A 72,089-nucleotide genomic window follows, 5' to 3' on the forward strand; every position below is an offset into this window, starting at 1 on the left:
GTGGGAGAAGGCAAGGGTGGGATGATGTGAGAGAATAGCATTGAATCATGCATATTATCATATGTGAAATAGATTGCCAGTCCAGGTTTGATGCATGAGACAGGATGCTCAGGGCTGGTGCACTGGGATGACCTTGAGGGATGGGATGGGGAGGGAGGTGGGAGGGGTGTTTAGGATGGGGAACACATGTACACCCATGGCTGATTCATATCAATGTATGGCAAAAACCACTACAATATTATAAAGTAATTAGCCTCCAATTAAAATAAATAATAAATAAAATGACATACAGTGTTTTTTATAGGAGTTGAGCACTTTTCCTTGATTAAATGCCTCTCAGATTGCTTCAGGCCTTTGAGTAATTTTCAGATTTCTTAAAAAGTTGATTTTATAATTTTGGCAGTATTTTTGTTGCTTTTATGTAAGAATGGATTTATAGAAGCCTTCACTCTGACATGCTAGAAGTCCCACATGGTTAGCTATTACTTTATTATTCAAGCTTCTCCTTATTTATTTTTCCCCACTTAACAATACCTCTTGATTTTTCTGTATCAGATCATACAGATCTTTTGTATTGTTCCAGAGTAAGGATGGGACATATTTATTTAATCAGGACCTATCATTGGACCATTTAGTTTTTTCCCCAGTACTATTAATGCAACAAATACCTTTTTGAATGATATATTGCAATTATATCACAATTCTCTATCTTTGGTTTAAATTCCCAATTAAGGAGTAGGTAGTCAAAGAGTAGGTGAGGTTCTAATTTTCATTGATATTACCAAATTGCCCTCAAAATAGCTATACTAATTATACTATCTCTACTACTATATCAAAGTGCCTTTTTCACATATACTTCCCAACACTGAGATTCTTAATTTTTGCTAACTCAATAGTTCAGAAAATGGTGACTCATTTAATTAATTCACTTATTTATTTCTAATTGGTTTTAATGCTATAAATATGATTAAGCAGCTGGCTATCTGCTTACCTCACACACAGGGTTTGAAAGTAAGAAGAGAGGAAAAAGAAATTGTAGATTTGGGAGCATCACAGAATATGCCTTATTACTAAGGTGGTTTTTCCAGTGCTTTGCAAAAGCTGTCTGGGGATAAAGCCATCAATCAAAACCTGCTTTTGCCATTGTTTCATGGATTTGGGTAACTCCACACTATTAAGATTCATTGTGATTGTTGGAGAGAGGGAAGTTCTACACCTTGGTATTTGGCATAAAGACTCAGGATGATGAATGCAGCTCCCTCTTGTTAATTGCTATGAGGCACTGGTAAGCTCTGACTAGAACTTATAGCTGCTTGCGTACATTTAAACTAGCAACTGGTGATCTTCTTCCTTCACAGTTGCAACTAGAAAGAATTGCACGTGTTTTGGGCTCACAATTTTTTTGTAGAGGATATGAAAAGAATACTATTATGTCCTAGCTGCTTTAAAAGTATCGTGTGAGAGAAGTCTAGAGAAGGAAATAGTGATGTTTTAAAGTGAGGTTAAAAGACAGGGGAAAAAAAATCAAAGGTCTACAATTGAAAGCCTGATATACCTAAATGTCAGGTAAAGTTCAGAGAGATTTATTATGACAACTGTAAGGAAAACATCTCCCTTGTTTAGGCTGATGTCTTCAATTACATTTGTTGTTTTTTAAGCATTAGCATGGTTTCCAAAAGCCATGCCAAGTTTTGTTAATACACAGCTTATTCTTTTGCATCTTTCATACATGGCCATTCCCAGACTATGGATATTGTACTACTCAAATCAGGCCAGTATGTAGAGAAGCTGAGTTGGGAGCATGCAGGAATTAGGGGTAGAGGGGTAGATGAGCAGGCTTCACTATGCTGCTACCATTAACCCTGTGGTGACCTTGGAAAATTTGATCTCAAGTGAGGTGATGAATTAGCAGGGAATATGGAAGCATTATAAAAGCATTATGGTGGGTTTTACTATGATCATATACTATTCAGGGAAATTGAACTTGGTCAATTAAGCCTCTGATAAAGGGCTATACTTTAAATCTTTTTTTTTTCTTCTCACAATAATTTTGTACTTTTATGCCTTAATGAGTAAGATAAAAATCATAGAATCACAAAGGAAAAAAAATCTAGTCCTTTCCCTTTCATATGTAGACAGTTAGTATAACATAGTGGTTAAGTGCATGGGCTTTGGAGCCAGACTGCCTGCCTTCATATCCTGGCTCAGTCACTCAGTCTGTGACCTTGGGCAATGTCTCAGTTTCTTCATTTGTAAAATAAAAATAAGAGTTCCTCCTTCATACACAGGCTTAATATGAGGACTGAATTACTTACTATAAGAAAAGTACTTAGAACTGGGCAGATAGAACACACTGAATAAATATTAGCTATTATTGTTATTATAATAAAATTCTCTCCTCTGCACTGGCATTTAGCAGGAGTCAAGAAAGCAAGTAGAGGCAGAGAGCTGGTATGTATGGGAGCAAGGAAACCAGAAACTTTGCTCCAATCCTAGTAGGGAGATCATCGTTAGGGAGATGGTGTTGCTGACAAACAAGACAGTAATTATTCATACTACCAGGGCGCTTTGTAAAGACTATGTCAATGTTATTAAAAATGTATTCCTTAAACTACTTTCATCATAATCACCGAGGTAGGGAAGAATTGATAAAAGGCAGATTCTAGAGCTTCATTCCAAACCTGAAGAATCAGAATTTCTGGTTCTTGGAACCAAGACTATCCATTTTCAACAGGTAGTCCAGAAGACTCTGATGCAGGCTAAAGTTTGAGAACCCTTGGATCAGCCTATGTTCAGATATGGTTTGGTCAGAACACAGAAAGCAGCTAGTAGCGCTGACAATAAAATCAAATGGTACTAATGTTCAAATCCACATTGAGCTTGACCCAGTAACTTCTCTGCCTTCACTTGTTTCTGCTTCCAGGCCAGTGAATAATCTTCTATGTAATTTTGGAACTCATGTAGCAAGATTTCCTGTTTCCAGGCATGATAAATAAAATTTTAATTCCTAGTTCTATAAGGCTTTTGTCAAATAAAATTTTGACTGCTGGCTGTAGCTCTCCATTTTACCAGTAGGGAGCACAGTCAGTCTATTGATCTTAGGCTTGTTATTAAAAAGAAGTCTGAGATGGCTTCTTCTCTATTTTTGTATGGAAATCTTTTCCTGGGGGTTGGATAATAAGAGACGAGGGCCATTTCTGTGTAGGGTAGGAATGTGACCCTCCTGGTGGAATTGTTTAGTTTTCAAAGATGACACAGAATGAAACTTTTAAAATGAAAACTTTCATATCTGAAAAATGTGCTCTCCTCAACATGCCATTCTATAAAGTGAAACAGATCCCTTCTTTTCATGAGTAACATGTGTTCCAACTGAGCACCTTGAAATAGGATATGAAATGCAGAGAAATGTGTAAGAAAAATTATGAGATGTTGAATTCTTCTATTTTTGAAAATAACATGCTTTGGCATGTGGAATTAGATACCTGGGGGTTGGAGAATACTTGAAAGTTTGATGAAAGATAAATTTTAATTTTCTTTGGTTCGAGGTGTTTTTTCTCAGCTCCTACAGACCGTTTAATTATCACCTAAAAAGAAACTGGAATGACAAGAGTTTGGGGGCTTTGGGAAAAAACTAAAACACAGATCAGCTTTCCCTCCCCTCCTCCTAATCCCCCCAAGTCAAAATATCTGAGATCATGATAGCAAAACCCTCAAATGAACACCTTTTTTTTTTTTTTGGGGCTACATTCTGTACAACTTCTCATAAATTCAAAGGGAAGGATTCATTCATTAATAAAATGTAGATACTAGGAAAACAAGCTTTAGAAAAAAAATTGGACCGAAAATCTCTTAAGACTTGAAGTGGGCTTCATTCTTGAGGTTGCTAAATACAACACTGGGTCAAAACACCAGGGAATGTTGGTTAATTTTTATTGCATGCCCACAATGAATGTGCTGTAGGGAATCAGTTTGTGTTGGTTGGCTTGAAGATTGTGAATAAGTTTCAAATTAATAAACTTTTTCCTTTATTTTTTCTCTGGTGGCCTAAATAGTCATCGTAGTTTCTCTGAATATAAAGGCTTATGCTTCTGGGATTGGTCTATAAATTGGTTATAGCCTTTTATATCTCCAAAGCCGTATTCATTGGGTTGATGGATGGGATCCATTGATGGGGCAAAAAACTGAAGATCCAGAAAAATAAGTGTGGATTATCAGCTACTTTAAGGAAAAGGGAAACTTCCCTGGGTGACAGTAAAATAGAATTTGTTTTTTTTCTGGATTTAGACTCTCACATCTGCTCTGTGTATGATGTGTCATGAAATTTACTCTGCTCTACAGACACATTTTGATTCTTCATAATGTAGAACATGAACTTTCTCTAGTCAATTTGTCTGTCAAAACAAAACTTCTTTGATGAAAAATATTCATTTTTTATAAAGGTCTTATTCTAAAAACTGATGAAGATTTTTGAAAAGAAAAATCCCGTCCCCATTGCTTTTCTTCAAAATAGTGCTCTATTTTTATTCCAAAATAAAAACTATAGTTGTTTGAAAGCAGTTTTCTTCTCTCTTTTTCCCAACCAGTTCTAAATCTCCTAGTACCACTCCCCTACCCCTTCTCTGGTAAAAATGAAAAACAAATAAAAATCTTGCAAGTGATAATAGTAAATAAAATTATTTGCTTTGTGACATGCTGTCTTCGTATATAATCTACAGGCTACAGCAACTGTATTCCATTGTAACAATTTAGATACGTGGGATTAGTCCTCAGCCAAATTATGAAGTAAGCAAAATTGGTTTTGGCTCTCTCCTTACCCTCAGCCTTTCAGCCTATAGTGCCTTGACCCCACAGTGTCCTGTGGATGCTTTCCTTTAACATATTCATTTGTTTCTCCATTAATGTTTTTGGTTCTTTTTACTTATGGCCACGTTCGTCAGAGAAATAATCTCGCAGACTTGTGATCATATGGAAAGGCGTCTCCATTTGTTAATGTTTTACCACTTCCAAGTAATATTTGCATTTAACAGAGATTTTGAGGGGGAGCAACTTAATACAAAAGGGATGACTTTAATAACGGGGATTCTAGACCTTGCAACATATTATGATGTGTGGCCAATATTGATAACTGCCTTCCCCAGTTTCTCATTTCTTTCTCAGTAACAGAATCATGATTTCATTTGGTGTGATTGTGCACCCAGAACAAAGACTATTACCAGTCTCCTTTGAAGCTATATTTGGCCATGTGGCTAAGTTCAGGCTGACAACATGTAAACCACCAAAGTCTCCCTAAGAGATAGAGGGTGGCCTTTTGTCCTGACCTGGCTTCCCTGGTAGCTCAACTGGTGAAGAATTCACCTGCAATGCAGGAGACCCTGGTTCAATTCCTGGGTTGGGAAGATCTGCTGGAGAAGGGATAAGCTACCCACTCCAGTATTCTTGGGCTTCCTTGGTGGCTCAGCTGTTAGAGAATCCGCCTGCAATGCAGGAGACCTGGGTTCAATCCCTGGATTGAGAAAGGAATGGCTACCCAATCCAGTATTCTGGCCTGGAGAATTCCATGGACTGCAGGTCCAGTCAGTTCAGTCTCTCAGTCGTGTCTGACTCTTTGCGACACCATGGACCACAGCATGCCAGGCCTCCATGTCCATCACCAACTCCCGGAGTTTACACAAACTCATGTCCAGTGAATCGGTGATGCCATCCAACCATCTCATCTTTTGTCATCCCCTTCTCTTCCCACCTTCAATCTTTCCCAGCATCAGGGTCTTTTCAATTAAGTCAGCTCTTCACATCAAGTGGCCAAAGTATTGGAGTTTCAGCTTCAACATCAGTCCTTCCAATGAACACCCAGGACTGATTTCCTTGAGGATGAACTGATTGGATCTCCTTGCAGTTCAAGGGACTCTCAAGAGTCTTCTCCAACACCACAGTTCAAAAGCATCAATTCTTCAGCACTCAGGTATCATTATAGTCCAACTCTCACATCCATACATGACCACAGGAAAAACCATAGCCTTGACTAGATGGACTTTTGTTGGCAAAGTAATGTCTCTGCTTTTAAATATGTTGTCTCAGTTGGTCATAACTTTCCTTCCAAGGAGTAAGTGTGTCAATTTCACGGCTGCAGTCACCATCTGCAGTTATTTTGGAGCCCAAGAAAATAAATTCTGTCACTGTTTCCCCATCTATTTCCCATGAAGTGATGGGACTGGATGCCATGATCTTAGTTTTTTGAATGTTGAGTTTTAAGCCAACCTTTTCATTCCCCTCTTTCACTTTCATCAAGAGGCTCTTTAGTTATTCTTCACTTTCTACCATAAGGGTGGTGTCATCTGCATATCTGAGGTTATTGATATTTCTCCTGGCAATCATGATTCCAGCTTTCGCTTCATCCAGCCCAGCTTTTCTCATGATGTACTCTGCATATAAGTTAAATAAGCAGGATGACAACATAAGCCTTGATGTACTCCTTTTCCTATTTGGATCCAGTCTGTTGTTTCATGTCAAGTTCTAACTGTTGCTTCCTGGCTTGCATACAGATTTCTCAAGAGGCAGGTCAGGTGGTCTGGTATTCCCCTCTCTTTCAGAATTTTCCACAGTTTATTGTGACCCACACAGTCAAAGGCTTTGGCATAGTCAATAAAGCAGAAAGAGATGTTTTTCTGGAACTCTTGCTTTTTCAATGATCCAGCAGATGTTGGCAATTTGATCTCTGGTTCCCCTCCCTTTGCTAAAACCAGCTTGAACATCTGGAAGTTCACGGTTCACGTATTGCTGAAGCCTGGCTTGGAGAATTTTGAGCATTACTTTACTAGCATGTGAGATGAGTGCAACTGTGTGGTAGTTTGAGCATTCTTTGGCATTGCCTTTCTTTGGGATTGGAATGAACACTGACCTTTTCCAGTCCTGTGGCCACTGCTGAGTTTTCCAAATTTGCTGGCATGTTGTGTGCAGCACTTTGACAGCATCATCTTTTAGGACTTGAAATAGCTCAACTGGAATTCCATCACCTCCACTAGCTTTGTTTGTAATGATGCTTTCTAAGGCCCACTTGACTTCACATTCCAGAATGTCTGGCTCTAGGTGAGTGATCACAGCATCATGATTATCTGGATCATGAAGATCTTTTTTGTACAGTTCTGTGTATTCTTGCCACCTCTTCTTAATATCTTCTGCTTCTGTTAGGTCCATACCATTTCTGTCCTTTATCAAGCCCATCTTTGCATGAAATGTTCCCCTTCGATCTCTAATTTTCCTGAAGAGACCTCTAGTCTTTCCCATTCTGTTCTTTTCCTCTATTTCTTTGCATTGATCACTGAGGAAGGCTTTATTATCTCTCCTTGCTATTCTTTGGAACTCTGCATTCAAATGGGTATATCTTTCCTTTTTTCCTTTGATTTTCACTTTTCTTCTTTTCTCAGCTCTTTGTAAGGCCTCCTCAGACAGCCATTTTTGCTTTTTTGCATTTCTTTTTCTTGGTGGTGGTCTTGATCCCTGTCTCCTGTATAATGTCATGAACCTCTGTCCATAGTTCATCAGGCACTGTGTCTATCAGATCTAGTCCCTTAAATCTATTTCTGACTTCTACTGAATAATCATAAAGGATTTGATTTAGGTCTTACCAGAATGGTCTAGTGGTGTCCCCTAATTTTTTCAATTTTAGTCTTCAATTTAAGTCTGAATTTAGCAATAAGGAGTTCATGATCTGAGCCATAGTCAGCTCCCTGTCTTGTTTTTGCTGACTGTATAGTCCATGAGGTCGCAAAGAGTTGGACATGACTGAGAGACTTTCACTTTTGTCCTGACCAGCTTCTTTGTGATGCCAATCTAGAATGTAAACATGATGACTAGAACTGGAGTTAGTGGTAATCATCAGCTATCCTTGAGGATAGAAACCATATACTGAGGATGGTGGAGCAGAAAGGTAGGTACAGTTGACTAGACTACATGGATGACCTACTTCTGCCTTGTTTGTGCTGTGTGCTGTGCTAAGTCACTTCAATCATGTCTTTGTCACCCTGTGGACTGTAGCCTGCCAGGATCCTCTGTCCATGGGATTCTCCAGGCAAGAATACTAGAGTGGGTTGCCATGCCCTCCTCCAGGGGATCTTCCCAAACCAGGGACTGACCCATCATCTCATTTCCTGCATTGGCAGGTGGGTTCTTTACCACTAGCACCACCTTGGAAGCCCTCTACCTTTTTTAAGTTATGTCATTTTGGACTTTTCTGTTATGTGCAACTGAACTTGATTTGAAAGAGACAAATGACAAATATCTTTTGGAAATCAAGATTTTGTGGTATCTCAGCAAAATTGGTAGGTTAATTCTGAGAAAACTGTCACTGCTGGCTTTTGAAAGAGCATGTGGAGAACTGTTGCTCTCCTGAATCCTTCTGAAAAAAATCTGTCTTATACTTTCCTGTTCAGAAAGCATAGATCTTATCATGCCAAATATATTATGAATGACTAGAGAGCAAAGAGGATAACCTATCTGCCATGCTACACTATCTAGCAGAGTGAAATACTGGGTTCTTCATATTTTTTTAATCATATTGGTTTAACAGTTACCCTAAACTGACATGCCCTGATACAGAGACACTCTCAAAGAGGGAAGTAGTCTGGAGGAACAGGAAATGTAAAAGATCAACCTCAAACTATTCTGATTTGAAGAGAATGTGATTTAGCATAAAGTGAGTGAAAGTTACTTAGTTGTGTCTGACTCTTTGCGACCCCATGGACTATACAGTCCACGTAATTCTTCAGGCCAGAATACTGGAGTGGGTAGCCTTTCCCTTCTCCAGGGGAGCTTCCTAACCCAGGGATCAAACGCAAATCTCCTGCATTGCGGGTGGATTCTTTTACCCGTTAAGCCACAAGAGAAGCCCAAGAATACTGGAGTGGATAGCCTATCCCTTCTCCAGGGGATCTTCCCAACCCAGGAATCAAACTGGGGTCTCTTGCATTGCAGGCAGATTCTTTACCAACTGAGCTATCAAAGAAGCCCTTGATTTAGCATAACCAAAACATCAAAAGCTATTAGTGGGAACATGGGGGTTTAAATCACAGTGGTACATCAGACAGACACACAGGGCTAGAGCAACATTTCTGTGAAGAGGCAACCCTGCCCCAAGGGATAGATTTCAGTGGACACAGTGAATTTTTGGCCAGCATGCCACATGGGCCCCTTTGCAAAATAAACAAGCTCAAATCCCTGTGTTTTATTTGTAGCTAGCCACATTGCTGCTTTTTACTGTCTACTTCAGCAACTCAAACATAGCTAGGGACTGGACCCTAAATCCCTTACCTTTGGCAAGTGTCTTATTCTTGGCCCACTGACGACTGATGTGGGTGTGAGCCTGAACTGTATTTCAGTAGCCAACATCTCTGTAAGACCAGTGGAAATACTGCTGTCAGTGGAAAATTCAGACTGGCAAATGATAGCAACAGCGGGGAAGGATAAATATAAATAATATATTCATATCACTATTAGACAGAGCTCATCTCAGCACTATAGACTTGCTGATTTTTATTTGTTTACTTGTTTGGGTTGAGGGATTTATTTTGGTTTGGCTGTTTTCCCTTGGTTCAATGTGCTTTTCTCCCTCTCAGCCTTTTTAGCAAGGACAATAGGTCCCAGTGTCAAATAAGTGATTAAAAGAAAAAATAGGCACATGGGTGTGTGTGTGTGTGTTAGTCGCTCAGTTGTGTCCAACTTTTTATTACCCCATGGACTGTGGCCCATCAGTCTCCTCTGTAAATGGAATTCTCCAGGAAAGAATACTGGAGTGGTAGCCATTCTCTTCTCCAGGGGATCTTTCTAACCCAAGGGGGATCTCCAGGGGATCAAACCCAAGTCTCCTGCACTGCAGGCAGTTTCTTTACTCTCTGAGCCACCAGAGAAGCCAGGCAAATGGGAGCCAAATATCAAAGCAGTAAGTATTCAAGTGACTATTCACTCATTAAGCTACAAATGTCAGAATTTACCATTAACCTGAATTGCAGTCCTTGGGTAAGTAGTTTTCATACAAGTTAATTAAAGATACCAGAGGAGGCTTAGAAGCAGGACTTTGGAATGAGCCACAAACAATATTTTTTGCATATACTTTCATACCTGGTTTTAAATATGGAGCCACTTTTCTTTCTTGTTAGGGAACAGCATGTTGTCAGCAAAATTAAGTCCTGGAATGAAACTTCTTCAAAAAAAGAAAGCCAAAATGAAATCATTTTTAAGGGTATAAATAAAATAGTTACACACATTTCCTGACAGTGTGAATGAGAAGGTCCATATTTATCTCAGTAAGCTTTCAGCGTTAGACTTTAGGAGCCAAAGTGACAGTTTTGGACTCAGCAGACAGTAAGCCTTATATATAAAGACTCAAAATAGATTTCCTTTGCCCCTAGTCCTGCCAAAGAGCCATTTTAGGTGTGCAGGAAGGCGCTGAGCGCACTAATACATAGTGCCCTCTGCTGAGTAGGGGCATAGCTCTGCTTCACCTGACTCCTTTTGATTGGAATTTAGATTCCGAAAGAATCTGAAAGGTGATACAGTCTTCATGATTTCACAGCAGATGTGCTTTTTGCCTTTTTTCCTTTTTATACATGGAATCATTGAAAATTGAGAAGAAAATGCAAATAGCCTGCATTTGTATGAAGGAAAGAGATAATTGAGCTGTGGGCCATCAACAATGCTTTTGATCATTCTGGGATTAGAGGAATTCTTCATACTTGTAGAAACAGACTGTGTCAAAAGATAAGAAGTGCAAATATGGATTTAAGTAAGATAAGAAATTTCATCCTAAATTTCAACAGAACTCAAAGCCAAGTTTTTGTATTGACATTCTGAAGAGCTTTGTAGCTGTGGTCTTTTGGAAATTCCTCTTTTTCTTCTACCTTCTCTCTCTTCTTTCTTGCTTTCAATTAAAAATCAAAGGCCACTTACATGCTTTTGATACTGTACTGGGTTTTGAACAGAGAAAAATGGGAGAGGGTATGGGCTGTTTTTTAAAAAAAGAATTTTCAGGGTAAACTCATGTGTAAACAGTATGTGCCCTGAATGATATATTAACTAAAACAGGCATAGAATAAAATAGAGAAGACTGAAGTTTCATGTTTGGGTAAAAGGAAAATGGGATTTTAAAATATCTTCCAATTAGTAAGAGGAAGCTCTATAAAGGAAGTGGGATGACTTTACAAATAGAGCACGAAGCCAATGTACCTGAGATAAGCAAAAGGGAAAGGGAGGATAATGGGAAGATAAAAGTGATGTGAGATGGTGGTTAAAGATGGTTTGAGGAGGATTATTTGAATACAAGTTAGGCCCGATCTTTAATATAGTAAGTACTATTATGAACTTTCAGGAAAGGAAATGGCATTTATAAAATCTATAAGTGAAAAATCCACTTTGTGTAAAAGCATTTATTCTCGTTTCAGTCTGTAGCCTGGGAGCTTGAGCAAGGAGGAGGTTGTAACAGCTATGTGAAGAAATAACCTATGGCCTGGACTAGAGCGTAATTGAGGAGTGGTTTAGGAGGATAAGCTGAAAGTATTTGGTGAGCTACTGGAGTAGAGGATAGCGATACATTAAAACAAATATAAGGTCACTTCTTGTGATGGGAAGGAAGGGTGGTGGAAGAAACAGAGGCAACTCTAGCTTCAGTGAGGTTTGTCTGAGTGAAGTACAAGGCATGATATAAGAAGTCTATCTGTTCATGCCTTGTTGTTGTTCAGGGGCTCAGTCGTATATGACTCTTCATAACCCCTTGAACTGCAGCACATCAGGCTTCTCTGTCCTTCACCATCTCCTGAAGTTTGCTCAAACTCATGTCTCTTGAATCAGTGATGCCATCCAACCATTAATCCTCTGTCACCCCCTTCTCCTCCTTCCCTTAATCTTTCCCAGCACCAGGGTGTTTTTCAATGAGTCAGCTCTTCACATCAGGTAGCCAAAGTATTGGAGCCTTGCTTCAGCATCAGTCTTTCCAATGAATATTCAGGGTTGATTTTCCTTAGGATCGACTAGTTTGATCTCCTTGCTGTCCAAGGAACTCTCAAGAGTCTTCTCCAGCACCACAATTCAAAAGCATCAGCCTTCTTTATGGTCCAGCTCTCACATCCATATATGACTACTGGAAAAATCATAGCTTTGACTATATGAACCTTTGTCGATGAAGTGATGTATCTGCTTTTAAATACACTGTCTAGGTTTGTCACAGCTTTTTTGCCAAGGAGCAAGCATCTTTTAACTCTTTCTGACTTCAGTTTTGCACTTTTCTGGAGCAGCCATGAAGAGATACCCCACGCTCAAGGTAAGAGAAACCTAAGTAAGATGGTAGGTGTTGCAAGAGGGCATCAGAGGGCAGACACACTGAAACCATAATCACAGAAAAACTAGCCATTTTGATCACACAGACAACAGCCTTGTCTAACACAATGAAACTAAGCCATGCCCTGTGGGGCCACCCAAGATGGACGAGTCAGGGTGGAGAGGTCTGATAGAATGTGGTCCACTGGAGAAGGGAATGGCAAACCACTTCAGTATTCTTGCCCTGAGAACCCCATGAACAGTATGAAAAGGCAAAATGATAGGATACTGAAAGTGGACCTCCCCAGGTCGGTAGGTGCCCAATACGCTACTGGAGATCAGTGGAGAAGTAACTCCAGAAAGAATGAAGGGATGGCGCCAAAGCAAAAACAATACCCAGTTGTGGATGTGACTGGTGATAGAAGCAAGGTCCAATGCTGTAAAAAGCAATATTGTATAGGAACTTGGGATGTTAGGTTCATGAATCAAGGCAAATTGGAAGTGGTCAAACGGGAGATGCCAAGAGTGAACGTCAACATTCTAGGAATCAGCGAACTAAAATGGACTAGAATGGGTGAATTTAACTCAGATGACCATTACATCTACTACTGCAGGCAAGAATCCCTTAGAAGAAATGGAGTAGCCATCATGGTCAACAAAAGAGTCCGAAATGCAGTACTTGGATGCAATCTCAAAAATGACAGAATGATCTCTGTTCATTTCCAAGGCAAACCATTCAATATCACAGTAACCCAAGTCTATGCCCCAACCAGTAATGCTGAAGAAGCTGAAGTTGAACGGTTCTATGAAGACCTACAAGACCTTTTAGAACTAACACACAAAAAAGATGTTCTTTTTATTATAGGGGACTGGAATGCAAAAGTAGGGAGTCAGGAAACACCTGGAGTAACAGGCAAATTTGGCCTTGGAGTACAGAATGAAGCAGGGCAAAGGCTAATAGAGTTTTGCCAAGAGAACGCACTGGTCATAGCAAACACCCTCTTCCAACAACACAAGAAAAGACTCTACACATGGACATCACCAGATGGTCAACACTGAAATCAGATTGATTATATTCTTTGCAGCCAAAGATGGAGAAGCTCTATACAGTAAGCAAAAACTAGACGGGGAGCTGACTGTGGCTCAGATCATGAACTCCTTATTGCCGAATTCAGACTGAAATTGAAGAAAGTAGGGAAAACCACTAGACCATTCAGGTATGACCTAAATCAAATCCCTTATAATTATACAGTAGAAGTGAGAAATAGATATAAAGGACTAGATCTGATAGATAGAGTGCCTGATGAGCAATGGATGGAAGTTCATGACATTGTACAGGAGACAGGGATCAAGACCATCCCCATGGAAAAGAAATGCAAACAAGCAAAATGGCTGTCTGAGGAGGCCTTACAAATAGTTGTGGAAAGAAGAGAAGCAAAAAGCAAAGGAGATAAGGAAAGATATTCCCATTTGAACGCAGAGTTCCAAAGAATAGCAAGGAGAGATAAGAAAGCCTTCCTCAGCAATCAATGCAAAGAAATAGAGGAAAACAACAGAATGGGAAAGACTAGAGATCTCTTCAGGAAAATTAGAGATACCAAGGGAACATTTCATGCAAAGATGGGCTTGATAAAGGACAGAAATGGTATGGACCTAACAGAAGCAGAAGATATTAAGAAGAGGTGGCAAGAATACACAGAATAACTGTACAAAAAAGATCTTCACGACCTAGATCATCATGATGGTGTGATCACTGACCTAGAGCCAGACATCCTGGAATGTTAAGTCAAGTGGGCCTTAGAAAGCATCATTACAAACAAAGCTAGTGGAGGTGATGGAATTCCAGTTGAGCTATTTCAAATCCTGGAAGATGATGCTGTGAAAATGCTGCACTCAATATGCCAGGAAATTTGGAAAACTCAGCAGTGGCCACAGGACTGGAAAAGGTCAGTGTTCATTCCAATCCCAAAGAAAGGCAATGCCAAAGAATGCTCAAACTACCACACAGTTGCACTCATCTCACATGCTAGTAAAGTAATGCTCAAAATTCTCCAAGCCAGGCTTCAGCAATACGTGAACCGTGAACTTCCAGATGTTCAAGCTGGTTTTAGCAAAGGGAGGGGAACCAGAGATCAAATTGCCAACATCTGCTGGATCATTGAAAAAGCAAGAGTTCCAGAAAAACATCTCTTTCTCCTTTATTGACTATGCCAAAGCCTTTGACTGTGTGGGTCACAATAAACTGTGGAAAATTCTGAAAGAGATGGGAATACCAGAGCACCTGACTTGCCTCTCGAGATACCTATATTCAGGTCAGGAAGCAACAGTTAGAACTGGACATGGAACAATGGACTGGTTCCAAACAGGAAAAGCAGTACATCAAGGCTATATATCGTCACCCTGCTTATTTAACTTATATGCACAGTACATCATGAGAAACGCTGGGCTGGATGAAGCAAAAGCTGGAATCAAGATTGCCAGGAGAAATATCAATAACCTCAGATATGCAGATGACACCACCCTTATGGCAGAAAGTGAAGAGGAACTAAAAAGCCTCTTGATGAAAGTAAAAGAGGAGAGTGAAAAAGTTGGCTTAAAGCTCAACATTCAGAAAATGAAGATAACGGCATCTGGTTCCATCACTTCATGGGAAATAGATGGTGAAACAGTGAAAACAGTGTCAGACTTTATTTGAGGGGGCTCCCAAATCACTGCAGATGGTGATTGCAGCCATGAAATTAAAAGATGCTTACTCCTTGGAAGGAAAGTTATGACCAACCTAGATAGCATATTGAAAGGCAGAGACATTACTTTGCCAACAAAGGTCCGTCTAGTCAAGGCTATGGTTTTTCCTGTGGTCATGTATGGATGTGAGAGTTGGACTGTGAAGAAAGCTGAGCGCCGAAGAATTGATGCTTTTGAACTGTGGTGTTGGAGAAGACTCTTGAGAGTCCCTTGGACTGCATCGAGGTCCAACCAGTCCATCCTAAAGGAGGTCAGTCCTGGGTGTTCATTGGAATAACTGATGCTAAAGCTGAAACTCCAGTACTTTGGCCACCTTATGCAAAGAGTTGACTCATTGGAAAAGACTCTGATGCTGGGAGGGATTGGGGGCAGGAGGAGAAGGGGACGACATAGGATGAGATGACTGGATGGCATCACCGACTCGATGGACATGAGTCTGAGTGAACTCCAGGAGTTGGTGATGGACAGGGAGGCCTGGCGTGCTGCAATTCATGGGGTAGCAAAGAGTCGAACACGACTGAGTGACTGAACTGAACTGAACTGACTTCAGTTTTGCAGCCTAAGAAAATAAAATTTTCCACTGTTTCCACTTTTTCCCCATGTATTTGCCATGAAGTGATGGGAACAATGCCATGATTTTAGTTTCTTGAATGTTGATTTTTAAGCCAGCCTTTTCACTCTCCTCTTTCACCCTCATCAAGAGGTTCTTTAGTTCCTCCTTGCTTTCTGCTTTAGAATGGTATCATCTGCATATCTGAGGTTGTTGATATTTCTCCTGATAATCTTGATTACAAATTGTGATCAAACCCGCACAGCATTTCACATGATGCTCTCTGCACAGAAGTTAAAGAAGCAGAGTGACCACATACAGCCTTGACATACTCCTTTCCCAAGACTGAACTAGTCCATTTTTCCATGTCTAGTTCTAGCTGTTGCTGCTTGAACTGCATATGGGTTTCTCAGGAAGCAGGGAAGGTGTTCTGGTAATCCCACCTCTTTAAAAACTTTTCAGTTTGTTGTGATCCACACAGTCAATGGCTTTGGCATAGTCAACGAAGCAGAAGTAGTTTTTTTTTAAATTCACTTGTTTTCTCTGTGATCCAACAGATGTTGACAATTCGATCTCTGGTTCCTCTGCCTTTTTTAAATACAGTTTGTATGTTTGTAAGTTGTTGGTTCATGTACTGTTGAAGCCCAGCTTAAAGAATTTTGAGGATTACCTTGCTAGCATGTGAAATGAGTACAATTGGACAGTAGTTTGAACATTCTTTGGCTTTTCCTTTCTTTGAGATTGGAATGAAAATTGACCTTTTCCAGTCCTGTGGCCATTGCTGAGTTTTCCAAATTTGCTGGCATATTGAGTGCAGCACTTTAACAGCATCATCTTTTAAGATTTTAAGTTGGTCTACTGGAGTTCCATCACTTCCACTAGATTTGTTCACAGTAATGCTTCCTCAGGCTAACTTGACTTCACATTCCAGGATGTCCAGCTCTAGGTGAGTGACCACACCATCATGGTTATCTGGGTCATTAAGTCTTTTTTGGTATAGTTCTGTGTATTCCTGCCATCTCTTCTTAATATGTTCTGCTTCTGTTAGGTCCTTGCTGTTTCTATCCTTTATTGTGCCCATCTTTGCATGAAATGTTCCCTTGATATCTCTAATTTTTTTAAAGAGATTTCTAGTCTTTCCCATTCTTTGTGTTCACTTAAGGTTATCTTATCTCTCCTTGCTATTCTCTGGAACTCTGTATTCAGATGGGTATATCTTTCCCTTTCTCCTTTGCCTTTCACTTCTCTTCTTTTTTAAGCTATTTGTAAGGTCTACTCAGACAACCATTTTGCTTTCTTGCATTTCTTTTTTTTGGGGATAGTTTTGGTCACCACTTCCTGTACAATGTTACAAACCTCTGTTCATAGTTCTTCAGGCACTCTGTCTACCAGATCCAATCTCTTGAATTTATTTGTCACCCCCACTGTATTCATGTCTTGAACAAGGGGTAAAAATCTATGATGGGAGAGTGATACCATACTTTCTTCCTGTTTAATATGACTTAGGCCTATGTGAGTGGTAGACTTATGTATTTGGGTCTGTTTGCTATTTTGGTTTGTGTTTTCCTAAGCATGAGATGATTTGGGTGCTTTTTTCCAGCATGTCCTTGTATTTTCCTTTAAAATTCGTGATCTGCTTCATTAAGGGGATCCACATTTTCTCAGTATGAAGTTATCTCAGTGTGAAACATGTGAAGTCTAGGTATCGCATTTGAACAAGAAATGCCTCCTGAATTAAAATAATGTGAGTAGGAACTCTTAGCTCTCACATATAATATGAAAACTTCTTTTAAAAAATTAATTAATTTATTTTAATATGAGGCTAGTTACTTTACAATATTGTAGTGGTTTTTGCCATACATCGACATGAATCAGCCACAGAAGCACATGTGTCCTCGATCCAGAACCCCCCTCCCACCTCCCTCCCCATCCCATCCCCAGGGTCATCCCAGTGCACCAGCACTGAGCACCCTGTCTCATGCATAGAACCTGGACTGGCAATCCGCTCCACATATGATAATATACACGTTTCAATGCTACCTTCTCAAATCATCGCACCCTTGCCTTCTCCCAGAGTCCAAAAGACTGATCTTTACATCTGTGTCTCTTTTGCTGTCTTGCATATAGGGTCATTGTTACCATCTTTCTAAATTCCATATATATGTGTTAGTAAACAGTATTGGTGTTTTTCTTTCTGACTTACTTCACACTGTATAATAGGCTCCAGTTTCATCCACTTCATTAGAACTGATTCAAATGTATTCTTTTTAATGGCTGAATAATATTCCATTGTGTATATGTACCACAGCTTTCTTATCCATTCATCTGCCGATGGACATCTAGGTTGCTTCCATGTCCTGGCCATTGTAAACAGTGCTGCGATGAACACTGGGCACACATGTCACTTTCAATTCTGGTTTCCTCGATGTGTATGCCCAGCAGTGGGATTGCTGGGTCATATGGCAGTTCTATTTCCAGTTTTTTAAAGAATGTCCACACTGTTCTCCATAGTGGCTGTACCAGTTTGCATTCCCACCAACAGTGTAAGAGGGTTCCCTTTTCTCCACACCCTCTCCAGCACTTCTTGTGTGTGTGTGTGTGTGTGTGTGTGTCTGCACACACATTTAGCATGTCATATACAACTGTAGTTAGTTGTGCATAAGTTTCAGTATATGGGCTTGTATATTTGGCATGTCTTATTTTTCTTGGACAATAAGGAGTATGCCTTCTACTTCATTTGTATCCCCCACAGAACATAGTGTGTGTGTGTATATATATATAAAATAATGTAGATTGCATCGAATAGAGCATCTTAGGAATTTAAAATTATTGGTCAATCTTAAAAACAAAAATTTTATTAAAAAATGATAGAGAATGTTGTAAAGTCCATACAACCTCAGATTAATTTTATAGCTTTTATATTTTTCTATTGCAACTACAAATTAATGCCTGTTATGATAATTGAAGTATTCCAAAATTCTCAGATGACTTCTAAATCATTAATAAAACAGTAAAATACTTTTAGTGATGTTGCATTGTCAGATATGTTTTACTATGCTCTCATCCTGTGAAAATTGGTAATCTAAGTATGGCATGTATGCTAATTATGAATTAATGACTGATTAATCTTAACTCAACCTTGGGCAAATCTGCTTCTATGTGCTTCCTCAGCTGTTAAATGGGGGAAAATGACTGCTGGCTCACAGGCATCCAGATGAAGATTTTACTCTTTTAAAATAGAAAGTGCCAGACAGGTATTTCATGACACAATAACTTTGAAGTTTAGCAAATGATGGGACTATGGGCTTCCCCGGTGGTGCTAGTGGTAAAGAACCCACCTGCCAATGCAAGTGATGCAGGAGATGGGGGTTCTATCCCCAAGTTGAGAAAATCCCCTGGAGGAGGGTATGGCAACAAACTGCAGTATTATGGCCTGGAAAATCCCATGGACAGAGGAGCCTGGAGGGCTACAGTCCATAGGGTTGCAGAGTCGGACACAACTGAGCACACACAGTGAAAGGACTACCTGCCAGTGAAACTAGAAGGGGTGGCAGATGAGTAGAACAGGAATTTTGAAACTAGAAATGGCTGGGACTCCAAGTTTAACATGACCCTCTAACCACTTCTTCTCTCCATTTTGGCCCTTTTCCCATTCCCAAGCAGAATATCAAATGATTAGAAATTAGGCCTTACCCCTCCTTTAAGAAAGTGCCATACTGCTAGTTTCTTGTGGTTTTGGAAGAAAAACAGCATTCTACTGGACTCCTCACCTCAGTAATGTCCTATAATGCCTGTTTCTGTGAATGATATTTATGGGTCCCCATTTTCCAGGCTTATTGCCTTGGAAGTTACGTAATCAGATGCTGAAAGTTATAAAGTGTTGAATTTGTCCAAAATTGAGCTCTTATTCACAGGAGGAGAGCCTGGGACCATTTTTGCTAGGTTAGCTTTCTCCTTTGCTGAGTCTGAGCACTATTTTAGTGTTGGCCTGCTGTGACTCACTGCCTGTCCAGTGGCTTAAGAGATGCTTAACTAAGTCCACAATAGGTATCTCAGATAATGAAACACTGGGATATGCACAAAAGGACATGGTTTTAGGCATCAGTAATGGGGCCATTTTATCATCAGCCCCTATTTCCACTTTCTCAATGCAGCCCAGTAAAATACAATATTTGAGAATCTTTATGCTTTGCCCTTTCTTACACCCCAAATCTGATGAAGTGAAAGTTTTCATCATCTTCCACGTGAGGCAGATCTGCTCCATTCATTGCAGGAAATATTCTTAGCAAACACTTACCCAGTGTGTTCAGCAGCAATCAGGCCATTGATGATGATGTAGAAATTTATTAGAACATGAAGAGAAGAATTACCTACAAGCAATTCCGGAGTATTGGCTACCAGGAGCCAAATGCCTCATAGGCAGAAATTCATTGAATAGCATGCATTTGTTATATGTTGGGTGCCAGAAGTTTAAGCACTCGAGCTCAGACTTGCTATTAAACCCTCCCTAGCATGCGGGCCACCCACCAGTTGCAAGGCATGATGACACGACAGATAACCCGCCCTCCTTGGTAGCAATATGGATACGGGTAGTAACCTAGTAAAGGTTCACAGACGCGGCGACAGTAGCGGTTGCCTCGACGGCAGTAAATACAACAGTAACCTCTCTCATCCAACATGGAGTCGAATTCTATTCCATTTTCAGTCTGAAAGAAGAAGAAATCAGTGTTGAAGGGGAAGAGGTCTGCCAAGCAGGGGAGGAATATGAAACTATAGAAGTTGGGGCCTGGTGAGTAATTAAGTTCCTGAGCCTGATCTTGGAGATATATCAATGGACTAGATCAAGATTGATTTTAGTTTTCTTAATTTAAAATTTTTTTAAAAAACTTAGTTTTATTGAAATAGAGTTGATTTACAATGTTGTGTTAATTTTTTTCTGTACAGCAAAGTGATTCAATTATACATATATTTATATATATTCTTTTTCATATTCCTTTCCATTATCATTTATTGTGAAATATTGACAAGATTGATTTTGAATGAGCCTTTTAGGTATTCCAAGTTTCTTAAATACTTTTTTTTGTTGTTGTTAAAACAATGACCATTCTCCTTTCAGTGACTTTGATCTGAAAAATAGTGAGATTTGTGAAGGCTCTTTGTTTTTCTCCTCTAAACAAGAATAATGTGCACAGAACTCACGTAGTCATTGATTGGGAGTTCTTCCTCACTTGCTGCTTGTCTGGCGTGACGGGTCTTCTCCACCTTCACTTGAGGGACCACCCACTGCTCGTTTTGTTCAATGCCTTTTTTTTCACTGGTAGGAAAGTGAAGGTCTTCACCATCCTCCTCAAAGTCTTGTAACTCTGAAACTAAGGTAATACGCACAAAGTTGTGATGCAACCACTTTGCTTGGGGGACTAGCACTGGGGGATAGAGATTTTCATTGTGTCTTCTCAATGTCCTCATTTAGGTATGCATGAACCACTTTTCCAGGGTTCTGTAGCTGACATTTTAAGGTCTTCCAAAAGAGATCTGACCATTCCTATGTACACAGACACCTTTGCTCATTTGGCATCAAACACTTACTGTTTTGCCTTATTAGCATGTTAAATTAAAAATTGAGGGCAGGAGACTTTGGTGTCTCCCACAATGATTTTACTCATAGTCAGTGCTCAGTAAATATTTTTGGTTGCCTGATTTGATATAGTGTCCTCTGTCCTCCTTCCTCATCCCTTCTCTTTTCTGTGTTAAATGCTTTTTTATTAAACTTTGTATTTAGAAATTATCTTAGATTTATAGAAGAGTTGCTAAGGTGGTACAGAGTATCTGTATATCTTTTCACCCAATTTCCCCTAAGGTTAACATTTTATATAACCACAGTACAATGAGCAAAACTAAGAAATTAGCATTGGTACAATAGGTTGTTGTTGTTTAGTCACTAAGGCCTGTTTAACTCTTTGTGATCCCATGGACTTTAGCCCACCAGGCTCCTCTGTCCATGGGATTTCCCAAGCAAGAATACTGGGGTGGGTTGCCATGCCCTTCTCCAGGGGATCTTCTTGACCCAGGGATTGAACCCATGTCTCTTGTATTGCAGGCATTGGCAGGCAGATTCTTTACCACTGAGCCACCAGGGAAGCCCTTTATAGGTACAATAAAATTAACTAAACTACAAACTTTACTCAAATCTCATCATTATCTCCACTAATATCATTTAAGAGAAGGATGTTGAAGCAGAAGTTGTAGTGTCCAATCCAGGAAACCACAATTGCTTTTTTTTTTTTAAGGCCAAAGAGTACCAATAGATGCCCGCATTGATTAGATCCTTCTCTCTTGGGCAATATAGTGATCTATGCTGTCCAGAATGAGGGAGGCCACATTTTATGCTAGTTAGGCAGAAAAAGATGTCCAAGGACATTTGCCCTCTCTGTGGGCTGACTGGAAGTTGAGATCTGGAGTCTTTAACTCTACCTTTAGCATCCAATTGCTTTTATACTGATTCCTAAAATAGTCACAAAGAAATTGGTATTGCAGTGACTGTCCTTTCTTCTGAGGAGAATGCCACCATTTGACATAGAAAATCCTTCTTGATACAATAGGGCATTATTTTGGCTCTTCTCTCCTCTGTTCTTGGGTTGGGCACATAGTGGTTTGAGCCATAGTTTGGTAGCCCGACTGCAATGAATATAGATGTACAAAGAGAGACAGATTAGCTTTTTGCTATCACTGCTCACATTGGGGTGGCGTTACCTTTGATGGGATATTTAATAGCCTGTCAGCATTAATTTATCTGATTTATAACTTGGCTGTGAAAAATCTCCTCCTCACTGGCCGTCAGCATATACAGTTTCATCTAAGAAGATACAAGCTTATCATTTGTTTTCCTAGAAATGTAGTCTCTGAATGCTGGTAACATTAACCCATTACTGATTTTGGAAAGCAGAGGATGAAGAGGAGGAGGAGAAAGAGGAGGAGGGGGAAGCCATACCTGCTATTAGAGTGGGATTGATCCAATACATGGTCACATTATCACAAATCTCCAGAATTTTGGAATTTTTAAGAAAGTCTCGGTTTTCAATAGGTTTTTCTGCTGGGACCCAAATCACTGACTGTTCAAAGAAAGTTGTGGTAATTTCTTCATTCTGAGAGAAAAAAGTTGTTCAGGGTAGGGATAGGCAGAGAAATTAATAAAGTGAGTGAGAAATTATGGGATACTGGAAAACACCATATTTCAAGTCTGAATAATAATTACAGTCCCAGAGCTTCCTGTGACGTAGCTCTGTGCCATGCATACAGTAGGTGCCTTTGGGAGAGTTAGCAACTGGTTCCTCCTTCTCCCCTCTAACTGTAAGTCTGCTCACTGAAACAGCAGCATTCTCTGCTCAATTTCTCTTAAAGTCAGGAAGGCTCTCTATCATTTTCTGGGTCTCTCGCTGGGCCAAGTACATTTTAATTTGGCCTTCTGGAATCCTGGGTGACTTATGTTTGTTTTCTTTTAAATGGATGTTGTGTGTGCATGCTCAGTCACTTGGGTCATGTCTAACTCTTTGTGACCACATGGACTGTACCCCACCAGGCTCCTCTGTCATGGAATTCTTCAGGCAGGAATTCTGGAGCAGGTTGTCATGCCTTCCTCCAGGGAATCTTCCTGATCCAGGGACTGAACCTGCATGTCCTGTGTTGCTTGTGTTGCAGGCAGATTCTTTACCTGTTGACCCATGGGGGAACCCCTTGGTGTTGTGAGTGCCTGCCTTATTTTAGGCTTATGACTAGGATTGCAAGTGTAATTTGATCACAAGCTGAAAAACACTCCTATAATCCAAATTGGTGAAATCAGTTAAGTAGCACCAGGACCTAATATTTTGGCTTTCAAGATTGCCTGTTAATGGTATAGTTGTAGTACCAAAGATGTCTTTATTTTTTGTTTGTTTGTTTTGAAGTCAAGTCTCTAACTTGTGACTACAATGCCCTTATTACTGATTTACTCCTTTCATTCTAGATGCTTGGAGTTTGTCTGACAGAATGGTTTTTATTTAGGCAATCTTTTTTTTTTTATTGTCAAGAACACTACCTACTTTTCTGTTTATAATGTTAGAAGTAGTTGTCGTGTATACCTAGCTCTTTTTAAACATATATATATATATTTAAATTTACTTGTTTGGCTGCATCAGGTCTTAGTTATGTCACACGAGATCTTTGATATTCTTTGAGGCATGCAAACTGTTAGTTGCAATATGTAGGATCTAGTTCCCTGACCAGGGATCGAACTCATGCCCTTGCATTGGGAGTGTGCAGTCTTAGCCATTGTACCACCAGGGAAGTCTGGTATACTTATCTCTTAATCTCTTGGGCTTTGAGAATTTACCCAGTACTCTTAATTAGGTTTTTCCTTTTCTCTTTTGTTTCTCTCTAGTTTTATGGTTTCACTGTTTTTATTCTTTGAAATATGGCTAAGTGTAATTTTTCTCCTAGTCATTTAAAACTCTTCATCTTAGCTCCTTTGTTCAGGAGTCTGTAAAGACCTTGGTATGCACTGAAAAGGACTGTAGAGAATGAGGTTGGTACACTGACTAGCTTTGTTAGAAAAATCAGGGCTATTTATATAACTGTTCTGCATGTTTAACATGTGCGAACTATGGATGCAATGGTGAGGGAAGTACAGAATAAAGGGTTTTTGTCATTCAGGATCACAACTTTGTCTCATAAAAAAATCTGTAGCCTAAGTATAAAAAAATAGGATTTTCTTGAAGATAAAGCAATTTCACTATCATGAGATGAATACTTAATGTTATTTAGACAATCTGGCAGAATTAACTGAAAAATAAATTACAGCCAAAATGAGACATTGTGGGCCTTGCAATCTCAAAAACGACAGAATGATCTCTGTTCGTTTCCAAGGCAAACCATTCAATATCACAGGACTCCAAGTCTATGCCCCAACCAGTATTGCTGAAGAAGCTGAAGTCAAACGGTTCTATGAAGACCTACAAGACCTTTTAGAACTAACACACAAAAAAGATGTCATTTTCATTATAGGGGACTGGAATGCAAAAGTAGGAAGTCAAGAAACACCTGGAGTAACAGGCAAATTTGGCCTTGGAATACGGAATGAAGCAGGGCAAAGACTAATAGAATTTTGCCAAGAAAATGCACTGGTCATCACAAACACCCTCTTCCAACAACACAAGAGAAGACTCTATACATGGACATCACCAGATGGTCAACACTGAAATCAGATTGATTATATTCTTTGCAGCCAAAGATGGAGAAGCTCTACACAGTCAGCAAAAACAAGACCAGGAGCTGACTGTGGCTCAGATCATGAACTCCTTATTGCCAAATTCAGACTGAAATGGAAGAAGTAGGGAAAACCACTAGACCATTCAGGTATGACCTAAATCAAATCCCTTATGATTATACAGTGGAAGTGAGAAATAGAGTTAAGGGACTAGATCTGATAGATAGAGTGCCTGATGAACTATGGAATGAGGTTCATGACATTGTACAGGAGACAGGGATCAAGACCATCCCCAAGAAAAAGAAATGCAAAAAAGCAAAATGGCTGTCTGGGGAGGCCTTACAAATAGCTGTGAAAAGAAGAGAAGTGAAAAGCAAAGGAGAAAAGGAAAGATATAAACATCTGAATGCAGAGTTCCAAAGAATAGCAAGAAGAGATAAGAAAGCCTTCTTCAGTGATCAATGCAAAGAAATAGAGGAAAACAACAGAATGGGAAAGACTAAAGGTGTCTTCAAGAAAATCAGAGATACCAAAGGAACATTTCATGCCAAGATGAGCTCGATAAAGGACAGAAATGGTATGGACCTAACAGAAGCAGAAGATATTAAGAAGAGATGGCAAGAATACACAGAAGAACTGTACAAAAAAGATCTTCATGACCCAGATAATCACGATGGTGTGATCACTGACCTATAGCCAGACATCCTGGAATGTGAAGTCAAGTGGGCCTTGGAAAGCATCACTATGAACAAAGCTAGTGGAGGTGATGAAATTCCAGTTGAGCTATTTCAAATCCTTAAAGATGATGCTCTGAAAGTGCTGCACTCAATATGCCAACAAATTTGGAAAACTCAGCAGTGGCCACAGGACTGGAAAAGGTCAGTTTTCATTCCAATCCCAAAGAAAGGCAATGCCAAAGAATGCTCAAACTACCGCACAATTGCACTCATCTCACACACTAGTAAAGTAATGCTCAAAATTCTCCAAGCTGGGCTTCAGCAATATGTGAACCGTGAACTTCCTGATGTTCAAGCTGGTTTTAGAAAAGGCAGAGGAACCAGAGATCAAATTGCCAACATCCGCTGGATCATAGAAAAAGCAAGAGAGTTCCAGAAAAACATCTATTTCTGCTTTATTGACTATGCCAAAGCCTTTGACTGTGTGGAAAACAATAAACTGTGAAAAATTCTGAAAGAGATGGGAATACCAGACCACCTGATCTGCCTCTTGAGAAACATGTATGCAGGTCAGGAAGCAACAGTTAGAACCGGACATGGAACAACAGACTGGTTCCAAATAGGAAAATGAGTATGTCAAGGCTGCATATTGTCACCCTGCTTATTTAACTTATATGCAGAGTACATCATGAGAAATGCTGGACTGGAAGAAACACAAGCTGGAATCAAGATTGCCGGGAGAAATATCAATAACCTCAGATATGCAGATGACACCACCCTTATGGCAGAAAGTCAAGAGGAACTAAAACGCCTCTTGATGAAAGTGAAAGTGGAGAGTGAAAAAGTTGACTTCAAGCTCAACATTCAGAAAACTAAGATCATGGCATCTGGTCCCATCACTTCATGGGAAATAGATGGGGAAACAGTGGAAACAGTGTCAGACTTTATTTTTTTGGGCTCCAAAATCACTGCAGATGGTGACTGCACCCATGAAATTAAAAGACGCTTAACTTCTTAGAAGGAAAATTATGAACAACCTAGATAGCATATTGAAAAGCAGAGACATTACTTTGCCAACAAAGGTTCGTCTAGTCAAGGCTATGGTTTTTCCTGTGGTCATGTATGGATGTGAGAGTTGGACTGTGAAGAAGGCTGAGCACCGAAGAATTGATGCTTTAGAACTGTGGTGTTGGAGAAGACTCTTGAGAGTCCCTTGGACTGCAGGGAGATCCAACCAGTCCATTCTGAAGGAGATCAGCCCTGGGATTTCTTTGGAAGGAATGATGCTAAAGCTGAAGCTCCAGTACTTTGGCCACCTCATGCGAAGAGTTGACTCATTGGAAAAGACTCTGATGTTGGGAGGGATTGGGGTCAAGAGGAGAAGGGGACGACAGAGGATGAGATGGCTGGATGGCATCACCGACTCGATGGACGTGAGTCTGAGTGAACTCTAGGAGTTTGTGATGGATGGGAGGCCTGGCTTGCTGCGATTCATGGTGTCGCAAAGAGTTGGACATGAGTGAATGACTGATCTGACCTGATCTTTCTGGGGGGCAGCACCACATGTGGAAACTTGGTTCCCTGACTAGGGATTGAACCCATGCCCCTTTGAGTGGAAGTGCAGAGTCTTAACCACTGGACTACCAGGGAAGTCCCTGCCTTTAACTTTTTCAGAAAAGAAATCTTGTTATGTCAGTGTGGAATGTCATTGTTGGCTGGCCCAACTCAAAGGCTTGCATTATTTTCTGTAAAAAGCAGTATGTGATACTGGATATAATAGCTTTTTATCTTATTCATTCTCCTTTCATCTTATTCTTGCCTCCTATAGTAGTCTCTAATATCCTAGAAGTTGCTCTGTTCCTCAGATGCATCCAAATTGAGTGTGTGTTATTAACTCAGTCATGTCTGACTGTTTGTAACCTCATGAATTGGGGCACACCAGGATCCTCTGTCCATGGGATTTTCCAGGCAAGAATACTGGAGTGGGTTGCCATCCCCTTCTCCTGGGGATCCTCCCGATCCAGGGATTGAACCTGGGTGTCTTGCATTGCAGGCAGATTCTTTACCATCTAAGCCACTAGGGAAGCATCCAAATTAGGCTTATTTAAAATAAAAAAAAAGACTCCCAAACTTTTCACTTGCCATAGACCTTGGGAGCAGAGCATCGTCTTTGGGGGAAATCCTTTTCTTGGAAATTCTAGGAACCAGAGTCTGTAACTTCTCTGGAAGTTACTGGTTCTGTGGGAACCAGTGACAGCCATGAGACTTGGATAATGGAAAGTAAAAATGATCCCCACACCACCTCATCCCCCCAAATAATAAATAAAAGTAAAAGAGAAAGGTAAATGGGTAGATGAGAATTAAGATGGAGAGAGTTGGGCAAGAGAAAAATGTAAAAGAACCTAGGAGAGAGAGAAGAAAAAGAAAGAGGTATTTATAGTATATAGAGTGGTCTCTGTGCTATTGGGATAATTTCATTTTAGATTTGCCAGTTAAGCACTAAGACAACCAACCCAACCCATTTGTTTCTTCTGGCTATAGTCACAATACATCTTTAGCTAAGGTTCCCCTCCTTCCTCCACTGACAGCAACATACCATAATTATTGTCATAATATCATGGAAAAATGAAGAGTCTCCTGGGCTTTATTGATGGCTGTATTTTAAGCAATAATCCTCCATCTCCCACTAGGCCTACAAGGGCCACTAAGCTGTTGCACTGATGCACTAGGTTATCTTACCCTGACCTAGGGGTGTGCTTTCAGAGAATTTGTATTACACTGTACTTCTAACTTTTGCTTTTTCTTTTCTTAGTGATATTAAGGATAGATTATTCCATTAGCAGCCCAGCATAAAATGGTAAGATGAATGAACTGAAATATTTTTTAAATTTTTTAAAATATTTATTTACCTGGCTGTGCTGGGTCTTAGTAGTGGCATGTGGGATCTAGCTGCCTGACCAAGGATGGAACTCAGGCCCCTTGAATTGGAAGTGTGGAGTCTTAGCCACTAGACCACCAGTGTTAGTTGCTCAGTCGTGTCCCTCTCTTTGCAACTCCATGGACTGTAGCCCGCCAGGCTCCTCAGTCCATGGAATTCTCCAGGCAAGGATACTGGAGTGGGTTGCCATTTCCTACTCTAGGGGATCTTCCCAACCCAGGGACTCAACCTGGGATTCCCACATTGCAGGCAGATTCTTTACCATCCAAGCCACCAGGGAAGTCCCTTAATTTTAATTTTTTTAATTGAAGTATAGTTGATTTTGGGCTTCCCTTGTGGCTTAATCATAAAGAACCCACATGCCAATGCAGGAGACACAAGAGATGTGGGTTCAATCCCTGGGTCAGGAAGATCCTCTGGAGAAGGCAATGGCAACCCTCTCCAGTATTTTTGCCTGGGAAATCCCATGGACAGAAGAGCCTGGCAGGGCTACAGTCCATGTGGTCACAGAGAGTTGGACATGACTGAGTGCACAAGCAATAGCAATATAGATGATTTACAATGTTGTGTTACTTTCAGGTGTACAGTAAAGTGATTCAGCTATATATTTAAGTTATTACAAGATATTGAGTATAGTTCTCTGTGCTATGCAGTTGGTTATCTATTTTATATATGGTAGTGTTGAACTGAAATCTTTATTTCTTATTTTAAACTTTTATATTTTGCATTGGGGTATAGTTGATTGACAATGCTATAATAGTTTTAGGTGAACAGCGCCGGGACTCAGCCACATATATACATGTATCCATTCTCCCCAAAACTTCCTTCCCATTCAGGCTGCCATATAATACTCAGAAGAGTTCTATGTGCTATACAGTATGTCCTTGTTGGTATCTATTTTGTATATAGTAGTGTTGAATTAAAATCTTTAGAATAGGTGAATGTCAAAGTGTGACAAAAGCAGCAAGGATCCCGAGTGGCCTTGGGGCTTTTGATTTGGCAGGATTGATTTTGTTCTTCTAGCTCACCACTCTTACCAGAAATCTTTGGTTTGGAAGCAAATGCACATAAGCCATGTTAATGACTGCTATCCTTAAGTTAATTTTTAATTTTTATTGAAGTATAGTTGATTTACAATGTTGTGTTAGTTTCAGGTGTACAGCAAAGTGATTCAGCTATATATATATATATATATATATATATATATATAAGTTGTTATAAGATATATAAGAGTATACACCCTTATGTTCTTAGCAGCACTATTTACAATAGCCAAGACATGGAAGCGACCTAAATGTCCATCAACAGATGAATGGATGGAGAAGATGTGGTACATATATACAGTGGAATATTATTCAGTCATTAAAAATGAAATAATGCCATTTGCAGCAACATGGATGGACCTAGAGCATTTACTTAGTAAAGTAAATCAGACAGAGAAAGAGAAATATCATGGCATCACTTATATGAGGAATCTAAAAAAATGATACAAATAAACTTATTTTCAAAATAGAAACAGATTCAGACTTAGAGAATGAATTTATGTTTACCAGGGGACAAGGAACAGTTAGGGACTTTGGGATTGCCATGTACACACTGCTATATTTAAAACGGAAAACCAACAAGGACTTACTCTATAGCACAAGGAACTCTGCTCAATATTCTGTAACAACCTAATTGTGAAAATTATTTGAAAAAGAATAGTTATATGTATATATATAACTGAATCACTTTGTTGTACACCTGAAACTACACAACACTGTTAATCAACTGTACTACAATATAAAATAAAAAGTTAAAAAAAAACTAAAACTAAAAAAAAAAGAAAAGTACAATGTTGGACCTAAAAGCATAAACTTTAGTTTTTGAAAGGTCTGAGTTCAAGATCCCAATCTGCTCTTCTCTAACTGTGTAACACTGGGCAAGTTACTTTTTGGTTCACATCTGAAAATGGGGACAATAATAGTACCTGTCTATAGGATCATTGTGAGAATCAAATAAGAGTAAAGCATTTAGTACAAAGTCTGACAGATAATTAGTCTCCAACAAATTATTGCTTTTACTACTACTATTATTCTTACATACCTCATCTATTTCTTCCTCTGGTTCAGAAAATTCAGGAATCACTTTAATCTGAGTTTTGATGAAGCATTTTTGAAGACCTACAAAGTAAATGCCAGTGTATCCCTATAAAATAGACAAAAAAATAAGAAAACTTTCTGAAGTAGCCACAATTAATAAGTGTCATGATTTGTCAGGGCCCCAGGCTGGCAAAATTTGAATTCAAAAGGAAAGCTTTCTCTTATAAATTAAATGGAGGCTACAGATTATTTTTAACTTGACTCAAGTGTTCTAATATTTTAAGTGGGAAGCCTTAGGGGGAAAACATCCAACTTACATTTTTTTTTAAATTTTATTTTATTTTTAAACTTTACATAACTGTATTAGTTTTGCCAAATATCAAAATGAATCCGCCACAGGTATACAACTTACATTTTTAAAGTCATGTACTTCCAATGTTTCATCAGTGCCATTTCCACTTCTGAATATTTCAGTTTTGGTAATGGGATCAATTTCCATGTAAATCTTCTTCTTCTCTCCATTGCTGTAGAAAGTGTGCTCCATGTCATATGTCTGGGAGAACAAAGGAAAACAAGCTGTAAGATACTCAGTATGACCACCAATGCAGGTAGATATAAGAGACTTGGGTTTGATCCCTGGGTCAGGAAGATCCCCTGGAGGAGTGAATGGCTACTCACTCCAGAATTCTTGCCTGGAGAATCCCATGGACAGAGGAACCTGGCAGGCTGCAGTCCACAGGGTCACAAGGAATCGGACACAACTGAAGCAGCTTAGCACACACACACAGATGTCTGTTCATGGTGATGGTGGTTTAGTAGCTAAGTTGTGTCTGACTCTTGCGATCCCATGGACTCTAGCCTGCCAGTCTCCTCTGTCAATGGGATTCTCCAGGCAAGAATACTGGAGTGGGTGGCCATTTCCTCCTCCAGGGTATCTTCCCCATCCAGGGATCGTCTCCTGCATTGCAGTCAGATTCCTTACCACTGAGCCACTAGGGAAGCATGTTCGTTCATAAGACACTTTAATTGGGTAATATCTGGGGCACATTCTTTTTCCAGAGCCTTTGTAGAGAGGTGCTGTCTCAGCAGCGTGCTGTTGGGAATTCTCTGAGACTTGAGATTAAAGTGAGGTGTTTTTTGGCACTAGAGCTGATACGGGGATCCCTTCAGAGTTAGTATTTTGTATTCAAGCCAAGTTGTTGAACTAATTACTAAGAATTCCAACAGTTTTTCTTGGCACCCTTGACTAAATAGCAAATGATATTTTACAAAGCAGTCTATAAGGTGTTTTTCCCTTATGGTAAGAAAAGGAATCGCCAAAGACCTCTACTGCTTCTTTAAACTGCCACTTCCCTTTCTAAGTACTCAAAGGTCACCCACTTTCTTCCTGTGAAATTCAGTAGGGCTGAGAAAGAGATTTGAACAGATTTAGAATGCTTAGGTATTGCTCTTTATCTCCTTATCTACCAAGAGATTTAATATTGCCTTACCAGTCTTGGATATGTCCTCTTTAAGCACTGAAGACCATTGTCTTTGGCGAATATTAAGTAAAAGTCTTACCCTGACCTCAACTGCTTCCTTTTGCCCTTTAAACTCCAGGAAACATTTACTGCCTTCCCCTAACCTTCTCTGTTATGGGCTAACAAAATCTATTCAGTTTATTACTGAATTCTCTTTTCCAAACTCGATTCAGCTGACTTTAAGTCTTCAGGTTCTCCTGCATATAGAATTTAAGAACCATGAATTGTAATATGCACTATGTAATATGGTATCTTCCAAGAAGAGCGCCTTGGCAAAGCTAAATATCAGGTTACTCCTGAATGGTTGAAACAAAACCCCAGACTCTCTGCTAACCTCTAAAAGAGACCGTCCTTTTTCTAAGGCCCATAGAATATCCCAGTCTATTAACAAGCCCATTGCTTATAATTGAGGATGTGTTTACGTTGTTGTTGTTTAGTTTCTATGTCATGTCTGACTCTGTGAGAACCTGTGGACTGTAGCCCGACAGGCTCCTCTGTCCATGGAATCCTCTAAGCATGAATCCTGGAGTAGGTTGTTGTTTCCTTTTCCAGGGGATCTTTCCAACCCTGGGATCAAACCTGGGTCTCCTGCACTGCAGGCCGATTCTTTACTGCTGAGCCACCAGGGAAGCCAGATGTGTTTACAGCTAGAAGCATAAGAAAAACCTGAAGGAATTTGCTATCACAAACCAGGCCAGCCCTGATGGTGCCATGTGGAAGTCTATCTTATCCCTGTTGTTAGGAGGCCTTTTGCTATCACGTTTCTTCATATTCATTTTTCTTTATGAAAAGCATTTGGTAAACTGAAAGCCTAAAAAAGCAAGTCATCCACAGAGCCAACGTTGCTTTCTAATGATTCTGTTCCCAGTGGCAGTCTTTTAGAGCTTGCACTGGGTTGGGTTGTTTTTTAATGTCTGCCAGTGTCTGTGACTGAATGTTAGATTAACCTGGTCAAATTTTCCCCACCTCAAGTAGAAAAACATGTTGGAAGGGCTTGTAGAAGCACTGTTACCTCAAGTGTGAAAAGTTGATTTAGTTACTGAAAAGGAAAGCAAGAGACAATGATATTGACCTCTTTGCTGCTCTACAGTAACTTAGACATGGTCAGAGCTGAAATAATTGTTGAATACATTTTTCTCACCAATGGCAAATTCTTGTCTTCCTAAAGAGATTTGAGCATTGGCAAGGTCTTTTAAGAGACAACATTTTAAAAGGGGAAGGAAAACACTATTTAGAACTTTCCAGCAACTGCAGAGTTAACACAGTGAGTCTGACTTGGTTTGTGACAGGTAGCAAATTCCCTTAGACTTGTTATTTGCTTCTAGTTATAAATTTGTTCTGAGTTGCTGCTCTGCGGCCAGCCTGAGAAACTTCTACCTATGGCAACAAATTGAGCTCTCAGTGGGCCTGACCTAAGTAGAGGAGAGAGGCATCTAATACAGATTCAGCCTTGTCAGATCTCTCAACAGGGTGGAATTTCTTTAGAAATACTATCCATTGCTGAGACAAATGTCGACACCACCAGTCACTGGGGGTGGGGTGGGGTGTTTGTTTCATCAGTAGCACAACTGATGGATTATTGCACGGAAAAATGAGGTTAGAGACTAGGGGATGTTGGAACGCTGCCTACCTGGGCAAAAGAGAAAATACAGGCTGTATTTTCAATCATTGGGAGAAGACTATGGAACCATACTGGTGACATTTAGGATTTCAGTGTACTTCTGTGGAATGAATTTTCCTGCACTGTTGGCAATGCACTTCACTTGGACACCTTGCTAGATGAAAACTATTGGAAACTGCCACGCTCAGCAGATCCTGATTATTTTCAGCATTCTTTCAAAGAGTTTTGTTGTTGTTGTTGTTGTCGGGGGAGGAGGCATCCATTCTGATTGTAATTATTAACCAGCATGTTGCCTTTTTCTTAATAAGGATAGTGGGATCAGAATGACTTCATTTATATGTGAATTCTGGGTGGGAGGTGGGGGCTATATATTCACTCAGATGGAATTCCATTATCAAAGGTGTCCTTTTGGAACAAACTTTGTCTAGGAAGATGATGCTGGTGGCCCACTTTGGACTGCTTAGGGATGAGTTTGAGCAAATCCAGACATACTGTCTTGTCCGAGTCCCCATGGAGCACATTGCTTAACTGGCCCATATGAAGACTGGGCTCATGCCTTTGGCTTTAGAAGTACTTTTCTTTCTACTAAGCTCACTGGCTAAGGGGCTAAGGGTCTTTCCGGAGATGAAGGAATAAATGATTTTGTCCACTCTGGGTGTAAACTAAAGCAGAGACAGGATGACTTGTCTGAGAGAAGTGTGAGTGGGCTCCTCATAGCTCATTTCAGACTGCCTCTAAGTCAGCTTTATTCCAGGAAAGACAGAGCAGGGTCAGAGTATGATAAGAACACTTCTGCCAAACTGGCAAATTAGGGCAAGTTAATCTTTGGTGCTTCTAGTTTCCCTTTTCTGTACTTTTTATATCCTGTTCCTTTTGCGCCTTTCTATGCCTTCCTCCTCTTTCCATCTCCCTCTATTCCTCTGTCTCCTGTCTAGACATCTAGGAATTTCGTGATTTTTCTGATACCTTATATCAAAGAAATCTATCTGGCAAATGATCTCACACTAAGATATTAGTGATGGGCATTTGTTTAAAAAATTGAGTTTGATACTTAACTCAAAGGAAAGAATTATTACTGGTGGATTTTAAACACAATGGCAACAAGAATAAGAGATATTTTAAGGGCATCTTTCCTGCACCACTCAAATGGGCTCCAGCTCCATCCACAGGTAAGGCTGATCTCAAATATCAAGGACCAGAACCCTGGAGTGGGACAGGTAAACCAATGGGATGGGATATGACTCAGAAGTAAAGTGAGATAGATATGTGGTGAAGTCCAAGGAGTGAGGGATATAGGAGGAGTGCACTAATAAAACATGGAGAAAACACAGACTCATTTCTCTTCCTTGCCCAGGAATTCTTTCCCCAGTGTGGTTAAATCCTCCACTCAGGCAGCAAATGAGCCCTAACATCCCTCTTTCACAGTTTGCTGTGTTTTCTGGCCTCCATTTGTGACAATCTCTGAGATAAGAAAAAAAAAGCTTTTTATAAAGAGTGAAGCTGCCTGAGACCTCAGTGTGATAGATCTGTTTGGGGGCAAGTAGCTTTAGCTTGTCCTGAAAAAGTATTTGAGCACATTTGGCTTAGGTTTGTTTTTTGAAGCCTGTGATTAATCTAGCTGTTCTTCTCTCCACCGTCCTTCTTTACTGTCTGTTTATGAGGTACACCCTCCAAAGGTGAAATACATGCTCAGAATAGCTGGCTAGCAGATGTTAGGCTGGAAGGAAGGGAAGGGAATGTATTGTGCCATATTATTACCGAACTAGCTTGTGGGAATTAAAGGGCCTCTGGGTATTTCCTTAACTAACACAGAGCAGACACATTGTTTCTTATGCAAAGTTGGACTTCTGTATCTTCAATCACCAGTTCTCACCCCTGGAAAAAAAAATTGGCTAGGCAGCACAGACATTCCTCTTTTTCAAAAAGAAAAAAAAAAACCCCACATTTCTTTCATCTAGAGATTCAAGCTGACTTGGAAGTTTTTCCTACCCACTACCCTTACCACTCCTTATTCTTAAATGCAGATGAAGAATAGTGGAAAAATCTCTAGACCAGTTTCTAGTCCTAGCCCCAACTCTGCCACTTATAAGCTGTGTGACTTTGGACAAGTCACCAGATGTCTCTGGAGGCTTGGGTCCCATCTTTATCTCTCACCCCTTGCCATATGCAATGTTGAATAGTTGACAAAATTAATTGTCTTTCTAAATTGAAGTATAGTTGATTTTATCCTCTAGAGTAGGAAATGGCAACCTGCTCCATTATTTTTGCCTGAAAAATTCCATGGACAGAGGAGTCTGGTGGGCTACAGTCCATGGGGTCGCAAAGAGTCGAACACAACGACTGAACCACCGACTGACAGACTGGTAGCTACGACTAACAATGTTGTGTTAGTTTCAGGTGTGCAGGAAAGTGATGCAGCTTTTCAGATTCTTTTCCATCATAGATTATTACAAGATATAGAATATATATATACAAGATATAGAATATATAGAATATATCCCTATGCATACAGTAGGTTCGTGTTGTTAATCTATTTTATATACAGTAGTTTGGCAAAATGAATTCTTTTCAGATTTGATAGACAGAGGTCAAGTTGAACTGTTGAACTACTACTACCTGTTGATTCCTGAGCTACTTCCTTACAGTAGCCACAGCCCCTCTCTTAGCCACTAAAGGACAGCTCCCTTTGAAGACCTAGGGTTTTTCTGGCTGGTACCATGTGATTTGCCAGCAATGCTGCCTTAGGAGAATAAGGAGACTGAATACAAATGCGTTCCTAGTAGCCAGAGTCCTAACCTATGTGACTGATGCGGACCCTCAACAACACAGAGCAAGAGCTGACTCAAGAGAGTTTCTAGACAACGGTGGACTTCGCTTTTGCATGGTTTGGGAGGAAAATAAAATTTTAAAATGCTGACATGGCACCATCTGGTAAAGTTCAGTTCCCCTGCTAAATGGATTCCAGCTCCATCTTTCACTTGAGAGGATGAAATGCTTCTCCAGACCCACATTTCACCCACCAAACTGGAAAACCTGGGGAACTCAGGGAAGAAAGTTGTATCCCCCATGTGCCTACAAGGGGAATGAATAAAGTTGGCCCCTGGCCAATATTAGTATTAGAGAAATAGGCACAAAAAAGCCAGATCCTGACTTATCAGGAAAGTGCTTTTTCTGAGCAAAGGATTTTCAGGCTAGAATGCTGTTGTGTTTGCAGTCCTGAGTGAAACTCTTTGAATTGTCATCTGCAGTTGAGGTGAGGGGGAGGGCAGACAGATGCCCACGTATCCTAACCATTCTCATTTCATCCTGTTTACATGCAGGAGCTGAGGGGACATCTCCAGGAATCTGTGGGTTGCCATGTGGGTCTTAGGACTTAGGCTTTCCAAATAGCCCTAAAATCACCAGGCAGTTCCTATATATGGCAGGAAGGGCAGCCTTTCATTTATTTGATTAATTATTCTTCTGCCTCATTCTACAAAGGATTGGAGGGAGGATAGGCTACAAGGTCTGTGCTATATCTATCAACTGTTGGTTTAAAAGCTGGGATTTTTCTGCCTTGTTTTCTCCATATTGAATGAATTAGCTGGAGAGTTGATTTCTCCTTGTTTCAAGTTCAATGTGTGATACAGGGAGCCTTAAGCAAGAATGTATCTCTAGGGAATCTGCTTCAAAGATGACTGGGCAGTCACTGCATGGAAGTGGAGCCTTGTGATGCCCTCTTGAAACCTCTGGGATTGAATAGGTGCCCTCTGCTCGGTTTAAGAAAGCTGCATATAGAACTCAATGGACTGGCTTTCATTCAGCTCAAGTGGCTTCTATATGTGGCTGTGGGTTGGGGATCTGTAGCTTGTAAGGGAGTGCAGCAGTTCTGTCAAAGTTAGTCTTCCTTGTTTTACTTTATTTTCATCCCTTCCTCTCTCTTTTATGTGTGCATATGCTCATGCCCGAGGTGTGTGGAGAGAAGGAGTCCATCATAGCTTACTTCCCATTTCAGATCAAAAATCTGGATCTTTTGTCCACATCAAGGTGGGAGGTAATGAGAGGAGGAGGGGAGAACTTACTGGCATGGAAATGTCAACACCAGATGTGGAATGTTAAATAAACACTTTATTATAAGCAAATGTCAAAAAGCAAAATAAAAATGAGGTGTGGTTGGAGGCTAGAGGAGCAAACATTAAAAACTTGGAGGGAGTCCTGGGATGCCAAACACATCATTGTCATCCATGAGCATATCAGCATCACCAGTTCTCTCCACCAAGGTCCCCACAGTCTCCATAGGTCCCACAGTCTTGTAAAGGAAAGTCCAGAAGATCCTGGGTTTTCATCTGCTAACTGATGATTCTTGCCAGACCATACTCTTAAGGGGAGCCTCTTTAATTTGTGCAAGATGCCTGGATCATTTTCCTCTGCAAATCTTCTTCCAAGACTAGTCTGACTTCTCTTCACTTCCCAGCATTTATTAAGTCCTCTCTGAGGCAGCCTTATTAGCAGCCCTAGCCATTGGAAACCTAGATGTTCCCTGGGGCTCTTTGTCTGGGAATTGAAGGTAGTGGACTTAGTGGAGCATCCACATCTCCAACTGGTTCCTCGGTTTGCAGTGGACCTAACCTGGTCTTCTGGGGCAAGGCCTGGACTTCAATATCAAAGGCAATAAATCACAACTCCCTATTGGAATGGAGAACAAACAACCTTTGTTCACGGTAGAAAAAGTTACCTCAGGAGACACCTATTTATTATCTTTTACCAGATTGCTTTGTGTTCATTTCTGAGAATTCCTTTGCTAAAAAGTTACATACTCAAATGGATTACTTCTTGAGAGATTTGGTTCTTGATAAACTTTATTTAGTAACATACCCCACCTCTTCTTTGCCCACAGTGACAAGATTTGACATTTGGTTTGAGGAAATCACAGGATTGCATTAAAAAGCAAACTGGAGTGAGAAGCAAAGATGATATAATAAAAAAGCAGAGGTGACCATGGGCTCTATTAGTGAGCTTGACACCTTGTTAGATAAAAGCAAGGTCCCCAAATAGTCATTTATAATTACACTGAGACAAATAGCACTGCAATTTTAGGAAAATACAAACTTTTTCAGAATAAGATTTGCAATTACAATGGCTACAATAAAACCAGAAAAGTCATATAGCCCCATATTTAGGCACATACATATTGGTGGCCAAAAGGGCTAGTGACTGACTACACCCAGTTAAGTACATTATGGTCGTGAAGGACAGTTTATTCTCCTCTTGTGCTCGTGCTCAGTCACTTTAGTCGTATCCAACTCTTTGAGACCCTAGGAACTGTAGCCCACAAGGCTCCTCTGCCCATGGGATTCTTTAGGCAAGAATTCTGGAGTGGGTTGCCATGCCCTCCTCCAGGGGATCTTCTCTACCCAGGGACTGAAACTGTATCTCCTGCATCTCTGCAATTGCAGCCAGATTCTTTACCTCTGAGCCACTGGGGAAGACCAATTCTTCTCTAGCCCATCTGTAATTGTCAAGAGGACCCAAGATTCAATTTGTGGGGCAGCGTGTCACCTTGGGAATGAGTTATGTAATAGCAAAATTGGATCAGAATGTATCTTGGCACTCTTATTTATTTACTATTTCTTTCCTGATCTTAATTACTTTGCCAACTTTGCTAGCCTCAATGTTAGATGGCTTCTCTAGAAAAACACGTGAACAGAAAGTAGTTGAGAAGCAGAGAACAGTGAGAATGATAAGAGAAAGGGCTAACTATATGCAATGGATGATGCAAAAAATCCTTTCTGGAGCAAGGTATAAAAAAAAACAAGCAAAGAAAGTTCACTATTCTTTCTCCTGTTTAAATTTGATAAGGTAGCCCCTGGGACTAAATGAAAGTCAGTATGGCAGCAGAGGTGAAGAATCCAAAAGGTGTTATGTCTTACTTCTCTGTTTTTTTTTTTTTTTTTTTTTTTTTAAGACTTTTGTCCAGTTGACTTCTGGCTCAGCTGGTAAAGAATCTGCCTGTAATATGGGAGACCTGGGTTCAATCCCTGGGTTGGGAGGATCCCTTGGAGAAGGGAAAGGCTACACATTCCAGCATTCTGGCCTGGAGAATACCATGGAATGTGTAGTCAGTGGGATCCCAAAGAGTCGGACACGACTGAACGACTTTCACTTTCACTTTTCACTTTCCAGTTGACTTTCTATTTTCTATACCCCCAGTGTCCTTCCTTATTAATCCATATTATTTTCTCTTTGCTCCTATCACTCCTTTGGCTCCTAATGGTTCATGCTCAGTCACTTCAGTTGTGTCCAACTCTCTGTGACCCCATGGACTGTAGTCTGCCAGGCTCCTCTGTCCATGGGATTTTTCAGACAAGAATACTGGAGTGGATTGCTGTGCCCTCCTCCAGGGGATCTTCCTGACCCAGAGATCAAACCTGCACCTTCTGTTTCTCCTGCATTGCAGGTGGATTCTTTATCACTGAGTCATTGGGGAAGCCCCCTAATGGTTCATAACAACCCATTATTTTCTTCTTCCCTTCCCCATTATTTCATCCTGCCTCCTAGATGTGTGCCTTTCCTTCCTATGTCTGCTAGCAAATAATTAATAACAGTGGTAACAACAGCAACATCCTACACCCTGAAAAAAAATGTGATAAAACCAGAAAATCATCTTCACACTTTACAGCTTGTAAATTTATTAATTCTCTTTCAAATGGAAATTGTTGGCATGAAGGGGCTATGATTTTCTTTGAGTCACAGCTAAACTTGCTCATTGTGTATGAGCCCAGGGGTGACAATAACACTAAGGTACACTAATACCAACTACAATGGCCTGCTAAGCTTCACTAAATAACCCTAATATCAGAAGCATTCTGAGACATCTGTGATTAATGACTTGGTGTCACTTTTCTACCTTGTGGCATTACTATCTCACTGGGACAGCAACAACTGTGGCTAAACCCTAACATAACACTAACCTGTGGTGAGAAGCTGAAAAGCTCTAGTTTTTTTTTTTTTTTTTTTTTTTGAGTCACAAATAAATGTGAATTCAGGTACGAGAATTACTCCTTCTGAAAAGGAGTTTGCTGCCTGTCCTCACAGGAGATGCATTAAGTCAGAAACGTAATCCCTGAAAATCTTTTGCTGCCATTTCTGGTGGTTTCTTCTTATGTGGTAGCATAATTACTTTTCCATCAGTTTCTGCCCAGATAATTGAAAGAAAGATGAAAACTATTTTTTCTTACAGTAAGAATTTTTCTTCTAGGAGGAACTTTAACTCCTTAAAACCAAGCATTAAAAAAGAATGGATAATTCTACATCTTATCATTACTAACTGAAATACAGAAAAAACTTTGTTTTCCATTGCCAAAATAATTAGGCAGAAAAAGAGAGAACCGAAATCTTGGTTCAGTTTTCCACGTCACCAAAAAATTAATGCAAAACAAACAGTGATTTTCATTTTCAGAGTAATATACATGTCAACCACTAATTAAATTCAATAAACTCAAAACAGAATCTTTGGATAATAGTGTTCATTTACTTACTTTTTTGGGTGTCTCAGGCCAGAAGTGCTTACTCCCCCAAAACAGGACAATTAGAGTTAAGGCGAGGATACCAAATACCAATCCACAAATCTTAAGTAATTTACATATCTTCTTGGATTTAAAAGCTTCTGCCTAAGCAAAATACAAAGAGAACAAAGAAAAATAAACAATAGCCCTTAAAAATGCAAGCCGTAATTCAGTCACTTTTAATTTCACTTTTTAATGTTCACATAGCAATGATATCTCTGTAAAGCCATGCTTTTGCTCAAAAGGGGAAAAAATATGAATCAACTTACATTTAGAATGTGACAGTCCTCACAGTTCTCTGGAGGATTCTTTGCCATGGTCTCTCAGCACACAGCACTCTTTCCCTGCTTTGAGAGGACTGAGAGACCACTGCTGAGGTGGAGTTGCAAGTGAGTCGACTAACAGATGCCAGAGGAGAAGCTGAATTTATATGACTCAAATATGTCATACCAGAGCCTGAGGGAGCCCAGGGGGCTCCTGTGCTGCGATTTGTTGCATCGATATACCCATATATGTATATAACTTCTGTGCACAGAATTCCATCCAGAATGGCAAAGACAGAAGGTTATAATGAGAACTATTGTCCTGGGGGTTGGTTTGGAAGGGGACCAAGCCTAGGACACTTCGAAATGATTTTTCACTATGAACTTAAAATATCAGTGGCAATGCATGCTGCATACTCCAGAAATAAGCAAACAAAACAAAGAAAGGAATGGAGACCTAATTTCAATTCCATTTGATCTACCAAATATTTACTGCAAGGATATTAAATGTCAAGCACTGTGCTTAGTATAGGAGATTCAGAAATGAATAAGATAGTGCCTTCTTCTCTATATTAAAGCTCTTTGAGGACTAAGATCAATATGTAGTCAACAAATTATAATTAAAAACAAGATTTAAATGGTTAATTACAAGTTTTCTCTGTCTCTCTTTTCATTCTGTCTCTCTGATTATTTTCTTTTCCTACATTGTCTTCCTTAGTCTGTTCCTTAATGTTGATATTCCTTATGATTCTATCACTGATGATCCTCTCACCCTATATATACCCTTCTTAGATGATCTCATCCACTTCTACAGTTTAAAATATAACTTACATACCAATGATTTCTAAATCTATACTTACAACTTCAATCTGTCTTTTGAATTTCAAAGTCATTTGACTATCTCTACCTCAATGGATCTCAAGAATCTCAAAATGCAACATGTCCCACATCAAAATCTTCTTTCATTTCTCTGATAATGAGTGATGTTGAGCATCTTTTCATGTGTTTGTTGGCCATCTGTATGTCTTCTTTGGAGGAATGTCTATTTAGTTCTTTGGCCCATTTTTTGATTGGGTCGTTTATTTTTCTGGAATTGAGCTGCAGGAGTTGCTTGCATATTTTTGAGATTAGTTATTTGTCAGTTGCTTCATTTGCTATTATTTTCTCCCATTCTGAAGGCTGTCTTTTCACCTTGCTTATGGTTTCTTTTGTTGTGCAGAAGCTTTTAATTTTAATTAGGTCCCATTTGTTTATTTTGCTTTTATTTCCAATATTCTGGGAGGTGGGTTATAGAGGATCCTGCTGTGATTTATGTCGGAGAGTGTTTTGCCTATGTTCTCCTCTAGGAGTTTTATCGTTTCTGGTCTTCAAGCCAGTCAGAATGGTTGCAATCCAAAAGTCTACAAGCAATAAATGCTGGAGAGGGTGTGGAGAAAAGGGAATGCAAACTAGTATAGCCACTATGGAGAACAGTGTGGAGATTCCTTAAAAAACTGGAAATAGAATTGCCTTATGACCCAGCAATCCCACTGCTGGGCATATACACAGAGGAAACCAGAATTGAAAGAGATGCGTGTACCCCAATGTTCATCGCAGCACTGTTTCTAATAGCCAGGACATGGAAGCAACCTAGATGTCCATCAGCAGACGAATGGATAAGAAAGCTGTGGTACATATACACAATAGAGTATTACTCAGCCATTAAAAAGAATACATTTGAATCAGTAATAATGAGGTGGATGAAACTGAGCCTATTATACAGAGTGAAGTAAGCCAGAAAGGAAAACACCAATACAGTATACTAACACATATATATGGACTTTAGAAAGATGGTAACGATAACCCTTTATGCGAGACAGCAAAAGAGACACTGATGTATAGAACAGTCTTTTGGACTCTGTGGGAGAGGGAGAGGGTGGGATGATTTGGGAGAATGGCATTGAAACATGTATAATATCATATAAGAAACGAATCGCCAGTCCAGTTTTGATGCAGGATACAGGAAGCTTGGGGCTGGTGCACTGGGATGACCCAGAGGGATGGTATGGGGAGGGAGGTGGGAGGGGGGTTCAGATGGGGAACACGTGTATACCCGTGGCGGATTCATGTTGATGTATGGCAAAACCAATACAATATTGTAAAGTAATTAGCCTCCAATTAAAATAAATAAATTTAAATTAAAAAAACCTTTCAACACCACTTTCTTCCAACCTACATTTTTTCCCATAATGTTAATCTCAGTTGGTGGCTGCGTTAGTTTGCTAGAGCTGCCATAATAAAGTACCACAGACTGTGTGGCTTAGACAACAGAAACTTATATTTCTACAGCTCTGAAGGCTAGAAGTCCAAGATCAGGGCCTCAGCAAAGTTGGCTTCTTCTGAAGCCTCCTCCTTGACTTGTAGATGGCCTTCATGTTCACATGGTACTCCCCTTCTATGCATATATATGTCCTAATCTTCTCTTCTTATAAAGACACCAGTCATATTGGATTAGGCCATCCAACTTCATTTTTCCTTAATTACTTCTTTAAAGGCCCTGTCTTCAAATACAATCACATTAAAAAATAATGGATATTAGGGCTTTAACATATGAATTTGGATGGTGGCGGGGGCACAATTTAGTTTGTAACACTGGAACCATTACTCACTCAGGCTCTAAAACCAAAAATCTATGGTTTGTCTTAGACTTCCCTCTCCTTCACATTCCCTTATCCAATCAGTGACTAGGTATTTCTTATTCTAAATTTGTAAATCTATCAAGGCCATTCTTTTCTCCCTATATTGACTTCTAAAGCCTTAGTTTAGGTTGTCCTCTTCTCTGATGAATCTCAAATCCACATCTTTTATCCAGTCTGTTTAGGGCTCCAGACTCATGGGTCCATCTAACCTGCTAGACATTCCCACTTGGATATCTCAGAGGTGCCTCAAATACCACATGTCCTCTGCTGTGTCATGCTCAGTCACTCAGTCATCTTCAACTCGTTGCAACCCTATGGACTGCAGCCCGCCAGGCTCCTCTATCCATGGGATTTTTCCCAGTCAAGAATACTGGAATGGGTTGCCATTTCCTCCTCCAGGGGATCTTCCTGACCCACATGTCTCAAACTGAATTAATTATCTCTCCTTCCAAATATACCTTTCTTTCTATATTCCCTCTCTCACTAAATGGCATGATGATCAGTTTCTAGAATGGAAACCTCCAAATGATCCTTTATTTCTTCCTCTCTTGCCTAATTAGGCCTCCATGACTAGTGAATTATTAAATCCAGTCATTTTTGCCTCTGAATTATCTTTCCAATTTTATTCTTTCCATCCTCAAGTTCCACTGTCTTAGTTGAGGTTCTCATAGTTACTTTTATTGTTGCAATAGAGTCTTTACTGGTCCCCTTACCTTCAATGGTCTTTTCTAGGACTCAGATTTGAGGATAATCTCTGCCATGATTAAAACCTTTCTGTGTTTATTCATTGTCTATAAACATCAAAACTCATTATGGTGACATCATAGGCACTTCAAGGTCTTGACTGTGCCTAATACCCCCAGCCTTGCTTTTGGACAATTTCTTCTGTAGAGATGGAGACAACTGGGTGTCTCAGCTGGGCAGAGCTATGGAACATATATGTGTGACTTCACCCACATCCTAATGTCTCAAAGGAAAATATTTTTCTAATTGTTGCAGAGATGAGAACGCATGAATTGATTATGGAAGTTATGAAATATCAATCATGGTTCTATTTGTTCTACAATTCTTTGGCCAAACTTAAAACAAATGAATCTATGAGAGCAGTCTTATGAAGAAATCCATGTTTATTGTGTTAGATTTTTTCCCCCTCAACAATGTTACTCACACTATGCTTCTAATACCTTCCTTACACTTTGTGCTTTATTGATTCTGAGCACTCTTTGCTTTTTTACTCTGCAATGCATTTTCTTTTTTTTTTTCATTTATTTATTTTTTATTTTTTTTTTACTTTACAATATTGTATTGGTTTTGCCATACATCAACATGAATCCACCACGGGTATACACATGTTCCCCATCTGAACCCCCCTCCCACCTCCCTCCCCATACCATCCCTCTGGGTCATCCCTGTGCACCAGCCCCAAGCATCCTGTATCATGCATCGAACCTGGACTGGTGATTCGTTTCACATGTGATATTATACATGTTTCAATGCCATTCTCCCAAATCACCCCACCCTCTCCCTCTCCCACAGAGTCCAAAAGACTCTTCTATACATCAGTGTCTCTTTTGCTGTCTCACATACAGGGTTATCGTTACCATCTTTCTAAAGTCCATATATATGCGTTAGTATACTGTATTGGTGTTTTTCTTTCTGGCTTACTTCACTCTGTATAATAGGCTCAGTTTCATCGACCTCATTATTACTGATTCAAATGTATTCTTTTTAATGGCTGAGTAATACTCCATTGTGTATATGTACCACAGCTTTCTTATCCATTCATCTGCTGATGGACATCTAGGTTGCTTCCACATCCTGGCTATTAGAAACAGTGCTGCGATGAACATTGGGGTACACGTGTCTCTTTCAATTCTGGTTTCCTCTGTGTGTATGCCCAGCAGTGTGATCGCTGGGCTACAGTCTTTGCTTGGGTTTCCCTTCTTCCCCTTGTCTACCTGAAAATTCTCATTTAGTCTTCAAAATACTGCCTAGATGTTACCAGTTCCTGACTGACTTCACTGATCTCATCTCTACAACTTCATTGAGTTCATATCCTTTTCCCTTGTTCTATTTTTGTATCTTGCTCATACTTCAAATGTTGCACTTGTTACACTGTATTATAAGTAGTTTCTGTGTTTTTCTTCTCAGTAGACTTTGAGATCCTTTAAAACATGAAATAAAATAAAGGTCAAATTGATATGCCATGGAAGCACAGAAAGAGGAATGATTAATTCTGATTCAGGACAGCAGGGAAAATGACACAAAGCACCTGAAATTTCAGTAGGTTGTTCATTTACTAGCACTCTATGTGGCAAGCACTGTTGTAGGGGCTAGATATATACTCAGTAGTGGACAAGACAAACACAGTCCCTGACATTATAGAGCTCAGAAGCTATTTAGGGAGACAGAAGTTAAACTAAAGGGAGAAAATCCTGCAAATAAAAAATATATATATATAAATAACAAAACAGGCTAAGAAGGAAAAGTTCAAGGTATATTATGAAAACACCTAATTTAGATTGGGAGGGGGTGGTCAGGGAAGCCCACACTAAAGAGAAGTCCCTTAAGCTCAGATCTAAATAATAAGTGGAAATTAGCCTGTGAAGAGTGGGAAAGAGATTATTCCAGGCAGAGGGGTCAGCAAATGCGAATATCTTGAAGCAGAAAAGAGGTTGTGTTTGAAGAATAAAAGGAAAGTCAGTGTGGTGGTAATATAGTGAATGTGGAGGAGAGTTGCTTGAGATAAGTCTGAAGAGGTAGGAAGAGACTATATCATACAAGATTGTATCTATTAGGACTCTTAGGCTGCATGTAATAGAAACCAAGTTATGGTGGTTTAACAAAATAAAAAGTTTATTTTTCTAACATAAAGGAGCTTCAATGTCAACAGTTCAGGACTCATAAGTTTCAGGACTCAAGCATCTATCTTTTTGTTCTATGATCCAGTGAGCATGGCTTCTATCTTCAGGCTTCCTGCTGTTCTACTTCCAGGCAGCAAAAGGAAAGAATGCAAAGGACAAACAAACAAACAAACAAACATGTGACAGCTAAGTCTGTCTCATTCCATCAGGAAAGTAACAGTTTTCCTGGAAGCCCCATTTATCTATTAGATAGAACTGGGTTGGATGGCCACCCTTAGCTACAATAGAGTATGAGGAGGTTTCATTTTCAATTTAGTCTATTACTACTCCTAAAAAAATCTACTGGTTTTATTAGAAAAGGGGAAAACACATTAGGTAGGCAATTTGCAGTTGCTACCACAAAGTGTGTGGGATTTCTTAGTTTATTCTAAAAACAGTGGGAATTCATTGAAGGGTTTTAAGCAGGGGAGATACATAGTTCCTTTTATGTTGATTAGCATCTGTTTGGCTGTTGTGAGAAGGATGAATTGTAAGGGGGGCAAGAGTGGTTTAAAGGTTGACCAGTTAGAAGGTAATTTCAAGAGCTTATGATGTCTTGGATAAAGGAAGTGGTAGTAGAGATGGAGAGAAGTAGACAGTAGAGAGAAGTAGAGGTACCATACTTTTGGTGAGAAATTGGATCCACAGGGTGAGAGAAGGAGAGGAATAAAAAAATGATTCATGTGTTTGTGGATTATGCATTTGGATGGAGAGTGCTATCATCTATTAGGATTATGAAACATGGAGGACCATATTGGGGTGATGAGTATGATTTTGGACATGTTGAATTTGAGGTGCTTATGAAGCATACAAAAGGAGATGTCTTGTTGGCAGTTGAACATATGTGTCTGGAATTCAAAAGACGGGCCCTGGAGTAGAAATAGAGATTTGGGAGCCATTTACCTGTGAATGGTATTCAAAACTATGGGAGTTGATGACATGGTTTAGAAAATGAGTACAGAACAGAAGGAGAGAAAGGCTCAAGGCTGACCACTGGGAATCTTCAAGAGTTATTTATTTAAAAATATACTTTTAGAATGGTTTTTGCATTTTATTAAAAAATGCATGCAGTATTCATTATAAAATAAGCCAGCAATATAAAGAAGTACAAAAAGGAGGGAAAAAATACCTCCAGAAAACTGCAGGAACTAGAACTAATCAGTATTGTGCCTTAATTTGCTTATCTGAATAAAAGAGGATAAAAATAGTAACTATAAGATTGCTGTGATAATAAGATAATCCATTTAAAGTGCTTACTTTGCTATCTGGCAAATAGTAAATAGTTCATAAACATTAATTACTAAGATTAATGAACATTATTCTGGACATTACTTTTATTATAAAGGATTAAGGAATGGATAGATATAAAATTTTAATAGAAATCATATACATGCTCTTTCAAAAAGTCTGAAGTTGAACAAAAGACTAATAGATTAAAGTGAAAGTAAAGAAACTGACAAATTTCAGATAAATATTTCTTCCCTCTCAAGAAATAGTAGTCTCTGAAAGACTTTTAGAGTTAAGATTAAAGATTTGGAAAATACAAAGAAGTTATAGTTACTATATTTTTATCTCCATGTTTCAGTTCTTGATAGTGTTAGACTGATTCCCTGGGTAGTTGATTAAGGATATGGGTTCTGAAGACAGCCTGCTTGGGTTAAGCTCAGTTCTGCAACTTACTAGCTATAAGGTAGGCAAATTATTTAATCTCTATTTGCCTCAGTTCTCTCGTTTTTAGAACGAAGACTAAAAAGTGCCTACTTCATAAGGGGGAGAATGGATACATGTGTATGTATGGCTGAGTCCCTTTGCTGTCCATCTGAAACTATCACAACATTTTGGCTATATTTCAATATAAAATAAAATGTTAAAAAATTTCCTACTTCACTGGATTGTAAAGAATAAAAGAGTTAATACATACATAATACTTGACACAGTGCCTGGTACATAATGAACTATTATTATAAATATGAGGAAATGAGTTATCATTATATAATGTGATGAAATACACTTTTCCTTCCATCTCATGGTTTTTGTTAGCTATATTATTATTTTTACCTTCTCATAGTTTATAACGTTTATATTCTGTTCTCCACCTAAAATTCTCTAAGTTGTTTGGTCCTGCTTCTGTGTTTAAATGAATTCAGTGCTTAACACTACTCCTTTTATTACAGCTTCTTTATTCCTGAGTTCTTTGTTTTCATGTATCTCTTGGTTTTCTAGGTTTTATAAGATGCTAGTTATTTTTTTTTAAACCAGCCCTCATGAGTGTTGCATTTCTTGAACTTTGGCAGGCTTGAGAATATCTGTGTGTTGAAGTGCAAACTGATAGGATAGAAAATTCTTGGGTCACACTTTGGTTCCCTCGGGAGTTTGTTGATTATCACTCCCCTGTCTATGGCACTGTGGGCTACACTGGTCTTTTCATCATGGCCTCTTCCATTCGTCCATTGGCTGGATGGATTTCATTGCAGAAATTCCAGCATTAGGAGTCAAATGATGGAGGAGGAGGAGCTGTCAAATGAGATTGAAATAGTGTAGCCAAGAAAAAGGGAGGAAAACACTGAGGTGTCACAAAAGCCAAGAGAAGGTTAGGCTTGACAAAGATGGCAGTAGTGAATTCTGTCAGAAGCCTCTACAAGGTCAAAAGCCTGTTAAAAATAGGATTGGGTGGATACAGAGAATGTGGAAGAGCATTTTGGGCTGCAATAATAAATGAAAATTTTATAGGTGTATAAGTATGTGTTTGGATTGTGGGAGTACTGAGTAGTCCATTGTGGGTGGAAAATTGATTTCAGGGGAAAGATGAAGTTATGACAGACCATGTTGCCCAGATCTCTTTTTCTATCAGGCCACTTTGTTTTTTTTTCCTTCTGCCTGTCCACCTAGCTCTTCATCTGGATTAAAGAAAGATATCTGAGTTAGCTTTCTCTTGCTCCCTTCTTTAGTGTCTTTTTTTGTTGTTTTTCCATTGTTGTTTTCCATTTGTTGTTTTTCCATTGCTCAGTCTTGTCCGACTCATTGCAACCCCATGGACTGCAGCACACTAGGCATCCCTGTCCTTCACCATCTCCTGGAGCTTGCTCAAACTCATGTCCATTGAATCGGTGATGCCATTCAACTGTCTCATCTGCTATCATTCCCTTCTCTTCCTGCCTTCAGTCTTTTCCACTTTCCCAGCATTAGGGTCTTTTTCAATGAGTTAGCTCTTCGCATCAGGTGGCCAAAATATTGGAGCTTCAGCTTCAGCATCAGTCCCCATTATGATTATTCGGGATTGATTTCCTTTAGGATTAACTGCTTTGATCTCCTTGTGGTCCAAGGGACACTCAAGAGTCTTCTCCAACATCACAGTTCAAAATCATCAATTCTTTGGTGCTCAGTCTTTTTTATGGTCCAACTCTCACATCTATACATGACTCCTGGAAAAACCATAGCTTTGACCAGATGGTCAATGTCTTCTATATTTCTTTATTTTTTGGAATAAAAAAGAATGGGATTTTCAGTAATGTCCAGTCCAAAAATCAATAAATCAATTCAATAAATATTGAATATCTATTGAGAATGCTGTAGTACATAAAACAGTATAATGGTGAAGACAGGGAATGCAACTATCACAGCCCAGTGTGTGCTAAGTGCTATCTTCAGGCAGTATGGGGTGCTTTGGAATGCAGAGGAAAGCCTGCTCTGCAAGGTTACAGGGAGGTTTAGTTCAGTTCAGGGGAAGGGTACTTAGGGCAGGCTTCCAGGAGAAAATGATGGAGAAATCAAAACTTGCAAGATGAATAGGCAGGCAAAGCTATTGAGAGAAATAGTGTTTTAGGTAGAAGGAAATCATGGATAAAATCTTGAAAATGTGAAAGAGAATGGAACGTTTGAGCAACTGAAAGAATTTTAGTGTGGAAGGAGTGTTTAAAATTTTTTCTGTTACAAAAGAAGTACATCTTCACTGGGAAATAATCAATCAAAAGTAGGAAGTAAAAAAAAAAATCAAAGTTTATTCCTTACCTCTACAGTCCACAAATTAACCATTAATAGTTTAGTGAGTATTATTTTAATATCCTTTACTCTTCAGTACATCAAGGCTGTATATTGTCACCCTGCTTACTTAACTTATATGCAGAGTACCTCATGAGAAACGCTGGGCTGGAAGAAACACAAGCTGGAATCAAGATTGCCGGGAGAAATATCAATAAGCTCAGATATGCAGATGACACCACCCTTATGGCAGAAAGTGAAGAAGAACTGAAAAGCCTCTTGATGAAAGTGAAAAGGAGAGTGAAAAAGTTGGCTTAAAGCTCAACATTCAGAAAACGAAGATCATGGCATCTGGTCCCATCACTTCATGGGAAATAGATGGGGAAACAGTATCAGACTTTATATTTTTGGGCTCCAAAATCACTGCAGATGGTGATCGCAGCCATGAAATTAAAAGACGCTTACTCCTTGGAAGGAAAGTTATGACTAACCTAGATAGCATATTCAAAAGCAGAGACAATAGTTTACCAACAAAGGTCCGTCTAGTCCAGGCTATGGTTTTTCCAGTGGTCATGTATGGATGTGAGAGTTGGACTGTGAAGAAAGCTGAGCACTGAAGAATTGATGCTTTTGAACTGTGGTGTTGGAGAAGACTCTTGAGAGTCCCTTGGACTGCAAGGAGATCCAACCAGTCCATTCTAAAGGAGATCAGTCCTGGGTGTTCTTTGGAAGGAATGATGCTAAAGCTGAAACTCCAGTACTTTGGCCACCTCATGTGAAGAGTTGACTCATTGGAAAAGACTCTGATGCTGGGAGGGATTGGGGGCAGGAGGAAAAGAGGACGACAGAGGATGAGATGGCTGGATGGCATCACCGACTCGATGGACGTGAGTTTGAGTGAATTCCGGGAGTTGGTGATGGACAGGGAGGCCTGGCTTGCTGCGATTCATGGGGTCGCAAAGAGTCGGACACGACTGAGCGACTGAACTGAACTCTTCAAGTGAAAATTCACACTCACATACACATGTATGTGTGTATATACACTTTATTAATAGTCTGAAAAATATATCATCTTATAAAATATTCATATTTGTCTTCTATGTGAATTGCCATTTAGAAATATATCACAGATATCTTTACTTTTCAATACAAGAACTGTATTGACAATTGAACAGCATTCCATAAACAATGCAATAAATATTTCCATCTACCTGATGAATGATTAAGTAAAATATAGTATAGACATGCAATGGAATATTGTTAGGCAATAAAGAAGAATGAAATGCTTCTACATGGTACAACGTGACTGAATCTTGAAAACATTATCCTAAATAAAAGAAGTCAAATGTTGCTATGAATGAACATTCATGTAAAAGTTTTTGTGTGAACATATGTTTTAAAATTCTCTTGAGTATGTCCTTAGGAGGAGAATTGCTGGACCATTTCATAATTTTACGTTTAAGTTTCTGAGGGACCATCTAACATTTTTGGGCAGTGACATGAGTTCGATCAAACTCATGTCCATCAAGTCGGAGATGCCATCCAACCATCTCATCCTCTGTCATTCCCTTCTCTTCCTGCCTTCAATCTTTCCCAGCATCAGGGTCTTCTCCAATGAGTCAGTTCTTCACATTACATGGCCAAAGTATTGGAGTTTCATTTTCAGCATCAATCCTTCCAATGAATATTCAGGACTGATTTCCTTGAGGATAGACGGGTTGGATCTCCCTGTAGTCCAATGGACACTCAAGAGTCTTCTCCAACACCACAGTTCAAAAGCATCAATTCTTCTGCACTCAGCTTTCTTTATAGTCCAACTCTCACATCCATAACTTGGAAAAACCATAGCTTTGACTAAACAGACCTTTGTTGGCAAAGTAATATTTCTGCGTTTTAATATGCTGTCTAGGTTGATCATAGCTTTTCTTTGAAGGAACAAGTGTCTTTTAATTTCATAACTGCAATCACCATCTGCAGTGATTGTGGAGCCTAAGAAAATAAATTCTGTCATTGTTTCCATTGTTTCCCCATCTATTTGCCATAAAGTGATGGGACCAGATGCTATGATCTCAGTTTTTTGAACGTTGCGTTTTAAGCCAACTTTTTCACTCTCCTATTTCACTTTCATCAAGAGACTCTTCTTATAGAGCCTTTGCTTTCTGCCATAAGGATGGTGCCATCTGCATACCTGAGGTTATTGATGTTTCTCCCTGAAATCTTGATTCCAGTTTGTGCTTCATACAGCCCAGCATTTCTCATGATGTACTCTGCATATAAGTTAAATAAGCAGGGTGATAATATACACCCTTGGTGTACTCCTTTTCCAATTTTGAACCAGTCTGTTGTTCCATGTCCAGTTCTAACTGTTACTTCTTGACCTGCATACAGATTTCTCAGGAGGCAGGTAAGATGGCCTGATATTCTCATCTCTTTAAGAATTTTCCGTAGTTTGTTGTGATCCACACAGTCAAAGGCTTTGATATAGTCAATAAAGCAGAGGCAGATATTTTTCTGGAACTCTCTTGCTTTCTCAATGATGCAACGGATGTTGGCAATTTGATGTCTGGTTCCTCTGTCTTTTCTAAATCCAGCTTGTACATCTGGAATTTCTCTGTTAACATACTGTTGAAGCCTGGCTTGGGGAATTTTGAGCATTACTTTGCTAGCGTGTGAGATGAGTGCAATTGTGTGGTAGTTTGAACATTCTTTGGCATTGCCTTTCTTTGGGATTCGAATGAAAACTGACCTTTTCCAGTCCTGTGGTCACTATTGAGTTTTCCAAATTTGCTGGCATATTGAGTGCAGCACTTTCACAGCATCATTTTTAAGGATTTGAAATAGCTCAACTGGAATTCCATCACCTCCACTAGCCTTGTTCGTAGTGATGCTTCCTAAGACCCACTTGACTTCACATTCCAGGATGTCTGGCCCTAGGTGAGTGATCACACCATCTTGGTTATCTGGGTCATGAAGATCTTTTTTGTGCAGTTCTTCTGTGTATTCTTGCCACCTCTTCTTAATATCTTCTGCTTCTGTCAGAAGAAGCTTCTGTCAGGGCTTCTCTGATAGCTCAGTTGGTAAAGAATCTGCCTGCAATGCGGGAGACCTGGGTTTGTTTCCTGGGTTGGGAAGATCCCCTGGAGAAGGGAAAGGCTACCCACTCCAGTATTCTGTCCTGGAGAATTCCATGGACTATATAGTCCATGGGGTCACAAAAAGTTGGGCTCAACTGAGTGACTTTAACTAAGCAGACTTATGTGCTTATTAGCCATTTGTATATCCTTTAAATGTCTATTCAAATCCATAGATCATTTTAAATGGTGTTATTTGTCTTTTTATTTTTGAGTTAGAAGAGATTTTATGATCTATTATAGATACCAATCCTTTGTTAAGCATACAATTTGCAAATATTTTCTCCCATTCTATGGATGACCTTAATAGTTATTGATAATGTCCTTTGATTCACAAAGGTTTTAATTTTCAACTTATATATTTTTCTTCTGTTGCTTATGCTTTTGATGTCATATCTAAGAGTACCTTGCCAAATCCAAGGTGAGAAAATTTATCCCTATGATTTTTTCCTAGGAGTTTTACAGTTTTAGCCCTTTCATTTAAGTCTTTGACTCATTTTGAATTAGTTTTTGTATGTGGTGTGAGGTACAGATCTAAATTCATTCTTTTGCATGTGGATATCCAGTGTATATAGCACCATTTGCTGAAAAGATTGTTCTTTCTCATTTAATGGTCTTGGCACCTTTGTCAAAAATCAACTTACCAAAGAGGTTTGGGTTTATTGTAATTCTATTCCATTGGTCTAAATGGAATATCATATCCATGGATATGATGGATGGTCATCTAAATGGTCTATCCTTATGCCAGTTTTACATTGTTTTGATTATTGTAGCTTTTGTAATAAGTTTTTATATCAGAAATTGTGACTCCTTCATCTCTGTTGTTGTTTTCAAGATTGTTTTGGATGTTATGTGTCCCTTGAATTTCAATATAAAATTTAAGATTAGCTTTTAAGTCTCTGCAAAAGAGAATGTTACAACTTTGATGGGGATTATTTTTGACTCTGTAGACCTATGTGCAGTATTGCCTTCTTAACAGTATTAACTCTTCCAATCCATGAACATAGAATGATGTCTTTTCATTTATCTAGGTCTTCCTTAATGTCTTTCAATTATGTTTTCTAGTTTCCAGTGTACAAGTCTTGCATTTTTGGGTTAAATTACATCCTAAGATTTTATTCTTTTTGATACTATTGTAAATGGAATTATTTTCTTAATTTCATTTTATATCATTCATTGCTAGTGTATAGAAATACAACTAGCTTTTGTATATTGATCTTATATCCTGAAACCTTGCTGAACTTGTTTATTAGTTCCAATAGTTTTTTTTAGTGGCTTATTTAGATTTTTCTCCATTATATGGTCATGTCATCTACAAATAGCTTTATTTGTCAGTTTTATTTCACTTTCTTCCTTTCCATTTCTGCTGCCATTTATTTCTTTCCTTTCCTAATTTTCATGGCTAGATCCTCAGTTTTGGACAGGCCAAGTTAGAGGTGCTTGAACATTATTCAAGTGGAGAAGTCAAGGAGATGACTGACTATTCAGGTCAGGAGAGAGATCTGGTCTGGAGATTAAAATTTAGTAGATGTTAAATGAAGCCCCTTGAAAAGATGACCTTGCCCAGGAAGAATGTTTAGAATGAGAAGAGGGCCAGAACAGAGGAGATCAACATCCTATCAGGAATGGGAATAGGAAGAAGGTATCACAAAGGAAACTAAGTAGTCACTGCCAGAAAATTAAGAGCCAAATCTTGAGAACTTGATGTCATGGAAGTCAAGTGAAGCAAGAATTTCAAAAAAGTGGAGGTGGTCATTACTTTAGAGTATATGAAATGTTTCAAATGCTGCTGTAAAGTTTAGTAAAATAATGTCTATGGTAGATTAAAATGCTCAAGGGGCAAAGATAATTAAAGGTGATGGTGAAGATGCTAAAGATAGAGGGGATAATTAGCAGCCTATATCTATTTCAGTCAGTAAATACTATTCTTGGATTTGGATTATACCTGAATTTTCTGTGTATTGCTTTTGACTTTTTAATGTGAAAGAAAACTCACCATAGAGCACTCTTTTCTTGGAAGACCTTGTTCTAATGAGCCATATATGAATGGGTGCCAGATAGAAGCAGTCTGATCTATTCTCTCTACTCCAGAGTTTCTTGCAGTATGTTCTGACTTGCATTAGAATCAGCAGCAATACTTTTTTAAAGATACAGATTGGTGGGTGTAATTACAGACCTACTGAATCACAATCCCAGGAGCCATACCCTGGAATCTGTGTTTTAACAAGTTTCCTCAGATCATTCTCATGCATTCCTAAATTTGAGAAATATGAGTTTATTTGTCTGCCTCTGTGTTCATGGGTGCATAGCCTCACAGAATGTTTACCAAGTGTCAAACATTCTGTTATGTTACCAATGACGTTATCAGTGTTTGGCTGAAAGAGTGGTGTCCGTTTTCTGTAGATTATTAAATCTTTCACTGGTCAGACTCTGTCTTTCCATACTCTTCACTTCTTAAGGTCCTTGCTTCCAGCTCATCCTATATTCCCTTTGATTGGTAACTACACCAATAAACAAAAAAGTACAGCTTAGGGGTGGAATTTGACCATCTAATCCAAGTCTTTAGGTTCTCTGTAAAATGACGAACCTATACCAAATGATATCTAAATCCATTTCTAGGTTGCTAACAGCATCTCATACTTCTCAGCTTCATACCTCTTTGGACTTTGTGTAGAGTCCTGACCAAAGATTGGTCTCTTTTCTTTCTTCTCTATTTACTCCATGTGCTCACTCACAGAGTGTGGTTTCTTTTATTTGTTTTAGCATGAAGAAAAGTTGGCACTAAAATGATCTTGGCAATTTTCTGCTCTAATCCTCATTTTTAAAGGCAAGAAAACTGAAGGCCAGTCATGAAACAACTTACCCAAAGTAACATAGCTAATGATCCATCTAGAATCAAGGCTTTTCCAGGGCTCTTCTCACTAGGCAGGGATAGTTGTCCCTAGAGAAGACAAAGGAATAATTTTTCATATGTTCTTCAAGAAGGACCAAATCTAGGGTGCAAAACGAAGAACTGAAGGAAAACGGTAAGTTTCTTTTTAAGCTTAGCCTGTTAAAGAGATTTAACTTTCAACCACTGTATTAGTTTTCATTTCCCCCCTTCTCTGCCAGTAACAATAAAATGACTGCTGTGGCACATAAGCAAGGCAAGGTATTATACTTAAATCTGAGTTTAAATGATTTACAATTGAGTGGGAAGACTGGCGTGCTGAATTTACCAAACTATTTCTGAATGCCACAGACAAGCCATGTGACCTTCATCAAATCACAATGCGTCTCCGTCCCTCAGTTTCTTCATCTTACAGGACAGACTCTGCTCAGAGTGCTTAGGCAGAAACCAATGAGAAAGAAGTAACAAAAAAAAGAAAGAAGTTCCTTATATTCCAGGAGAATCACCTCTGGACAAATTAGTGACTGCCTTTTACAAAGGATAAAATTGAGCCATAGAAAGGTAAATGGATTCTTCATTGCCTTATACTGTGGCTTGACTAATATTCACTTTTGAAAACTTTAAAAAATCTTCAAGATTAATAGAATATCATATTTTAAGATGTGAGAAAAACCTAGAGTAAGAGAAGATGTTTTTCTTCCTACTGATCTTTTTCTTTCTAAATAAGCCTTTTGGATATTACCAAAAGTATCATTCAAAAGTGAGCATGAAATAGAGACAGGAAAAGAAAGTGATCATTCAAAGAGAATTTGACAAAAAAACAGTGATCATAGGGAGAAAAAAAGAACCTCAGAGAAACGTGGTAAAATCAAGCAACTTGTGTGAAAAGAACATGTGGTGCTGTGTAGTAGTAGGTGCCAAGGAGGATAGATGGAAAATAGCATAGGCCTTACCAAAGATGTATTTTTTTTTAAAATTAAGAACAGTAGGAGATAAATGGGCAGTCTCCAAGGTGCTCTGGAAAATCAATCACAAACATCTAGAAGCAGCTGACTTAATTCATTCTATTTCTATTACAATAAATCTGACTGGCATATAAAATTCGTGTGCTTGGAAATACTAGCATGAAAAATAACTTTTGGGCTCTTGCTTGAATTTTTACATGAATAAAGAAAACTAGGAAACCACCAAAAAAACACAGAGAATCCAACTATTTCCTTCTCCAGAGAATATTTCAAGACCCAGATCCAACCCAGTATATGGATAGTAGTTGACTATATAAAATAATTAGTAAATTTTGATTATCCAAAATTAGGGGTCTGCCTTTTATACATGACGATACAGAACTTCCACTAGGACAGGTAGTTGGAATGCTTTACTCGGGGTGGGTTTTGAACTGACCCATCTGTACTAACACTGCCTCCCTCGTGTTCAGTGTTAAGAGGCTGGGCATGGAACAGAATTAACTGAACGGCCCACCCAGGGTTTTAGCCGATGACTGGGGCCTCATTAGCACTTTGATCCAGCTAACTGATTCTAATGAAAACTCCACTGAAGTGGCTGTAATGTATTCAAAAGCCTTATATTATGTGTGTGTGTGCTCACTCAGTCGTGTCCTACTCTGTGCAACCCTATGAACTGTAACCCACCAGGCTCCTCTGTCCATGGGATTCTTGAGGCAAGAGTACTGGAGTGGGTTGCCATGCTCTGCTCCAGGGGATCTTCCTGACCCAGGGACTGAACTTGTGTCTCTTGTGTCTCCTGTACTGGCAGGCAGATTCTTTACCGCTGTACCACATGGGAGCTACTGAAAAAGAACAATTATCTTTTATAACACAAGATCTGTGATGACCTAGAGGGGTAGGATGGGGGAGGGGAGGGAAGCTCAAGAGGACGGGGATATATGTATAATTATGGCTGATTTGCATTGTTGTATGGAAAAAACTAACACAACATTGGCAAGCAATTTTCCTCCAATTAAAAAATAAATCAAAAAAAGAAACCTCCATAAGCTTAATTGATGATAGGCAAATCACTTCCAATGGTCAAGCTCTTTTCATGGATGTTGCTGGGCATTTGTTGGGCTCAGCAGGTACTTACCAAGTATACTAGGGACTTGTATCCCTCAATTTTGGAAAATTTTCTTGCACTATTAGATAATTTCATCCCCTTCATTTTCACTCTTTCTGAACTTTTATTAGGTGGGTATTATACTCTCTGATTGGCCCTCAAATTTTATTATCTTTTCTCTTCTTTTTACCTCTTTATATTCTGGTTTTGCTTTTTTGAAAAAAAAAAATACACTTTATATTTTAGAGCAGTTTAGGGTAACAGCATCAGTGAATGAAAGGTACAGAGGTTGCCCATGTACCCCTGGCCCTTATGCATGCATAGCCTCCCACACTCTCAAAATCCCCTACCAGAATGGTACCCTTATTACAGTTGATGAACTTACATGGACACATCATAATCACCTGAAGTCCATACTTACATTAGGGTTCATGCTTGGTGTTGTATACACTATGGGTTTTGAAAAATGCCAGTGACATGTGTACACCACTATGGTATCATACAGAATAGGTTCACTTCCCTAAAAATTCTCTCTGCTCCACCTATTCATCTCTCCCTCTTCACTAACTCCTAGAAGCCACCTTTCACTGTCTGTATAGTTTTGCTTTATCAAGAATGTCCCATGGTTGGAATCATATAATATGTAGCATTTTAGATTGGCTTATTTCACTTAATAATATGCATTTACTATTCCTCCATGTCTTTTCATGGCTTCATGGCTCATTTTTATTTAGTGGTGAGTAATATTTCAATGTTTGAATCTACCACAGTTTATTTGTACATTCACCTACTGAAGGATATCTTACTTGCTTCCAAGTTTTGACAACCTTGAATAAAGCTGCTCTAAACATTTGTGTGCAGGTTTCTGTGTGGACATAAGTTTTCAACTCCTTTGAGTAAATAATGAGGAGTGCTGGATTGTATGGTAAGAGCATGTTCAGTTTTGTGAGAAACTACCAATCCGTCTTACAAAGTGGCTGTGCCATGTTGTATTCCCACCAGCAATAGATGAGAGCTCCTGTTGCTATACATCCTGGTCAGCATTTGGTGGTGTTGGTGCTCTGGATTTTGGCCATTCTAATAGTTGTATAGTGGTATTTCATTGTTGTTTTAATTTTCATTTCCCTGGTGAAATATGATGTGAGTAACTTTTTATGTACTTACTTCCCATCTGTATATCTTCTTTGGTGAAGTGTCTGTTAAAGTTGTTGGCCCATTTTAAAATCTTGTTTGTTTTCTTATTGTTGTGTCTTAAAAGTCTATGTATTTTAGATAACAGAACATTATCAAATATATTTTGCAAATATTTAATCTTAATCTGTGGTTTTACATTTAAGTTTAGAATGCATTTTGAAGTGCTTTTTATGAAGAGTGGAAGATCTGTGTCTAGATGCTATTTTGGATGTGGATGTCTGATTACTAAAGCACCATTTCTTGGAGTGACTGTTTTTGCTCCCTTGTACTGTCTTTCCTCCTTTATGAAATATCAGTTAACTGTATTTATCTAGGTCAGTTTATGGGCTCTTTATTTTGTTCCATTGATCTGTTTGTCTATTCTTTTGCCAGTGCCACACTGTCGTGATTACAGTAAGTCTTGAAGTTGGATATGTTCAGTCATCCAACTTTGTTCTTCTACTTCAATATTTTGCAAGGAGATCAAACCAGTCAATCTTAAAGGATACCAGTCCTGAATATTCATTGGAAGGACTGATGCTGAAGCTGAAGCTCCAAGACTTTTGGCCACCTGATGAGAAGAGCCGAGTCATTTGAAAAGATCCTGATGCTGGGAAGGATTAAGGGCAGGAGGAGAAGGGGCAACAGAGGATGAGATGGTTGGATGGCATCACCGACTCAGTGGACATGAGTTTGAGTAAACTCCAGGAGTTGGCGAAGGACAGGAAAGCCTCATGTGCTGCAGTCCATGGGGTTGCAAAGAGTCAGACACGACTTAACGACTGAACAACAACAACAACAGCAAATGTGACACCCAACATTGCACAGAGGACAGCTATAGCACTTTATTAGTCACACACATTCACAGCTCAGGGTAGGAGAACATGACCTGCTCTGCAGGGCACATGGGATTGCATACAGGAACAGAGTTAACAACCAGGGGCTGCGGGAGGCAAGCTTTGTGGTATCAAGAGGATGAGGTGTCCCCAGGTTTCTTTAGGAAGATGTCATTATACTGGACAATAAACAAATCTGAATTTTACCCCAGAGGGGGAAACTATCTTTATCTTTCATGGATATTTGCTATATAAACATTCTTCCAAGAGCCTCTGCTTGCAAGACATGTGGAAATGTGAGAGACTCATGCATAATTGTCTTCCAGTACAAAGACAATAGTATTGCAGAACAAGTGTATTTTGATGATGGTAGTAAAAATTCTGTAAGATTATGATAGCTATATGTTAAAATGAGAACTTACCTGATCAATCAGAGTCAATAATTTTGACAGTTCCTCTTATGATGGATGAAGTCAAATCATACAAATGGACCCTTTCAAACTGCATTAAAGGCTAGAATAGATTTGTGGGGGAAGGCATATCCAAACTTCTGTATTCTATTTGACCACTAACACGTGTTTAACAACTCCAGGTCTGATATGGTAAGCCTAACTTTCTAGTTAGGTGAATAAAATTATGAGGGAATAAAGAATAATAAAAACAAATCATATTGAGAGTAACTTTAAAAAATTGTAAAATTTTATTTTTACCTTTTTATATTGTTTCCTTTCAGCTGAAGCTCCAACACTTTGGCCACTTGACGTGAACAGCCGACTCATTGGAAAAGACCTTGAAGCTGGGAAAGATTGAAGGCAGGAAGAGAAGGGCAACAGAGGATGAGATGGTTAGATAGCATCACCGATTCAGTGGACATGAACTTGAGCAAATTCCAGGAGATAGCGGAGGACAGGGAAGCCGGGCATGCTGTAGTCCATGCGGTTGCAAAGAATCGGACATGACTTAGTGACTGAACAACAACAATTGTTTCCTTATTACAATAAAACAAGTGTAATAAATAACTTTTACAATACAAATTATAAACAGAGTCAGAGGTAGAATAGACTTCTCTGCAGAAATGTTGCCTTCTTAGTGGGGCAGGAAAACCCAACATAATAATCCTTTTTCCATTCCTAGCTCAAATACTACCTCTTTTGAGAAGTCTTTTCCATTTCCCTCTTCTAAAATTAACCTCCTCATCTCCTGTGAATGAAAAGGATTTTTATAACATTTATTATAGCATCTATCACATTCTCTTATACTATAATTTTTTAATATCCTCTTCCTGATACGGTTTCTGCCTCCAAGCAGCTGACAGTCCAAAATAGATATTTCTTTACTTTTTAAATTTCTTTTTCTTTTATTTATATGTCTCTCATAGTTCTCTATAGAAGGCAGGTAAATTCTCATTGAATATAATTGGACAAAATAAATGGAAATAATACTATGCTATATGTCTGTAGCACTTTTAAAACTTGTTAAAGCTCTGTTATATTAAGGATTTCATTTCATGCTTGCAGTATCCTTATAAACAGAGGAGGGCTTGCTTTGCTAACCTTATTTGACAAATAAGAAACCTGACACATGAGATAAGTGACTTGCTCTAAATAATGAGTCTTGTTGGGAATGTAAATCAATACAAGTTTTATGTAAAGTAATTTTAAAATCTATATTTCCTTCCTCCCTTCTTCCTTTTCTCCTTTTTTTCATATCTATCTATCATCTATCTTAAAAATATTCTTACTTTTGATTCAGTAAGTCCACTGATAGGAATAATTTGAAATAGATTATTTTGTGTTAATTATAATAAATGAAATGTGGAAGCAGCTTAAAATGCCAAACAAGAGGAAAATATTTAAATGCATATGGTAAGCAACACAATAGAACATTTTATTTTAAATAATTTGATGTATTTATTTTTTGCTTATTTTTCTCCTCATATGTATACATGGTTAAAAATAATAACTCAATGTTGTGCTGATATAGGATATATATATATATATATCTATATCTCAATTAAATAGAATTGAGAGTCCAAAAATATGCCCTAATATTTATAATTAATTGACTTTGACAAGCAGTGACAATTCACTGGGTCCACTCAAAGAACAGTCTTTTTAACAAATAGTGTTGAGACAACTGGCTATCCACACACAAAAGAATGAATTAGGATTGTTTACATTATCTCCCATACAAAAATTAACTCATAGTGGATCATAGACTTAAATGTAATAAAGACTAAGAATATAAAACTCTTACAAGAAGACATAGGAAGAAATCTTCATGACCTCAGATTAGTCAGCGTTTTTCTTAGATATCATATCAAGAGCACCAGCCGTGAAAGAAAAAGACAACTCACAGACTGCAAGAAAACACTTGCAAAGCCATAGGCAGTTGACCCTTGAATAAAGTGAGGGTTAGGGGCACCCACCAGATGGTCAATACTGAAATCAGATTGATTATATTCTTTGCAGCCAAAGATGGAGAAACTCTATACAGTCAGCAAAAACAAGACGGGGAGCTGACTGTGGCTCAGATCATGAACTCCTTATTGCCAAATTCAGACTGAAATGGAAGAAAGTAGGGAAAACCACTAGACCATTCAGGTATGACCTAAATCAAATCCCTTATGATTATACAGTGGAAGTGAGAAATAGATTTAAGGGACTAGATCTGATAGAGTGCCTGATGAACTATGGACGGAGGTTCGTGACATTGTATAGGAGACAGGGATCAAGACCATCCCCATGGAAAAGAAATGCAAAAAAGCAAATGGCTGTCTGAGGAGGCCTTACAAATAGCTGTGAAAAGAAGAGAAGTGAAAAGCAAAGGAGAAAAGGAAAGATATACGCATTTGAATGCAGAGTTCCAAAGAATAGCAAGGAGAGATAAGAAAGCCTTTCTCAGCAACCAATGCAAAGAAATAGAGGAAAACGACAGAATGGGAAAGACTAGAGATCTCTTCAAGAAAATAAGAGATACCAAGGGAACATTTCGGAGAAAGCAATGGCAACCCACTCCAGTACTCTTGCCTGGAAAATCCCATGGATGGAAGAGCCTGGCAGGATGCAGTCCATGGGGTTGCTAAGAGTCAGACACGACTGAGCGACTTCACTTTCACTTTTCACTTTCATGCATTGGAGAAGGAAATGGCAACACACTCCAGTGTTCTTGCCTGGAGAATCCCAGGGACGGGGGAGCCTGGTGGGCTGCCGTCTATGGGGTCGCACAGAGTCAGACATGACTGAAGCGACTTAGCAGCAGCAGCAGCAGCAAGGGAACATTTCATGCAAAGATGGGCTCGATCAAGGACAGAAATGGTATGGACCTTACAGAGGCTGAAGATATTAAGAAGAGGTGGCAAGAATACACAGAAGAACTGTACAAAAACGATCTTCACGACCCAGATAATCACAATGGTGTGATCACTCACCTAGAACCAGACTTCCTGGAATGTGAGGTCAAGTGGGCCTTAGAAATCATCACTGTGAACAAAGCTAGTGGTCGTGATGGAATTCCAGATGAGCTATTTCAAATCCTGAAAGATGATGCTGTGAAAGTGCTGCACTCAATATGCCAGCAAATTTGGAAAACTCAGCAGTGGCCACAGGACTGGAAAAAGTCAGTTTTCATTCCAATCCCAAAGACAGGCAATGCCAAAGAATGCTCAAATTACCGCACAATTGCACACATCTCACACGCTAGTAAAGTAATGCTCAAAATTCTCCAAGCCAGGCTTTAGCAATATGTGAACAGTGAACTTCCAGATGTTCAAGCTGGTTTTAGAAAAGGCAGAGAAACCAGAGATCAAATTGCCAACATTTGCTGGATGATGGAAAAAGCAAGAGTTCCAGAAAAACATCTCTTTCTGCTTTATTGACTATGCCAAAGCCTTTGACTGTGTGGATCACAATAAACTGTGGAAAATTCTGAAAGTGAAAGAAAGTGAAGTCGCTCAGTCGTATCCAACTCTTTGCGACCTTATGGACTGTAGCCCACCAGGCTCCTCCGCCCATGGGATTCTCCAGGCAAGAATACTGGAGTGGGTTGCCATTTTCTTCTCCAGGGGATCTTCCTGACCCAAGGATCGAGCCCAGGTCTCCCGCATTGCAGGCAGATGCTTTAACCTCTGAGCCACCAGGGAAGCAGCCAATTTCTGAAAGAGATGGGAATACCAGACCACCTGACCTGCCTCTTGAGAAACCTATATGCAGGTCAGGAAGCAACAGTTAGAACTGGACATGGAACAACACACTCGTTCCAAATAGGAAAAAGAGAACGTCAAGGCTGTATATTGTCACCCTGCTTATTTAACTTATATGCAGAGTACATCATGAGAAACGCTGGGCTGGAAGGAGCACAAGCTGGAATCAAGATTGCCATGAGTAATATTAATAACCTCAGATATGCAGATGACACCACCCTTATGGCAGAAAGTGAAGAGGAACTAAAAAGTTTCTTGATGAAGTGAAAGTGGAGAGTGAAAAAGTTGGCTTAAAACTCAGCATTCAGAAAACTAAGATCATGGCATGTGGTCCCATCGTTTCATGGGTAATAGAATGGGAAACAGTGTCAGACTTTATTTTTTTGGGCTCCCAAATCACCGCAGATGGTGACTGCAGCCATGAAATTAAGACGCTTACTCCTTGGAAGGAAAGTTATGACCAACCTAGGTAACATATTGAAAAGCAGAGACATTACTTTGCCAACAACAGTCCATTTAGTCAAGGCTATGGTTTTTCCAGTGGTCATGTATGGATGTGAGAGTTGGGTGGTGAAGAAAGCTGAGTGCCGAAGAATTGATGCTTTTGAACTGTGGTGTTGGAGAAGACTCTTGAGAGTTCCTTGGACTGCAAGGAGATCCAACCCGTCCATCCTAAAGGAGATCAATCCTGGGTGTTCATTGGAAGGACTGATGCTAAAGCTGAAACTCCAGTACTTTGGCCACCTCATGTGAAGAGTTGACTCATTGGAAAAGACCCTGATGCTGGGAGGGACTGGGGGCAGGAGGAGAAGGGGACAGCAGAGGATGAGATGGTTGGATGGCATCACTGACTCGATGGACATGAGTTTGGGTAAACTCCGGGAGTTAGTGATGGACAGGGAGGCCTGGCGTGCTGAGATTCATGGGTTGGCAAATGTCGGACACAACTGAGGGACTGAACTAAACTGAACTGAACTGAGAGGCACCCATCCTCTATGTAGTCAAAATTCCATGTATAACATTGTTTGTTCTCTGTTTATGCAGTTCCTCAATATCTGTGATTCCACATCCATGGATTTGACCAACTGCAGATTGTGTAGTACTATACTATTTACTATTGAAAAAAAACTACATATAAGAGGACCCATGCAATTCAAATTCATGTTGTTCAATGATCAACTGCATAAGACAAGGAAGTGGTATCCAAAACATAGAACTCTTAAAACTCAATGATTAAAAAAAAAACAAAAACTTTTTTAAATATGGAAAGATTTTGAATAAACATTTCCCCAGAATAGATCTGTGAATGGCTAACAATAATGTAAATCAAAACTATAAAGTGATGTCACTTCATAGTCAGTAGAATGGCTATTAGGTATAATAATAAAAAAAGATAGATAACAACAAGTATTGGTGAGGATGTGGAGAAGTTGGAACTCTCATACATTATTTTTTTTAATTTTAATTGGTGGATAATTGCATTACAATATTGTGTTGGTCTGCCATACATCAACATGAATCAGCCATAGGTATACATATGTCCCCTCCCTCTGAAGCCTCCCTCCCATGTCCCACCCCATCCTACCCCTTTAGATTGTCACAGAGCACATGATGTGAGCTTCTTGTGTCATACAGCAAATTTCCACTGGTTATTTTACATACGGTAATTTATATGTTTCCATGTTACTCTCTCAATTTATCCCACCCTCTCTTTCCCTCACTGTGTCCACAAGTCTGTTCTCTATGTCTTCCTCTCCATTGCTGCCCAGCAATTAGGTTCATCAGTACCGTCTTTCTATATTCCATATGTATGTGTTAGTATATATTTGTTTTTCCCTTTCTGACTTACTTTACACGGTACAATAGGCTCTAGTTTCATCCACCTCACTAGGACTGACTCAAATGTGTTCTTTTTTATGAATAAGTAATTTTCCATTGTATATATGTAGCACAACTTCTTTATCCATTCATCTGTTGATGGACATCTAGGTTGCTTTTATGTCCTAGCTATTATAAATAGTGCTGCTATGAACATTGGGATACATGAGTCTTTTTGAATTATGATTTTCTCAGGGCATATGCCCAGTATTGGGATTGCTGCATCATATGGTAGCTTTCAAGAGTGTTTTGCTTCTTTTTCTCTAAGAGTTTTATAGTATGCAGCCTTACATTTAGGTCTTTAATCCATTTTGAGTCTATTTTTTTGTACGGTGTTAAGAAGTGTTCTGGTTTCATTCTTTTATATGTAGCTGTCCAGTTTTCCCAGTACCACTTACTGAAGAGGCTGTCTTTGCTCTGTTGTATATTCTTGCCTCCTTTCTCAAAGATCAGGTACTCATAGGTGTGAGTTTATCTCTAGGCGTTCTATCTTGTTCCATTGGTCTATATTTCTCTTTTTGTGCCAGTTTACAGCCTTGAGTACTGTAACTTTTTAGTACAGTGGGTCACAAATCAAGTCTTGGCAAATTCAAGAAAATTGAAATCTTATCAAGCATCTTTTCTGACCACAATGCTCTAAGAGTAGATATCAACTACGGGAAAAAAAAAAAGCCGTAAAATACACACACATGGAGGCTAAACAACACTCTTCTAAATAACCAACAGGTCACTGAAGACATCAAAAAGGAAATTAAAAAATACCTAGAAACAAATAACAATGAAAACACCATGACCCAAAACCTATGGGATGCAGCAAAAGCAGTTCTAAGAGGGAAGCTTATAGCAATACAAGTACACCTCAAGAAAATAGAAAAACATCTAATAAACAATTTAACCTTATACTTAGAGTAACTAGAAAAAGAACAAACACCCAAAGTCAGTAGAAAAAAATAAATCATAAAGATCTCATATATTATTGATATGTAAGTAAAATGGCACAACTTTTATGAAAAATGGTTTGACAGTGTTTCAAAAAGTTAAACATATTTAACACCATGATCCAGCAATTCCACTGCTACTTAGCTACTCAAGAGAAATGAAAACATGTCTAACACAAAAATTTGCACGTGATTATTTATAGTAGCATTATTTATAATATCCAGAAAATAGAAAGAAGCCAGATGTCCATCAGCTGATGAATGAATAAACAAAATGTGGTATATCCATGCAATGAAATATTATTTAGTCATAAAGGGAATAAATTACTGATGAAAAATATACTAAAATTAGATTATGGTGATGGTTGCACAACTCTGTAAATATATAAAAACATGGAGTTGTATACTTTAAATGGGTGAATTTTATGGCATGTAAATTATATCTCATTACTGCTGCTAAAAATGTTATCATATGGACTTCCCTGGTGGTCTAGTGGTTAGAAGTTCATCTGCCAGTGCAGGGGATGTGGGTTCAATCCCTGCTTCAGGACGATTCCACATGCTGCTGGGCAACTGAGCCAATGTGCTGATACTACTGGGCCAGTGTTCTAGAACCCATGCAGAGCAACTACTAAGCCTGAACGCCATGATTACTGAAGATCACATGTTCTGGAGCCCATGTGCCACAATCAGAAGCCCAGACACTGCAACCAGAGTAGCCCCCACTCATTGCAACTAGAGAAAGCACAAGTGCAGCAACAAAGACAATGCAACCAAAAAGAAATAAATAAAAAATTTAAAATAGCATCAAACAATACATGCTTTCTATACTGACTTTATTCAATTATAAATTTATTGTTAATATATTTCTTGCTAATGTATTTCTACAATATTTAAAATCTTTATTTCCTATCAATTATAGAAGTAATGGATATTCATTGAAAAAACAATATAGAAATGTCTAATATAGAATATCAAAGTGTTCACATAATCTTATGATTTCTTCAGAATTCTATTAACAGTAGTTACAATGATATATTTAATGGCTGCTTAGTAATCTGCTGTATGGCTCCATCATAATTTACTGAGTTAATTTCATATTATTTTTTATTTAGTATTAAATTAAAAACAATCTCTGATAAATCCCCTTACTATGAGTATCTTTGTGCACACAGTGATGCAATTGTCCAAATATCTTGTTAGAATAAATTCTTACAAGTGTATTTACTCATTAAAGTGAATGAATGTATATTTTTTTAGTTTTAGTGTTATATACTGCTAAATTTTATTAAAAAAATAAATACTTATTTGTATTCTAATCAACAGCATTTGTGGAGTACCTAGTCTCCCTTATCTTTTCCCAACTCTGGTTATTATTTTTTCTTAAAACACCTTTGCTAGTTTTGTAGCTGAAAATGGTATCTTATTTTAATCTAAAATTATTTTTGATTACTAATTAAGTTGAACAAATTTTCATGGACCTTTGGCTGTTTACATTCCTTTATTAATTGCTTGTTTTAAGTCCCTTGGTCATTTAAAAATGAAAGTGTTATCTTTTTCTTCAAGACTATTTGCTCGCTTGCTTAGTAACTCAGTAATGTTCGACTCTTTGCGACCACATAGACTTTAGTCTGCCAGGCTCTTCTGTCCATGGGGATTCTCAAGACAAGAATACCGGAGTGGGTGGCCATGACCTCCTCCAAGGGATCGTCTCAACTCAGGGATTGAACTCAGGTCTCCCACATTGCAGGCAGATTCTTTACCATCTGAGACATCAAGAAAACCCAAGAATACTGGAGTGGGTGCCAAACCCTTCTCCAGGGGATCTTCCCTACAAGAATAGAACTGGGGTCTCCTGCATTGCAAGAGGATTCTTTACCAGCTGAGCTACCAGAGATATCCAGTAGAACAAATATACTCAATGCAGTATTGTATATATTCAGTGCAAAATGTGTTAGTCACTCAGTAGTGTCCAACTCTTTGCAACCCCATTGTCTGTAGCCCGCCAGGCTCTTCTGTCCATGGAATTCTCCAGGCAAGAATATTGGAGTGGGTAGCCATTCTCTTATCCAGGGGATCTTCCCCACCCAGGGATTTAATCCGGGTCTCCTGCATTGCAGGCAGATTCTTTATTGTTTGAGCCACCAGGGAAGCCCCAGTAGAATAATATGCAGCCAATAAAAAGATTTTATGAAATTTTTATAATAGTTTCAATTTTAAATTAAAAAATAGAATACTGTATCTTTTCTATTTTAAGTTTCTTTTAACTTTGTATTTTACCTATTTTCTACAATGAGCATATATTACTTTTATAATTAAGGGATTTTATTTTTTTGGCTGCACTACTTGGCTTATGGGATTGAACCTGGGCCCTTGGTACTAGGAGCACAGAGAACTAACCACTTAACTGTCTGGGAATTCCTGAAATTTCTTTTTCTTTCAAAGCAAAGAGCTAGTTAGTTAGTGGCAGAACCAGGACTAGAGTCTTCGTGCTCTCCTGCACTCTGTGTTACACATCTACAAAGGTGTGATCAGAGGTAGAAGAACCAAAGTGCGTTCAGGTATTAAGAAGAGTGTTGTAGGAGGATAATCTTATTCTTAAGAGATGCATGATGAAAAACTTAGGTTTCAAGTGTAATGGTATCTGCAACTTAAGAAATGTATGCCAAAGTATTTAGAATGTCATGAAGTCTGAGGAGAGAGAAAGGAGGAGGGAGGGAGAAAGGGGAGGAGAGAGGGTGAGGTCCAAGGAATGGAGGAAATGTGGTGAAATGCTAACTGGTGAAGCTAAGTGAAGGATATGTGGCTGCTCATTGTAGTATTCTTTCAACTTTTTGTGGGCTCAAAATTTTTCAAAATAAAGAAGTTGGGGAAATTGTGGGAAAAAAAGAATGGGGTAATCAGGTTGCAAATGTTTCAGAGAAATGAATTGATATGAACCCTATAGAACCGAAGACCGTTGGAAATCTTTTTTAAAAAATGATTTTTAAAAGGGGTGTGGAAGCAGGGGGGCAAAGTCAGATGCAAAGGGTTGGCAAGTGAGTGGGAGGTGAGGCAGTCGAGTCAATAGTCTGAACTTCAATTATGAGAATATGCTTGTACTCAGTCACTCAATTGTGTCCAACTCTTTGTGACTCCATGGTCCACCAGGCACCTCTGTCCATGGGATTTTTCAGGCAGGAATATTGGAGTAGGTTGCTATTTCCTACTCCAGGGGATCTTCCTGACCCAGGGATCAAACTCATGTCTTCTACATTTCCTGTACTGCAGGTGGATTCTTTACCACTGAGCCATCCAGGAAATCCCTCCAAGAATGTGAACAATGAGGAAAAAAGAGATGGGAAACTGGTTTGAAAAACAATAGAATTTTGGAAACTTTATATTATTAATTTTCACATTATTATGGATTTCTATTAAAATGAGTTAATATTTGACCATCTATCGCCCCTCCACACATTTGGATTTCTTGATATATAAAAGGGTGAATTAGAAAACCAAAGAAGGAAGTAAAAGAATAATACACACAATGCTACCATCTAGAGTATCTACTGAAAATTACACCCGTTGTTTACCATCAATTCAGGAGACTTGCTCAGAGACTAGTTTTAGGCCTTTGAGTTTCTGTGTGTGTCTGTTGGTTTGTGTAAACCATGGAGGCTGCTGCTGCTAAGTCGCTTCAGTCGTGTCCAACTCTGTGCAACCCCATAGACAGCAGCCCACCAGGCTCCCCCGTCCCTGGGATTCTCCAGGCAAGAACACTGGTGTGGGTTGCCATTTCCTTCTCCAATACATGAAAGTGAAAAGTGAAAGTGAATCCGCTCAGTCGTGTCCGACTCCTAGTGACCCCATGGACTGCAGCCTACCAGGCTCCTCCATCCATGGGGTTTTCCAGGCAAGAGTACTGGAGTGGGGTGCCATTGCCTTCTCCGAACCATA

At 39.1% G+C, this 72,089-nt stretch overlaps 1 protein-coding gene across 2 annotated transcripts; it reads right to left on the bottom strand.

The window, feature by feature from the left end:
* Positions 1 to 19,923: 19,923 nt before the first annotated feature.
* TNMD (tenomodulin) lies at positions 19,924 to 41,735 on the bottom strand. Of its 2 annotated transcripts, XM_006042565.2 has the most exons (7): positions 41,484 to 41,735; positions 41,188 to 41,319; positions 30,942 to 31,082; positions 30,534 to 30,635; positions 22,584 to 22,737; positions 20,795 to 20,964; positions 19,924 to 20,301 (listed from the first exon to the last, which is right to left on the bottom strand). In XM_006042565.2, the coding sequence occupies exons 1-7, from the start codon at positions 41,529 to 41,531 to the stop codon at positions 20,092 to 20,094; spliced, it is 957 nt and encodes a 318-aa protein (XP_006042627.1). In that variant the 5' UTR covers positions 41,532 to 41,735; the 3' UTR covers positions 19,924 to 20,091. The 2 variants fall into 2 exon arrangements, with proteins under 2 accessions (XP_006042627.1, XP_044792530.1); XM_044936595.1 differs by lacking the exon at positions 41,484 to 41,735 and having other exon boundaries at positions 41,184 to 41,319.
* Positions 41,736 to 72,089: the final 30,354 nt, after the last annotated feature.

This window comes from Bubalus bubalis, chromosome X (assembly GCF_019923935.1).
Source record: "Bubalus bubalis isolate 160015118507 breed Murrah chromosome X, NDDB_SH_1, whole genome shotgun sequence".
Lineage (NCBI taxonomy): Eukaryota > Metazoa > Chordata > Mammalia > Artiodactyla > Bovidae > Bubalus > Bubalus bubalis.

Excerpts from the sequence above, each read along its gene's own strand:
- TNMD (XM_006042565.2), bottom strand. The coding sequence starts at position 41,531 with ATGGCAAAGAATCCTCCAGAGAACTGTGAGGACTGTCACATTCTAAAT. Across the intron at positions 41,320-41,483 it reads AGGACTGTCACATTCTAAAT|GCAGAAGCTTTTAAATCCAA; the intron begins GTAAGTTGATTC and ends TATTTTGCTTAG. Across the intron at positions 30,636-30,941 it reads AAGTACATGACTTTAAAAAT|GGATACACTGGCATTTACTT; the intron begins GTAAGTTGTATA and ends TCTATTTTATAG.